We start from the raw sequence: 72089 nt of genomic DNA on the forward strand, positions 1-72089 counted from the left end.
AAGTTTTTCTCTGATCCACAAGAGAAGTAGCAAGATTTCTAATAGAATTTTAATTGTATTGGTATGGGCCAATAAATCTCTGAAATTTCAAAATCAAATCTCACATTTCACTTGTTAAGAAGCAGCTTTAAAAAAATGCAACCTCATTTTCCAACTAATCACTGCAACAGTCCTTTGAAATGATAGACCTGGAAATATTTTCGTAAAAAAAGAGAATTTCTTGCACTCATTGCTGGTGTCGAACTAGAAAGCTTCACAAGTCTTATAGCCTAGACAGATGGCGTTAATCGGAATTACCGGCGTAGTTAATTCTGATAAAAATTGTTGTGTGACAGACGGTTGTTACGCGGATTAGAGAACAGCTGATTTGCTTATTGGACAGTTTTGTCAGTAAACGATGAATCGCAGGCAACAAATACGGTTATTAGCAAGGATGATAAATTTCACTTCCCAAGTGACGTCAGCTCATCTGTCAAATTCACTCTGAGCCGAATAACGGTCTGCTACGTGGTACACCTCTAAAAATCTTTTAACCAAGTGTTATTAGATGCCCTGATACTAAGAAATAATTATTTATTTAAAAAAAATAAACAATTAATGTAATTCGAATGTGTTAGTGCAAACTATGTAGCATCATAACCAGTCTTTCTTTTTCTCTATAAAAGTTTCATTATTTTTAATTCATAATAGATATTAACTGTCATTTGTCAATGTTGCCATCGAATGTCCCTAATCCACTATGATAATTAAGTCTAGTTGTTAGTCCTCATTAGTTGCACTTAACTCCTGAGATAATTTCGATAATTAAGTCGATAATCCTGATTAACGCCACCGCCTTTCTAGGCTATTATGTGAGTTCTTCTCCACCGATTTGCGGCAAGTTAACAATAGTAACTGAGGATATTACACCATAAATGGTATCAAAAACCTATGTTACGATATTTTACAATCGGCGCATTAAGCTAGCCGTGCTCAAAACTGCCGATGTCCAATCGGAATCCGAAGGAATTCCTGCGTCGTTTCCTAACATTGAATTAAACATAGATTCACCGTAATACATCAGAGCCTAAGACTATCATTTCGTGGTGATTAGCGGCTTTGATTACTTTGAAAAAGACAAATGATTGGGCGCGCGCTCAATGCCGATTTGAAGCTAAAGTGCCTGCATTTGGCGAGAAAAAAATTCTCATCCACCAAGAAAGCGCAACGGGTCACAAATCCGCAGTTGCAATGCGAAATATATATGAATTGCTCTAATATTCAGAATATTCTCCAAATTTAGCTTTCTGGGATTAGTTCCTGTTTTTCAATATAAAGAAATGACTCGCTGGTAAGAGATTCGTGTTACGAATGCAGAGGTCATCGGTTAAAAAAAAGGGTATTTTAAAGAACTCGAGAGGTCACATTTTTTGGGGAGCATCAGAGAATTGGAGAAACGTTGGGTGAAGTGTATCCAGCTGAAATGAGAATACTTTGAAAATTAAAACTCTTTTTTTTTGTTAAATGGAATCTTTCTTATTTTCATTTTAAGAGATTTATGGGTCCACAATTGTACGTCTTCCGATTTTTTCGGCGTAATTGCATTGTTAAGGCGCTGCAACGCATTGAGTAATTCAATCCAGGGCACTTGAAATATTTAAAAGAACGGTCGCCATAGTTAAAAGAGTTCTACACCTCGAGGTTGTATCCTTGTGTAAGTTACACAAGAGGCTCGAGCTGGGCTGGCGTAACGCAAAATTACAATTTGGTGAATTGTAATTGTGTGAATTGTAATTTTTTCTTAGTTATCAAACGGCTCAAAAATCATTTAGGGAACCGTGAAAGTTCCTCGAAAAGTGAATGTCTGAAGATGTTTCTCTGGACGGTAATTTGGGTTTTGAAGCAAAGACCGTTTACAGAAAAGGAGCTGCAGTTCGTAGCTCGTTACCTCTCTTCCTTTCTTGTAGAATAGCCTTGAATGTTTAAGATATAATCTGTGCAATTTCTCGAAAGCAGAAGACTTGTATAAATTTTCTTAAGAAGTGGCCTAACAACGTCAAAATAATACCTAACGACAAAATTATATTCAAAACATTGGAACAGGCTATGGAAGTAGTAGGCCTAAGAGAAATATTTTAAATATTTAAATTTAAAAGTGGTGGCAATAGACCAACAACAACGTTTTTGCATTAACAAAAGGAACTATGATGCCCGGGCGACATGATTTTGGAGCTAGAAGCAAACGAAGATGATGCTGCAAATGGAAGCGCTTTTCGTTATTTCATTTTATGCGGACATCTGGATGGAAAGATGAAAGAAAGCCAAAAAGAAAAAGAAAACGTATCAGCTGGTCTACCAATACCACCTTTAATGAATTCATCTTGGTTGACACTGAATGGAAAGGAAAAAATAATACCATAATGAGAGCTTCAACAATGAAGAATAATTCTACTGAGGAACAGTTCAAGTTTTCGACCAAGAGACATAGTTGAATTGGGAAGTTTGCACACTTCGAAAATAATACAATACAGTAGCTGAATGTGATTTTGAGGATTCCGTCTTCTCATCTGGACATGAATTGAAGGTTCTATAGCCAGAGGGTGGATTTGAGGCTTATTTTCGTCAGAATCATCTATAAAGTGGAAAACTTATCTCCCTTGTAAAATTATATGCTTTTTGAAGTTCACTTGGTTTTATGGTGTTTCGATACATTTACTTCCATTTATGCCGTGCCATGCGGCAAGCAATAGTAGATACTCTTTGCTTTAAGCTAGTGCGCTTGGTTGTTTAAATTCTTATCAGCATAACACCAACTTATGACTTCCAACTAACTAACAAGCAACAGGCAACGTACAACCCATGCTGCCTGCTTCACCTTTGCTATGGTTTTAACCCTCATAAAAATCGAATTCATCCTTAGGTCGGTACCAATCCTCTGTCGCATGTTCGTAAATTGCCTGTCGTACCATTTGCTCCGCCACATCTATTGGATGTTGCGTTTGAGGCTCCTCTAATGCCTCCACTGACTCATCTGCATTTGTAATATCATCATCATAATCCGTGTATTCAGCTACCGTCTCAAACTCATCCATACGTTCGGATCGAGGGCTCCGCGATGTGGCGCGAAACTCCATTGGTATACCATAGCACTTGCAAATGCAACACGATGGGAAACGAAACCAATCAGAGAAAATGCCACGACATTCGTTGTGTGGATCGTAGGCAAGTAACCGATGTAGACGATATTGCTGCTCGCAACGGCAACCTTCACGACAGTACATCTGGCGATGTTCGTGTGTGCATTTCTCCCAATGGACATACTGTTCGAAGGGATAGAGATTGAGCAGGGCGAGCACTTCTCCCCGAGTATTGTTTGCCCAAAATGGAGCCACGACCTCCTCCTTGACGGGACAGGCATTGCTGAAAAGAGCGATGTATAGAGAGACAGAAAAGGAAGATGGAAACAAAGTTCAATAGTATAAGTTTATAAATAATTAAATTGTAATCACAAATAGTGTTTTCCGATTTAATCTTCACTTACATGCCTCGCATATTGGCACTGGGTTTCACCTCCTGCTTTAGTGCGTCTTGATACAGCTGGCCGTCGCGTAGCACCGGTTTTGTGGACGCAGCAGCTGCAGCACTAATGGGTGTTGTCTGGGGTGACTGTTGTGACGCCGATTGTGGATGCTGGATTTTTTCATTGGCCAGCAGTTCAACATGTGCTGCGCTCGCCTCCGCGCCAGTTGTTGCTGTACTTGGTGAGCTCGTAGCCTTAGCAGCCGAAGATAACTCGGCTTGTGTTGATGTGAGTTTCGTGGCGACTGTTGTTGGTATCGTTTGCTCGATTGCCGTCGTTGGCGGCAAATCGGCTTTATTTTCACCGAAACGATGTTCATTTTTGTTTGTGACATACTGTTGGTGTTGGTGCTGTGTGTTGGCTTGGGTAGCTGCTGCTAAAGCTGCAGCCACAGTCGCTGCTGTTGGAGGAGTAGCGTCCGTGTCAAAGTTAGTTTTGCCGCTGCCTGATAGCGTCGTCCCATTATCAGCGTCCGTTGTGATGTCTACGTCACTATTTGTGGCTGCTTTTAATGGCTGTGCTGTTGCACCGGTGTTCGCGGGTGCAAACGCTGTGTCACTTTGAGTACGTTCACTTTCATTGGCTGGTTTTGATTTTAGTGTTGAACTTTCTTTTGCACCACCCGCAACAGCAGCTGATTGTTGCTTCACTTGTTGCAGTTTGAGTTTTTGTAACTGCTGCAGGCCTGGTCGTTGACTTTCCCCTTGATATGCAGGTTTTTGTTGTAGAGGTGTGGGTGCCACAGGCGCTGGTGGATCAGGTGCCGGTCTCACCTTGGTTAAGGACGTGGTAACCACTTTCAGCGTTGTCGAGATAGTTGCAGACTCAGAGCTATTTTTTTGTTCAGTCAATGGTTTCTGCAGTTGTCCGAGTTGTGGTGATTCGATTATTTGTATATTGTCACCCATGTGTAGCGGTGCCTCCGGTGAGGTTGGTGTCTCATAGACACTATTCGAGGCAAGATTGCCGTCGTCTTCGGGTATTTCGTGTATGGTTTCTTCGTGTAACACTATTTTGCTAGTCTGTTCATTGTTTTCCGCTAACAATTTCGGTTCCTCGGTAGTCGTTGTCGTGGTTGTGCGACGTCGCAATGAAGAGTGTGTGGGCCTATTACGATTGACGTAGACATTAACGCGTCGTCTATGACCACCACCACTATTTGCGCTTACATTTGTTCTTCGCCTTAGTGTACCGCTTGTAATTGTTACCGGTCGTTCTTCTTCTATTTTTGCTTCCACCTTCTCACTAGCCATATTCGTATGTTCTTCTCTTGTTGTATCCGGTACAGTTGTTGCTGTCGAAACCGGCCGAAAATGCGGCTCCATAAGAACATCATTATTTTTGATACCTCCATATTCCTCGCGCTGTGCATGCATATATTTGGCCGCACGCGATCTATGCGGCTCCTTCGAGTAACGTTCAGCAGCAATTTCAACATCGTCGACATCGATCTCGTTGTTGAGTATTTCATCGCGCAGCACTGAAATATGTCGTACGTCTCCATACATTCGTTTCATGAGGCCATGATTTTCGTGTACGAAACGTCGTACTGCATGCCAGGGATATGCCGAGCCGGGTAGGTGGCAGTAGGCTTGGCGTGCTAGGTCGCAGGGTATGGCGGCGAGCATTTGTGCTCGTCCACGACGCGAGAGTTTGGATGCCTGTGTGCTGCATGAGTTTGCGGAATCGAAACCAAAAGCGTCAATTGGCTGGTTGATGGCGGCGATGAAGAGCAAAAGAAAGATGAAATTTATCTGAAAATGAATTAGAGAAAGTTTTGTCATAAATATTGATGCAAGTGGAGCAAATTACGTAATTCATAGCCAAAGTTGCCATTCGCGATCTTAATTAAATGTAAATAAGTTATGGGCATCAATATGATGGGGGTGTGAGTATTAAGCTAGGAAACGCCACTCTATTGTAGCACAATATTATAACGCACATCACAAATTGGAGAGAGATAATTTACAGTTGTATGCCGCCCCCAAACGGCAGATTTCTTTTTATATAAGACTTGTTGAGTCCAAAAAATCACTCATGTCTGGGACGGGCGTTATTAGAAAATAATTGTTTCCTATCGTTTTTCCAAATCTATCGATTCCGAAGAAATCTTATAAAGTCAGGTGGGGCAGTGAAGATATCACTTCATATTGCTTTTCACATCTGTACTGTTCAGATTTGTTATTCAAAGTCTTATAAGTCAAATCTATCAATTCTCTCTTTCTCTCGTTTAAATTGAATTCTCTGCTATATTCATTGAAAAAAGTGTAGAAAGTGCATCTCTATACCCTAATATTGCTCTGCCGACTGGGCCATATCCGATCTTGTTCACCTCTTGTTCCGGTCTTAAAACGATTAGAACCCTGCCTCTTTAATTTTCGCTGGTTGTATCATCCTTCAATTCTTTTTGAACCCGATCACAGTATGGGTTGTAGGCACCACGTTAAATCTACTGACTTCCCCAGCAATGATAAGATGAACCAAAAAAACGAACCAAAAGAGAGCGAAAGTAAGAATGTGATAGATGAAGAGTTTCAACGTCAATCTCTTCTTTCTTGGACGCTAAAAGTTAATGATTCAAGTTAATATTAAATTCTTATACAAAAGACACGTCGAGGATACAATAAGCTTGCCTTGCAACTGTCATAAGAGGGCGAAATGAGCAGGTGAAATGGTTGAAGTGCCAGTCTGGCAGTCCTCAAGTAGCACTGAAGCGCTGTTTTGATACCATTATGAGACCTCTAACAGGTAGATATCTACAGCCAGCCAGAGCTGTTGATATAATGGAGAAGATTGATGGGATTTAGGTTGGCGTACTGCCCCAGGCTGTCGAAGAAAGAAGCACTCAGTGACCTTAATCGTCTAGCTGCCAAACCCGGACATTTACAGAGAACTCAACAGTCTCCTTCTCAACAGTCTCATTCCACAGCTTCTGCAATGTGGGTTAAATGGTAACCCTAGCTTTGCCGCATTTGTGCCGATCGTCCAGTGACGGGTAAACACATCTACGAGTTTGGAAATTGAATAGCGAGGAGTCCAAAGGACTTTCTGAGTCCATCGTATATATTTCGGCGCATAGTCCATTATAATTTCAATAAGATTAATTTCACCTCCATACTTAATAAATTTCCAAACATTTTAACAGAAAAACTATGTACATGCGAAAGGATATTGCAAATAGTTTTCCACCTTTGTATTTTTAGAAGTTTAAAGTGTGAAAAGCTCCGACTTTTCGTAGTCATCTATCGATCTTATAACCATAAATAGGTTACCGCAAATTAAACTGAAAGTAAACGCGCCACCACCAATGGCATATAAACTATCCTCTGTAGGTATGTTTACGTGCATGTACTGACGTTGTACCGCATGCGCATGGAAAACGAAATGAATAAATACGAAAGCAAAAGGAAAAAAGAATGCTCAATGAAAAGAGAAATGCGTCAATCAATCAAGCAAACAACAATAAACAACAGACAATATCAACCGATCAACCGTTTCCAACCCATTCCAATCATCTTACCGTCAGCGTACCCGTCGTCTGCATCAGCACCGTTGCATTGGGCTGCTGAGTGAGTCGCACGACTGGGTGGGCAGACATTAGCCGGCATCATCAGACAGGTATACGCCGTACTGTACATTCGCCGGTAACAGGTTGGTTTCACTTGTGGTTAAATGGAATGAGAAAAAACTAAAACAAAAAAAGAGAATCTTGAGAAAACGGTGTCTGCCATTATATCAACATACATATACATGCATACAGCTATTGCTATTATTTTTTCTATCTATTGTCTTTGTCTGTGGCCATAGCATTTTTTGCCTTTTAAGTGCAGCGTTACTTTGGCGGTGAGACGATGGTGAATGTTGTAGTTGTAGCATGTGTCGTAACTGCGGAACTTGTGGTTTGAGAAATTACGTCAAGGGTGGTAATGAAGGGAAAGGCATCGGAATTGGGTATTAACCAAATGAATAAGATCCGCGACTAGTAATTCGAGGAAGTCCGCAGGTGTATCTCGAAATAGTGTGCTGCATTCAATATCCAAGCCACTGAACTTGATAAGACCACGTGAACTATCTATTTGCAGAGTAGCTCGAAGTAGGCACACCACAGTACTCGCTGAGTTTCGTCTATCAGACATAACAGACTTCTGTGTATGTGCCAACGACAACCTTCTTCGGAGATGGAGACGTAATTCAAAAATGCCTAAAAGAGCAATATGGAAATTCTCGATGAAATTGATAACTTACATAACTCTCTTTTTGGTTTTAAACAGACGACTTCGAACAACTCACTTATTAGAGTTATCGGGTAGGTTATGGCGGTAGTTGGCCTGTACGACCAACTCACTTAGACCGTACAGGTCCGTTGTGATACCACTGTGCTACAAGGAACTTCATTTACTTTTCTTCACGGAACCATTTTGTGGTTCTTATGAAACGCAGGATTGGTTCCATCTCCACGCCAGACAGTTCCGTAAGAGAATTGAAAAATCATTTACTTAGGAAACCTGCTCTTTTTTTAGCTAAGGTTGAACAAGTGCAAAGGAAGTGCTCAACTGCTTCTTCTTCTTCCTCATCTCTACGAATTTTACAACATTCATGTGAGAAAGCTTCTTGTCTCAAGGAATGCATGTCAAATAGGCAATGACTGGCTATACAAGCCACGACCTTCGAGATATCCTCTCTTGAGAACCTGAGCAGTTCCTTTGATTTTTTCTTGTTTATTTGCGGCCATAGTAGCCTAGCTGTTACTCATGTGTCTTCTTCTCTCCATGGCTTATTGGCCTCTTGGATAATGCTATTCTTAATTATTAATTTGCTCGTGGCCATAGGTAACCCAATGGTTAGGTTAGGTTGGTATGGTTGCTCAGGGAATGGGCACACTTGGACGAAGAAAGATTCGTCCTTTGTGATACCATTATGAAAGGGTGAGGCGAGAGAGAAAGACCGATGGGATGCAGGGAGAGGGCGGGGAGAGGTGGTGCTGGGATGGTTAGGAGCGTGCGGATTACTAACGATGACTATGTTTGCGTCGACCGCTTCGTGCTGCTGATGAAATTCATCAGATTTTTAATGTCAGCGCCAGCTATATCATCAGGCGTGGCAAAGAAGTAGGAGCCAAGAAGCCTAGATCTTAGCCCCGCCAGAGCAGGGCAGCTAAGGAGAAGGGGCTGAGATGATTCCACCTCATCCTCCATACATCCAGCGCAAAAAGGACTCGAGGTGATTCCAAGTCTCACGGCATGCATGCAACCCAATGGTACTTATATCACTGAACATTTGAAGAGTAGTAACTTTCCTGGCTAGCTCATCGGCTTTACAATTTCCTTAATGGTTATCAGGGTAAAGAGGCAACGATGCAGCAGGCGAGTTTGCCAGAAATGACACTTCCGCACCACATTCGCCGACATGGAAGAACATATTACGGATGCGGTTCGCCCTGTGCAAGCTCATCAACTGTTCTCAGAGTTGTCGGCTCAAGATGGACATCCCTTGGTACTTGTAATGGAGATCGTAGTTGTTGAAAAAAATATGAGAATCATCTCAAACTAGTTGAGCTTTGAAAAACAAAGAGGAGAGTGTGACAGTGTGTTTTAAGTAGCGATTAAGTTGAAAAAGTTATCACAATGAATCGGCAACGGTCTAAGTGAATTTATTTAGGACCGATTGCCGCTTTTTCTAATTAAAAAGTGTACGATCGAAATTCGCGTTGGGCTGGGAGAAACAAAAACTAATTTTAAATTTAAGAAATCCCACAAATTGGTACAGCTATTTTGAAGAATGGACCATTTATAACCGCCCGGATGACTTGCAGCAAAGCCAGTGAAGCCATAAAACTCTTACGAATTTTTTATTAGCGTTTTAAATCGTAGAAAGTATAATAAAATTGTTACGAGTTTTTTTAACATATGAAGGATCCAACCTAAAATGGAAAATATGGGAATCGATTTTAATTTTAATTTCCACACAAATTAAAAAAAAGTAGCACTATCAATTTCGGCTTTACTTTTCCTTTCATGTCGCTACACTTCACACTTACTATTACCACCGCATAGTTTTCAACCATGTTTGGGGTCACTACGAGTATGGCGCCGTATGCTTTTCTGCCGTTGCCCTCTAACTGCAGTGAAAGCTTTGCAAAGCGCAAGTTGACTAAGTGACTGATTGACTGTCTCGCTAGTTTGCGGACTTATGTTTCACCCCCAACAACACGAAATGAAAGTGTTTCTTTACCTGTAGGAAAAAAATGCGTGCTATGAACTTTGGTGCCGTGCTAGTAAATGATAAAATATTCCCGGTTTCATGGTTTTCCTTTTCTTAGAAGCAAATTGGCGAATTTTACATAACGGTGCGCTATGTACAGGGTGAACCTATTCAAAACACCATAACTTTCTTGTGTGAAATTAGTTCTTATTGGTTTCAAAGACAAAATTGTTCAAAAATGATTACTATTTTAACATATATTCACTTTAGCTCGATATGACCACCTTTTGCCTTGTCTATAGCCTTTAAACGGTCAAAAAATGAGTTGCATGCTGGACGAATGTGATCTTGAGGTACTTTGGTCCACTCTCGTATAATCGCTTTTTTAAGCGCATATTTTTTTGTCCTCACCTTGCTCTCCAAAATGGACCAGATGGAATAGTCCATCGGATTTGCGTCTGGCGAATTCGAAAGCCATTGTATGGACGAAATGAAGTGTGCAACATGATTTTTTAACCATTCTTGGTTCACAAGAGCTTTATGAGTCGGTGCCGAGTCCTGTTGGAACGTCCATGGTCTACGACCGAAATGTTTGCGTGTCCACGGCTCTAAAGCAGCTTCTAAAACCTTTTCCTGATAATAAGTCGCATTCACTTTGACACCAGGCTCGATAAAATCGATTGGAGAGCGTCCATCAGCAGTCACTGCGGCCCAAACCATTACTTGCGATGGGAAATTGCTTCGAGTGGCCATACGTAGGCTCAAATTCTAGTATGAACGTTCGGTCAAGTAAACACGATCGTTTTGAGTGTTTATGAACTGCTCAATTGGGAAATTTTTTTCATCAGAAAACACAATGTTGGGAAATTCGCCACGTTCGTGCAAGTGCAACAACTCCTTTGCTCTTTCGCACCGAACTTTTTTTTGCTGAGGTGAAAGATCGAGTGCTTTTTGGAACTTGTAATCCTTGACCTTGAGCTCATTTTTCAATATGCGTCGAATGCTGTCTTGCGATATTTTGAGTTCTTTGCCCATTTTTTTCCACTTCGACGTGGATTTCGTTCAAGTCGAGCCTTCACTTTCCGAACCATTTCTGGCGTTGTGCGGTTTCTTTTGGTCCACCTCCATAGCGTTTTGCAATGTTACCAGTATCATTGTAACGTTTTATAATGCGATACACAAACATTTTATTCACTTTGAGGTGATTGAGCTCACAAACAATGTCTGGTTGTGATTTTCCAGCCAAATATAACGCAATCACACTATTACTTACGGCCGCCGTAGCCGAATGGGTTTGTGCGTGAGTACCACACCGTGAGTACCGTGAGAGAACGTAGGTTCGAGCCTCGGTGAAACACCAAAATTAAGAAAAACATTTTTCTAATAGCGGTCGCCCCTCGGCAGGCAATGGCAAACCGCCAAGTGTATTTCTGCCATGAAAAAGCTCCTCATAAAAAATATCTGCCGTTCGGAGTCGGCTTGAAACTGTAGGTCCCTCCATTTGTGGAACAACATCAACACGCACATCACAAATAGGAGGAGGAGCTCGGCCAAACACCCAAAACGAGTGTACGCGCCAATTATACACACATACATACATACATACTATTACGTTTGAATTCCATCACAGAAAAAAAAATCTACAAAACTGAGACGCAGATGCTTTTGATGCCTTATGCACAATGTATTGAACTGTCATTAGAACAATTTTGACGTTGATGTCATGAGCTGTTTTACAGATACAAGCATTGTGAAGTTGGTAACACTTTATATCGTTCACCCTGTAGTTTCAATTATTATGAAAATAGTCTCAAAATTCCGCGAATCACATAAGGAACATTTACAACGTTTCCGACTGAAAAACGCTGTTTGAATATTGTAACAGATTATGAACCATGTTTCGAAGCGTTCAGTAAATTTTATATCAGATTCTATCTGTTATAATACTACCCTAGAGTACTATGCCTTGAATATGTAATGTAATGTTCATATGTCCATTCTTTGCATACATAAAATTATTCAAATTCCAGGCGAGATGACGGAACATATCGGATAACGACGCATTGATTCATAATGGAAAGGCAATACGCTTTATAAAAAGTCAACGAATCAGGTGGCTTGGGCACATGTACAGAGTATAGAATATATGTCTACGGAACATAAACAACCAATTGGACGGAGAGTTCGTGGGAGACCAAATAAACGCTGAATTGATGACGCCAAAGCCGACATACGGAAAATGGGGATACAAAACTAGAAAAACGTAATAGAGGATGGATCGGAGTGGAGAATCGTAGTTGTGGAAGCACAACTTCTTGTACAAACAAGACTGTAGAGCTAATGATGATGATGTACATATATCCGTATTATTGGAGGCAAGAGCAACACCAGGGTATGAAAAGTCAAGCTTAATATATTTGGCGCTTACACCCTTTGTATAGTGGATCTCCTCTTCTTATTTGTGTTGTTCGACTTGGTGTTTTTTTCACAAATGGAGAGATCTACAGTTTTAAGTCGACTCTGAACAGCAAATGGTTTTTTATGAGGAGATTTTTCATGGCAGACACACTCGGACGTTTGCAATTGCCTGCTGTTAGAAAAAAACTTTTTCTATCATTTGACCCGATATTCGAATCTTTGTAGTTCCCAAGATTAATTTGCATGCTAATAAAATATTAAAAGCATACATTTCACTTATTTTTCAGATAATAAGTTCTTTCTCCTTAACCAGAAATATCTGCCATCGGCACAAATTTTTCTTGCAGGGTTACTTTTTTATTGTTGCGTTTGTGCATTTATACCTGCCTATCTACCTTCTATTAAAAAAAACTGAACTTTATTTTTTAAACTGAACTTTTTTAACTGAACCTTTTTAAATTTGGTAAGTTCTTAGCCGAAATGCACCAAACGTTGTAACACGGATAAGGGAATAATATTAATAAACTTAGTGAAGATGAGAGGCTAAGTCGCCCACGGAATGCATTATCCCCAGAAAATGTTGAAAAAGAGTAATACAATTTGTAATAATAAAAATATATGATAAATACTGATTTCACTTTGTCTAGATCTAATTTTGTAAACAGTATAAATTTAGTGGCTAATATTTAAGTTGCCGAATTTGGATGGCTTTTCTTTATATTTTTCTCTACTCTCTAAGGTAATTAGAACTGCAGATTATGAAAATAAAATCAAATAAGATAAATAAAAGTAATTAACCAATTCATAACAGCAAATGACCTGACATCATGGCAATTGTAAATTACGATGCAAATACAGTGAAACTACAATATAACGAAACTTGATAAAACGAAAAGCTCAATATAAATTTTCTTTCGCTAAGTCTACTGAAAAAACCTCTTTGTTACGAGGAAATTTGAGACGTAGAAATTTTGAGCATGAAAACCTTCGGAATATATTGATGGTTAAAGTCCCCTTAGCAAAAGCCTCTACATAGCCCTGCCGACGTGGTTACCGAGGAAATCATTCAAAAAGTCCACGACATGATTCTCGCTGATCGACGAATGAAAGTGCGCGAAATAACAGAAGCCATAGGTGTGTCGACCTGAAAGTCAATTAATATTTTACGTGATAAGTTGGCGATGAAAAAATTTTCGTGCCGCGATTGCTCATGGTGGATAATAAGCGGATGCGACTGTTTATCTTCGAAACAGTGCTTGGGGCAATTTAAACGAGATCTGAAGGAACTTTTGCATTGAGCTGTCACCGTCGATGAAACCTGGATTCATCATTACACACCAGAAACTAAGCAACTATCAAACCAATGGATTTTCTCTGTGAATCTGCTCCAAAGAAGGCGAAGACAGTCCCATCGGCCGGAAAGGTCATAGCGACGATTTTTTGAGATGCGAACGGCGTCCTTCCTTTTTAGAAAAATGAAGAACGATTACTAGACAATACGACAATACTACTACTACAGTGAGACAAGGCCGAATTTGGCGAAAAAGAAGGTGCTGTTTCACCACGATAACGCCCCAGCACATTCATCCAGAGTTATCGCCATCAAACTGCATGAATTGCGTTATGAATTGCTGCCGCACCCCCCGTATTCACCCGATCTAGCTCCTTTCGACTTTTTCTTGTTCCTTAACATAAAGAAATGGCTGATCGCAGAGACAGAGGCGTATTTTGGAGAGTTCGACGAATCCTATTTTTTGGAGGGGTTAAAAAATGGCCGGAGCAGTGTATCTTTCTAAAAGGGGAGGATGTTAAAAAAAATGTTTGAAAAAATGATGTCTTCATTTCTAACACGGATACTTATTAAACTCTATACAATTCGCCGTATTCGCTTGATTTGGCACCTTAGGTTTATTATTATTTATTCTTAATCGAAGTAATTCAAGGCACTGAGACTATACTGTGACTACTTTAAAAAACTTCCTAATGGAAGGGGACTTAGATATATAATTTGTTAACTTAGAAAAGCGTGAAAAATTGGGTATGTAAGCAGAATGCAAAGTTATAGTTTATTTTACAAAAATATTTATCGCCAAATATCCAGTGGCTTATACACCGGTTGTTTCTATCGGTGAAAAGTTTGGTTTTTTTGGAATAGAGTGTGTATGCGTATTATTGCACAATCATGCTCATATAAGTAATGCCTGCATTCCATCGACAATCAAACCTAAAGCAACGGAATAATGAGTTACATTAGCAAACAGCTAATAAAAAAGTCATCAAATATGAAGAAAATTTAAGGTGGAAAAGCAAAAGTCCTCAGCTAATAATTAAAAACTACACCAAATATTAATTTTCATTGGCAATAATAACAATAATAATAAAAATAATGGTATACGAATAGCGTCACCAATACGTATCTACCAGCGACTGCGGCTATGCGGGTTTCCAGTCGCGGTTGATGGAAACCGGTTGAAGAGCTAACAATTGTTGTTGTGACTTTTTGTTCAATGTATTTATTATTTCATAATATATAGCTTTTTTAAGATATATAATTTATTTTACTGCTGTACCTTTTTGTCGCTATGTCAACGCCAAAAGTCAAAGCAAGTAACGCTTAATATTCGGCATAAATTTCAAGCACAAGTCGCCAGCCAGTTCCAATATGTTGTTGTGACTAGTGTTATTAGCGGCTAAATTTTATTATGCTGACTTTTTAATATCTTACATATGTATGTGTGCACCTGCATGCTAGCTTGACTGTTTGATTGTCAATTTTTCATGCTAATCCATAAACAAATACTTAGGCATATTTCAACAATCAATAAAAGCGTTGCAATTTCATGTTGTATATTGACATATATGGCACGTAAACTGTTGTGATATGTTGAAATTAAATGGCAATGGTCAAATAGAAAGTGCGATAAGTGCTGGTGTTATTGAATTTTGAGGTACAGAGGGAATGTGAAAAAGGAAATGAAGAATCGATGTTAAGAAAGTGTAGCAAATTTCGGAGGGTCACTTATAGTTAGTTCTACGAAATCGGTAATTGATTGGAATAGATTATCGATTCCAGCAATCTGAAGTTCTAATTATAAGGAAGGAGGTAGAAAATTCGCGCACATTCAATTTTACACTTCATAGGAATTGGAGTTTTATAGAACATTTGAAAGGGATAAAAAGAGCAGAGCTTCATAGAAGTGGCTCAGATATAAATCGGATATACAGTCAGCGTCAAAAAACAGTGTACACCATATTACGATAAGTTTTGACTATTTATTTATTTATTTTGTAATTCAAATTTTTTTTTATAAAAATATAATTCATACAACAACAAGAACCAAGTAAAGCAAAGTTTCGAACTTTGAATAAAATTTGTAAAAATTCAGTAAATTTCCATTAAGATTTCAGACTTTTTAGTCAGAATTTTTAGAAAAATTCCAGGAATGAAGTTTTATAGATCATTGAATTTTTATATAATAAAGTGTAAGTTTCAAGTAAATCAAAAATTACACTAAGTTTTGAGAATTTTTGTCCGAGGCGGTCTTGTGCATTTTCTCCATTTAACGCCTACTCCACTTTTTTATGTATGGAAGACAACACCCACCAGTCAGCAGAAAATTGTCAAAAATCAACGCAATTGTTGAACCACTTGGAACTTCCAATTTATTATATTATGTAAATGATCGATAAACTGCATACCCTAAACTTTTCTAAACAGTCTGAGTGAAGGGTTTGAAATTTTGATGAAAATTTGCTGAATATTTTTAAATTTTATATAAAGTTCAATATTTCGTTTTATATGATTTTTTTTGTAGTATGAACTCTATTTTTATAAAAAATAATTGAAACAAAATAAATAAATAAATAGTCAAAATGTATCACTTTATTTTTGCGCTGACGTCAAATCTTTTATTTTATATTTGTTGTAACACAACAAAGTTAGTCTTATTTGTATGCCTGGACATTGCGGTATTACAGGGAACGAGTTAGCTGATAAATTGGCAAATGAAGGCTCTGCAAGTATACCACTAGGCCCTGAACGTTTTCGAGATGTCAATTCCGCATCGATTCAACTATGGATTGACGACTTCATGAGGTCTACCCATAGAGGTCGTTGGTTTGGGTTGAACTCGTGCAGAGTAGCCAAGGGCTTTGTGAAAGAACCAAATTTATAATTTATCCGTCTTACCACTCACTTTTTTACTTTCCTACCTCTATTCTTTCTACTGAAATCTATCCGGGTGTAGTACAACCCCCACAAATCTAATCTAATCTAATCTTATCTAGGGGTAATTTTGTATTGAGGACAAGGATTTGGAAGAACCGAACAGGCGGAAGAAGGCGCTTTGGATTAGAGCATGATGACGATTAAAACGGTGGCTAATTACAATTGCGTTAACTGCTTCAAGCTGCTGATGAAATTCACCAGGTGTGTGATATTTAAACCTGCTATATCCGCAGGTATAGTAAAAAAGTGAGAGTGGAGATGTTGCTCGGTAAGAGCAGGATAACTGCGAAAAGGGTTCCAAGTCTCGCCGCATGGATACCTAACGAACAAAGCTTGGTAAAGCTAATCACTAAATCTCAGAGCTGCGGTTTTGTTAGCCTTAGAAGTTCACTCGATATACCCGTGATCGGAAGAATCTCGCTGCTTTGCACATTGCGCACTAATCCAGCGCTCGCTAAGTTGACGCGTGGCCCATCTTTCCACGAGCAGACCATAGGTTCTCCAGGAAACGCCAATCCTCTCATATCGCGGCGAACTATTGCAAGGGTCTGGCACTGTGACCACGAACCCAAATGAGCCTAATATCGAAATATTCGTATGCAGTTGAGAGAGCGATCAGGCATTCTCCGGCTAATTTCGAACGCGCCAACTCCAGGACCCTAAAGGCCGTTTGGCTATCGGAGTAAAGTAATACTGCGACTTAAGATACTTAGTTATAACTTAACATCTTGAACTGATAATAGTAATTGCGTGACTCATTATTAGCACAAGTAACACCATCTTTGGTTCATTAACAGTTCATTAACTCCTGGAACAAACCACAACATTATGACAACGGAAATTGGAAGTTTTCTCTATTTGAAGAACCGAACTTTAATTAAACTCCCCTTAAAAAAGAAAGGGGTGATTCAGACGTGGTTCACCTATTATAACTCAAAAAATTAAAAACAAGAAATGCCTTATTTTTGCGTAAGATTTTTGCCCAAATGGTTTAAAATTGTTATATGGTCGATCTTTAGCTTCTGGGAGATGCTACGGAATAATTTCTACGTTACGCGCAGAAAAGAGTTTATCTCAGAACAAACACGGCCGCCGTAGCCGTGACTACTATTCCTAAGGGCGTACGTTCGAATCTCCGTGCATGAAACACCAAAATGAAAAAAAAGAAAAAGTTTTTCCTAACAGCGATTACCCCTCGGCTGGCAATAACTAACCTCCGACTGTATTTCTGTCATGTAAAAAGCTTCTCATAAAAAATATCTGCTGTTCGGGGTCGGCTTAAAGCTGTAGGTCCCTCCCTCCAACACCAAGACGCACGCCATATATAGCAGCAGGAGTTCGACCAAACACCAAATATGATGTAAGCGCCAATTATTTATTTTTATTTATTTTATAATTTCGGGATTTCAGGGACTAAAAAAAACCCTGAGATCCCGGGATTGGCATCCCTTGTATATATGCAGATTCAAAAAAAAAACTGCAGTTATTAAGTCAACAGGCAACAAAATGTGACTGTTGACTGACAAATACCACCGCTGCATTCTGTGTTGATGCATGCGAACATGTCTGCTGACATACATATGTACAAATATATGTATGTATGTATTTATATCTCACCAAACATTAAGCCAAAAACCGCATAGAATTGTCATTTGTCAAGTGAATTGCGGTTATATTCGCTAACTTTCTTTGTGTTGTAGTTGTGCGGCAGTTTGCTGCTAAAGGCGGAATAATATTTAGCTGCAACCATAGATTACCATGCAATCAATCAAGCTTGAAATCAGTTACATCGATGCACGTTTATCATCTAGTATTCACTTAATCAATCAATACATCAACTTTGTAAAAAAGCAAAAGAGCTCTGAGCAGGTGAAGACAAAACTTTCTAATTCGCAAGTTCACGAGAAGAGACCATCAAAAAAGTCTAGTCGATTAATCGATGAGCCTAGTTGCTTGTGAGAGGTATTTTTATATACACAAGTAGGGAATAAAGTCCATTTTGGAACACAATTCAAACGCTCACCAAACACACCTTGACACAAAACAAATAGTATTTTTTTTTTTTGGTTTTTGAAAATTTACATGATTTTAAATTCCTATTATGTATCAAGAAAAATAAAAAAATTACAAGTAAATTATGATTCAAATATTAATTTTACTCATCTCTCAACAAACTTCTTTCGCTTGCATAATAAACTTCCGCCTTGCCTTCCCTCCTATTGTTGTGGCTTTAGAAATATTTATATGTTTGCCAGCTCATATAGGGACAAACGTTTAGCAACAAACATAAATCAAAAAGCGTTTAGTTTAAAACGAATAAACACCAAACTAAGTCATAAAGCATAAGTCAGCAGATGACTAAACGAACAAATATGCACTCCTCATTTCCATATAATAAAATAGTAATCAACATAAGTCAAGAGGAAAAACAAATAGCGATTAGCATAATTACGACAGTATTAAAAAACGAGCCCAAACATACACACGTGAATAAAAAAATGGCTTAAAGCGGAACAACAAACATTACCTAACACTTTTACTAGCATTTTGATGAAGAGGCAATTATGAGAGTAGTCGTACGTTTGACTTTTTTAGTGCAAGAAGAAGGCATGGAATGCGATCATCTGTAAAAAATACCGCTTCACTTTTTACAAATTAATCATAAAATCAGCGCCTATGAAAATTTTACGAGGTTTACCGGTTAACAAAGCGATGAAAGTATTTTTTTAAAAGTTTTTGGGTACATTTGCTGGGTACGAGTTAAAACCTGCTGGCGCGTTGGTAAACTGCTCAAATACTATAAATGTACCTACGAATATAAACACAAATACGAAAACGCATCAGAATGTCATTATACAAGGTGAGGTCCAAAATAAACAAAACTGGCGCCGTCTTTTTAGTTAGTTAGTGTGTTGGAAGTTACATCCTTAGCTGAGAAAATTTTGTTTAAAATCGGTAAAACGTTTACCGAAACATTTGAATTGATGAAAAAAGTTTATGGCGATGAGTGTCTATCTCGTTCGTTCGTGAGTAGTTCACACGTTTCAGAGAAGGTTGTGAGGATATAAATGACAATGAACGACCCGTATGTTCATTGTCATTTATGTCCAAAACCAGTAATCACCGAAAAGTCCATCGAAATTGTTCGTAAATTTATCAAAAATGCACCGAAATCATCTTTGAAATTCATTTAATCATAGAAAGTCGCATACGACTCCAAAACATCGATTTATCGCATTTTAACTTATCTTTTGGGCTTACGAAAGGTCTGTGCACGTTTCGTTTCGCACAAGTTAACTGAGGACCAAAAATTGCTCAGAATTTAACATTCGAAAGACCTCATTAAAGAGGCGAGAAAAGACGAGCACTTCCACATGAACTTGAAACTAAGCGTCAAAGTGCCGAATCGAAAGCCCCACAAGAGACACCACCCAAAAAATCGCGTTTGGAGAAGTCGATGCTCATTTGTTTTTACGAAGAGAATTGTGCACAAGAAGTTCGTGCCACAAGTCATTTAGTATCGACGTGTCACAGGTTCTTTCTAGAATGGAAAAAATCAAGTATCGTGCAGTGATTGAACTTGTATTTTTGGAAGGTAAACCAAAGAAAATTTATGAACGAAAGCTGAAAGTGTATAAGGAGTTTTCGCCATCACTTAGTGCAGTAAAAAGATGGGTTGCAGAATTTAAACGAGATCGTACAAGGCTTGAAAGCGATCCATGTCAAAGAGTTCAAAACAGCAACAACACCAGAAATTGTAGAAAAAGTATAGGAAATCGTATTGAAAAATTGTCGCGAGACTGTAAGAGATTTAGTAGAAGACTTAAGCATCTCGTTGGGCAGTGTAAACAATATTTTTACTGAAGTATTGGGTGTAAGAAAGCTGTGTGCACAATGAGTGCTGCATTTGGTAACAATGCAGCAAAAGTGCATTCGTATGCGACCTTCTCAGCAACGTTTAGAGCGTTTTTGCAAGGATAAAGTGGATTTTGTGCATCGATTCATCGCTATAGATGAAACTTGGGTCTATCACCATGATCCTACATCCAAACAAGAGGCTAAGGAGTGGTGGAAACCTCGTTCTTCGATTCCGAAGCGAGTTCGTGCCCAGAAATCCGCCCAGAAGCTATTAGCATCAGTTCGTTTTGCATGCGAAAGGAATTTTGTTTGTGGATTACTTGAAAACTGGTAAAAACAATAAATTCTGAATATTATTGTAATCTTTTAGACCAGCTGAAGGGCAATGCACCGTGTCACAAGAGCATTTTGATAATGGCTAAAATCCATGAAGTAAAGTTCGAATTGTGGGAGCATCCATCTTATTCACCGTATTTGGCCACTAGCGACTTCCAACTGTTTCCCGACCTCAAAAAATGCATGCGTGGAAGGTGTTTTTCATCAAGTTATGCGGTCATAAGTGTATTTTGTAAATTGGAATTTTGCTGGAACAAGTGCATTGATGTTCAGGGAGACTATACTGAAAAAAAAGTGCATTTCAAATCATAAAATCGTGTTTTTCTTATTGAACTGAAAACTTATTGAAAAACCTAGTATATAATACATGCATGTTTGTTGCAAAAAATGTCTCACTGTGTAAGAAACACAAAACCTTAGCACAAAACCACTGCTGAATTTTTTTCCTTGCTTGATTTTGCATTAGTCTGAGTCTTAACGAGCCGTGGTACTTAACACTATTGTAAAATAGTTATAAAAGTGTAGTAAAATGGTAGTAGAAAAATATTATAGTTTGTGGCTGGTAGTTATCTGCTATTTAGCGAATACTTACAATAATTTTCAAACCGAAAATATTAAAATACGTAAAAAAGAAACAAAATGTGGCTATAAAGAAGTGAGTTTTAAAAAAAAAGAAACATAAGGTGACACAAAATTAATCACCCAATTGGCGCAGGGTGGCGCAAAATTAATCACCATATCGGAAAATTTATAATTTTAGCAAATGGCGTCGTACGCCAATCATATTTGATACTTTTCAATTAGACAATTACAATATACAAACAGGCAAGCAATGGAGCGAGTAAAGTCAAGGTCAAATATTTTTTTCTTCATTTTATTAAAAAAAATATTCAAAAACAAATTTGCATGCTTAATTTTGCGCCTCCTTGTAGATGCTATATATTCGAAACTGTTCTACGGTATTTGTAGGCTGTTGATTTCTTTCATTGAAAATTTGGAAATAATGATTATTTTCGGTCCCTGCAAATTATAGAAAAAAATACTCTGACTGAATTTCTGTCATGAAAAAGCTTCTCATCAAACCATCTGCCATTATTAGGATTTGATAAAAGAGGAATATAAACGGCCGCTAGAACATTTATCACTGCTTTTAAGTATTGCCAGAAGCTTCTACTTCTCAAATTCCACCAATGCGCTGACAAATAGAGATATCAAGTTCTCCAAAACTATACCATCCTCCTTTCAGAACACCCCGCCTAGGGTATATTATCAATTTGCCTACCTGCACTCATTATTTCTGTGGCTCTATATCCCCCCATCAACCACTTAGCAAGCAATCAGCTTTCTTGCAGAGTATGAATTTGAACAGATTTTTATGTGCATTTGCGTGCCATAAATATTCCTGTTAATTAAAAATAACTCTTGATTATTTATCACAACTTTCCTTTCTTCTCGGAAAAAAATATTGCCTTTTTCAATTTTCATTTGAGTTTTATTTCTTTTCGCTTATCCATTGATGCATATCACTTAACTATTATAAATCAAACTTTTTACTTTTTCCAATTGCTCTGCATACATACCTATCTACATCTATTACACACACTAATTGTATGTATGTGTATATGTAATTTACTCAGGCACACACCATGCCTTTAATTATAAGTTACTGATTTCTTGTGATTATAGCTTTTCTTTCATATTTCAGCGAGAAAGCGAAAGTATGAAAAAGTAGTTAGGGTTTATGGTTTAATGTTTCCATTCTCGCTTTTCACTTTTATAAGGAAATCCAATTCGATTGAATGATTTGGTTTGCACATTCCATTTTAATCAAATATGGATACTAGGGTGAATCACTTCGCAGACAAAAATAAAATTGGTACTCTTTTTCCATCGGAATTATATGATTTAATTTATTTCAAGACTTGCGCTAAAATATTTCAGAAAAATATTAAAAATTTACGCGAGCTGAACCGATTTGAAAGTAAGTGAACAAATTTAGTTTTGTATGAATGTAGTTAGTCTTTACGAATGCTTTTTTCCAAAAAATTGCCTCAAATGATAGAGAATTAAAGCATACAAAGTTTACATTTTTGTCCCTTTTTTGAAGAAAAGTTGAAGGAAAACTTGAATAATTCAATTGATCCAGGCTTCTAATGTGTCACTAGAAACATATTTTCTCATTGATTTAATTTTTTTGGAAAATTAAAGTCCTTAATTTTTTGTCCCAAATCTCACCACACCTTCGTTTCGTTGAGAAAAATTTTTAATATTTTTATGTAGACCCTTCGAGCTTAAATTTGCCTTCATCTGAGGTGATTTTGTGAACAAATTATTTTTAAAAATTAATTTTATTTATATTTTACTGATTTTTTAAAGCATTTTCAAAATGATTCAGCTCAAGTAAATCTTAGTATTTTTCAAAAATATTTTGGCAAAAGTCTTAAAATAACCATCTTATATAACCGCAACCATTTCGACGAGACACTTATTAGGGTGTCATATCATATTGACTAAAAAGTTCCAAGAATACAATCAGAAAATTCAAAATACAAGTTTATTCCCAAAAGTGACATTACCGTCTGCAAAGTACTCCTCATCAACTGCAGCGTACTTATGTCAGCGTTTAATCCAGTTCTTGAAACATTTTTCTAACTCTATTTTCGGTATAGCCATAAGAGCTGTCTTGGATTTTTCCATTACTTCTTTTCGGTTTTCAAAACGCATTGCCCGTAGTGGTTTTTTGATTCTACTACAAAGGAAGTCATATCAGGTGAATTCGATGGCCGTTAGGGGGGCACCCGTTTCGTTCTTGGCCAAACATTTACGGATAACGATGACACTGTACGACTGTGCGTTATTATGTTGCAAAATGCATGAGTTCTTTTCCAAATAATAGTCCCTAATAACTGTTGGGTTTTCTGGGAAAATTTTTTGGTATTCAATACCGTTGCGCTTTCTCCCTTGACCGAAGACGACGTGGTTTTTTGGTCTTGATTTACTCGGAGCTCTCCACTCACTCGCCTGATGTCTGGCTGGTCATACTCAGAAACCCACGTCTCATCTCTAGTAAAGATGAGTTTGATGAATCTTGGGCCGGAATCAGCCATGCAAATCATGTCTTTGGAGATATCAATGCGATCCTTTCCATCAGTTTTCAATGTCCACGGCCTGCCACTACGTTCGCTATCCGCGATGGACTCACGATCTCTTCTGAAGCGTTCATACCACTCGTAAATGGTTGTTCTATTTAGAGTATCATTACCAAAATATTTCTAAGGCTTTTACACCATTGAATCCATTTTTAGCACAAAATTTCACAACGAGTTGCAAATTCAAATCCATTTTTAGAACTGTAAAAATTCGAGAACACGCGCAGAGGTAGATTTACGCAAGACCGCGTAACTTTTACAAATGTCAAGCAATGGCGATACCATTTTGATAGGAATGTTAATCGCAGATGTGGCAACCTCTTCTTCTTCTTTCATAGCCTTACAACGCGGGGTGCATCAAAGCTTCCTTCAAAATGCTCCTCCAAAGCGGTCTATCTTGAGATGTTGCTTCGTAGTTACGTATTCCCAGCTTCTTAAGATCGTGTTCCACGGCGTCTATCCAACGGTTTCTCAGTCTGCCTTTAGCCTTCACGCCCATTAGCTTTCCTGTCAAGGCTTTCTTCACGGTACAGTCAAAAGGCATACGGATCACATGACCTAGCCATCTTATGCGCTGCGCTTTAACAAAACGCACAGCTGTCTCGTTCTAAGTTAGATCGTTCAGTTCAGAGTTCAATCGGATTCTATAGGCACCATCATCCATTCTTATTGGGCCAAAGATCTTTTTTAAAAGTTTTCTTTCCATGCGAGCAATCATCAACCTTAAGAGGATATTAGGATTGGTCGAATAAGAGTCGTGTACATAGTGAACTTTGTAGCTTTAGACAAAAGTCGGGACTTGAACAAGTTAAGGTGGGCGTAATACGCTTTGTTGGCGGCGTTGATTCGATCCCTGACGGTGGAAGTTGAATCACCGCTACATGCGAACATAACTCCTAGGTACTTAAAACGCTGCACTGCTTCAAAAGTATAGGCTCCCACATGGAAATTTGGCATCTGTGCAGGCCGCCTCGATTTCAACAGATATTTGGTTTTGCCCTCGTTTACAAAAAGGCCAATATCGTTCGCAATTCTGTTGATTTTTAGGAAAACTTCTTTTAAGTCATTCCTATTTCTTGAGAAAATAGCGATGTCTTCTGCATAAGCACATATTTGGGTTGTTTTAGTTATCAAGGTACCACCTTTGTTGACTTCCCTTACGACAAAGTGCCGCATCAAATTGAATATGACTGTTTCTATAGGGAACGACTGTGAGCTTCCCTTGAATGATCACTTTTGCTTGTGCATTTGTGAGCGTTGCGCTAACGAGCCTTATTAGTTTGGCAGGTATTCCAAGAATAAGCAATATGTGCTGGATCCTATCTCTTTAACACAGTCGAGGGCTTGTTTGAAATCAATGAACAGGCAGTGAACATCTAGCCCGTATTCATAGTGTTTTTCAAACATTTGGCTAAGAACGAAACATTGGTTGATTGTAGACTTGCCTCTACGAAATCCGCATTGGTAGTCCACCATTTTTCCAGGTTGCAACATAGTGCGTACATTCCATGAACCGAATTTTACATCGTTGACCTTTAAACGTTGCGTGGGTCGTCTATAGATGGGGTTGTACTTTATCCGAGGCTTTCGTGAAGGTGTCATGGCTTATTGTTTTTTACGTGAAATGGGGGTGTCAGCCCTAAGTCCTCGTGCCTTTCAGCACGTTTGCGGCAGGAATTTTTACCTGCGCAGGGCGACAGCATTTGCTCACCGCCAAGGTGTTAGGATTATCCCGTGGGCATGTGGCAACCTAACAGAAACAAATAAACAGAACTCAACAAGACATAACTCAAATCAGTTGCCTTAGATCATCAAATGGGGTTTTTCCGGGAACGTATTGATCGATGTGGTATAATAAAAAAGTAAGGAATTGAATATATTTTTCAAATTGAAAGCGAATGTCAAAATACAAAAGGTAAGAAAAGGTCAGTTAATATTATAAATAAAAAATATTATTGATAAAGCAAATCCGTAAAAAACACAAACATTTTTGGAAAAGTTCTTTGAATGTTGAACGAGTTTCTGCTTCGAAATTTAACGAATAGCACTGCACAATCACTGCTTTCTTCGGATATGACTCCGACTGACTTTTTTCATTTCCTAAACTAAAATTACTCGAGCCGCATCGAGGTATGCGTTTTGAGCCTATAGAAGACAGATTGCACATAATTTTTAATAAAGTTGTAAAGGAATTAAATTTGCTTTTATTGAAGCTCATTAAATCAAAATTTTATTGCCACACAAAAAAAAAATAAAAAATAAGGGAAGTCTAAGTGCGGATGAAATCAACCTTTTTATGTATATCTAGTGCTTATTTTAACCTCAAAAAATTCGTATTATTACTTTGTTAAAAGTGGCAGGGGTGGCACCCGAAGCTTTCATGTTTCCTTAACGTTGCGAGAATAGCGGCCGAAATCGGTTTCCAGATTACCTACTCTACTGACACTTATCGCTAAATGCGGCAGTAGAGGTAGCGATAATGTAGGGAAGTAAGGGTACTCCATATACATACATGGAATTCATTATAAAAAATTAATTGTCAGCTTGGAAGATAAATCCAGGCACTGCCAAAAGGTTAGTTAAAGGTTTCACTTCTTTTTTTCCCTTTGCCCTTTCACAAATTGGCCCGTTATTTCTATGCTCTCATATTTTTTGTTGAATCTGTTTGTAGTATTTTCCCAAGTGTTTGTATGCGCATGTGGATCAGCAATTGCTTTCCAATTCATTTGTTCATCTAATTTTATTCTATTTACCATCATTACAATCATCACCACCACCACCATTGCAATTGACGATCTATCGAATTGATGTTGCTAAATGAATTATTTATCTGCGAATAAGGAGGCCCGATGTGTAATGGAGTAGAAACCAAAGCAAAAAAGTAATAACCACATACATGTATATAAGTATGTGTGTGCAGCTGTCAACTTGCTGTTACACTTAACCAAATTTAGCAATTCAAGCAACGAGCAGCTGGTGAAATTTTATCTGTGTTTCAGTCGAAATGGGAGCTAAGAGCAAAAACTTGCAGTTGTTGTTTGTGTGGGAAAAGAAAGAAGAAAGGTTATTATTAGAAATGTTCGGAGAATTTTATTGAACTTTTTAAAATCGTTGATCTACAAAACGTTAATGACCATTTTGGCTAAGTAAGCCTCTGCAGTAAATGTGTGCATGTATGTATGAATGCATGTAAGTGGTAGTTAAGTGGCATCTACTCTGTACTTAAGTGAAATCAATTGCAACATACAATACATAAGTAGCGGTAGACTTAGTAATTAGCGGTAGCTTAACCAGAGCTGAACTGGTAAGTTGAAAGTGTACGGAAAAGTTTAAATATATAATATTTTCGAGATTGCTTCTAAGTAATTACATATGTAAGAGGAAAGACTTAAGACGCGAACCTGTAAATTTAATATCATATTAGATAGTAAGACAGCTGTTTTTTTTTCGGTTAGTAGTTATATTGCCATTCATTTTCGACCGTTACGTGTAAAAGAGTTACTTTTATTAAGAAAAAAGGAATTATTAAGATACGCATTTAGTAACCTAATCAAAGGGAAAGGTTAATTATTAGGTGAAAAAAGCAAGCATTTTTTTGGCACTACAGATTAGTATTATTACATTATCAGTTTATTCAGGTAATTTTCATATAATAACGCAACATTTGAGCAAAATTTTCCTAAATTTTTATTGCAAAATATTCAAAATTAAGTGAGTGAGAATAAATGTGTGGAGTCGAAAATAAGATGTTTTGTGGTGTACATCACCAATCTCACAAGAATAATCTGAGGTGAAAAAATAATAAAAATACATTTTTTAGGAGAGATATTTCTCGAGGTATCCCTGAGTGGGTTTCTTTTCGCATTTTTAACTTTTTGGTAACATTCGGGTGTCAAAAAAATCGTTTTTTTTACAAAAAAATTGAGCTATTTTGTTATTCTAAGCTCATTAACTGATAAAAAAAGGAGAAATAACCCAGGGATATTTGGTAAATTATGTGAAAAAGTACTGAATGCAACTTCAAAACGATGGATCTCGTAGATTTTGAATAACTTGCATACATCGATTTCTAAAATATTTGCAGAACATATTGCAGAAGAACACTTTAAATTTGAGCAGGAATAGAGTTCCTTACGTGAATTTTGCTCTAATTGATTGATCCAGTAGATTTTGAGTTACCTACTTCTGCGTGTCTCAAAAACTACACGTGTCTCAAAAATTACAAGTTTCAGAAAAAGTTTTAAAGTAGAGCAGGAATAGAAACGCGGAATGGAGCAACGCCCACTCAAATATTCATAACTTCTTAAATTTGTCTCCATTTTTGGATTACAACTTTTATAGAATACTCTCAAGATGCTACGCATTCAATGCAAATAACAAGTTTAAATACCTTATCGCCCTTTTAAATTACCAATAATCCTCCGACGATATTAAAGTTTAGGTGAAAAGTGTCAGCTTATACTCTTCCCAAGCTCAGACAAATCCCAATATGAATTCCTTAAAATTAATGTAATAACATTATTTTATATTCATTTCAGCTAATCAAAAATCATAGTGCATTTAGTACTTTGTGTTCCATACTAACGATGTTTATACAGTAAAGGGTGGACTGTGAGCCGCTTCACCAGTGGCTGAAAAATCCAAAAGCTCTCTGCCTGTGCTCTTAACTCTAAACCAACAAAATGAATTAGCTTCTGAAAAAAGACCTTCTCAAATCTTATAATAGAAAAATTTATTTTACACCACACTCTCTAACACACACCTTAGTTAGATCAGTTTGCAAGCGTTTGCAGTAATTGGTCGCACTCCGTACACTGAGCAACGCTAGTAGTTTCATTTTAAAGCCTCAAGCTTATCTCATACGCTAAGTGACTTTTATGTTGACATGATTTTTGGATACCTTTTTAAGCTAATGAAGCTCAAAAGGGTTTGAGAAATATCCAAAATAGATTTTGGTATACTTTTTATTCACTTAGCATAACCAAAATTTAGGCAAAAAGTGGTTGATTTCGCAAACACGGCTTCACTGCCACCAAAACTATGCAAATCGAATCTTAAAAAAAATAAATAAAAATAAAAATGTAGCACAAAAAAAAAATAAAAATTAGCAGCTGACTCAGTTGACGACATTTAATTTCACTACCAGACCAATTTTATATTGCATAAAAAAAAGAAAGAAAAAAAAACGAGTTAATAAACTAAGCTAAGTCCCTTGTGGTGATTTTCGTAAATACAAATTTACTTTTTTTGTGCTCAGCATTTATATATGTATATATAACTAAAAAATATAATATTAATTAAAAAAAAAATAGTAAAATAAAGAATGGTACGCAGCGAAAATATATGACAAACTCAAATCGCTGGCCATTCAAGCAGCCAAAGCGCACCAAATATTGTAGGTATGGTGATTTATTCTTTGCATTGCTCAACAAACAGCTATCCATTTATGGATCATTTGTGTATGTATAAACGTATGTACGCGTACGTGCCTATATGCGCCCGCATATACATCACACAACTGACGCTCTTTTGCTCACTGCTATGCCCTGCGCCTCTCACCGCTATCATATCAACGCATTCAATTCCGTTGTTGGCTTTTGTAGCTTTGTTGTTTTTGTTGTTTTTTATGTGCGTAAACACTTCACTTTGGTGCTCACATTCGCATTGCTAAAGAAAGTGAAATTTTTTTGTATAAACAAAAAAACAAAAACAAATACTATTCATGCATTCACATACACATACGTACATTGAGTATATGCACGATAAAAGGAGCGTAAGTGAAAAAGATAAGTAAATAAATAAAAAAGAGAAAAAAAATTGGAAAGGGAAAAGCAAAAATATGAATAAAAACTGAAATGAAAATGATTGCGTAGTCATGCGGCGCAAATATGCTAAGCTTATGCGGTTGGTGTTGTTGGCTTTGTTTTTTGTTGTTTGCATTTGGTTCTTATTTGTATGCACGTGATTAATTGTGTAGCTAAGCCATTGTGTGGAAAGTATTTACTTTAGTAAAAGTATTTTTGTTGGGAGATGTGAAACAGAAATTCCAATTACAAACTGCATACTTACATACATACACACATATGTAATTAATCTGACTAAACTCTACTGAGTGAGTGTTGGAAAAGAGTTCTCTCAAGAGGTGAGTATGCCAAGGTGATTATAGCGAAAATACACAATTGAAACTCGTATCATTCATAAAAGGTGGAACGGCACTTTTAACTGACCTTAGGAATTATTCATGGCGAATTTTATCTAAATAATTGGTTGACTAGTTATTTTATTTAAAGATTATATAAAACTTATTCAGAGCTCAATCAGAGAAGCTTCGAGGCATCAAATGGTTTTGAACTAAATTGATTTTTTAATAGCGTAAGCCAAGATCTTTACGTAAAATGCGCCACAATGTGGAATAAGAAATTTCAACTTAAAATGAACGACCTAAATTTGTTATAAATGAATGAAAATAAATCAATAAACAAATATTTAAAATAAGATAATAAAAATAATAAACACGCACAAACAGCCTGATGGGACGGTTATACGATCGAAAGCTAGTTGAAAGTTAAAGTAAGAATTTTGGTAGTCATTTTTATTAATTTCCAAAACAAAATCAAAATGAGCTGTAGGATAAATGAGACATGTGAATAGGAACATAAAATATGAGGATTAATAGTAGAAATGGATGCCGGATTATAAAATATTTAAGAGTACATTACAGAACGATTGTAAATATGTATTTTTTTTTTAACTATTTTAAAACCATATTAAATTCGTCTTACAGAGGAACAACTTCTTACAAGACTCAATGCCCAATTTTGTCGCATTGCCTCGCAGTTGCTCGTGAATGCTTGGAGGACTTGAGACCCCTTGTTTTTGAAATAATTTCTCTCAAACTGGGCTGATTTCGCCAATGCTGTCGAAATTTCACAAGCTCGTACATAGCATTTCATTTGAAAGTGCATTACCGTTTTACTGTTTACCGTTTACTGAATGTATTGTAATTTTTTATACCAATTTTATATCCACTTTTTCTGCTAAAAATTTAGCCATTAGAACATTACATTAGAACGAAAAGACAACAATTAAGGAAAGCTAAATTCGGTCCGAACCTAACTTCGTTGCACCCATTTCCGATTGCGCCCATTTCCTTGAAATATATTAATTCTGGTTCAAGTTATCAAGTGCAAGGACTGATTTACAGACGGACGTACTTCTACAAGGTTCTAATCTCCAAGCATGAAATATTAAATGATAGAAAAAGTTAAATAAAGCTAATAGCAGTCGCCTCTTGGCAGGCAATGACAAACCATCTGCCGTTCGGAGTCGGCTTAAGAGTGCAGGTCTCTCCATTTGTGGAACAATATCAAGACGCGCGTCACAAATAGGAGAAGGAGGAGGAGGAGCTCGGTCAAACATCCAATAAAAAATGTGTGCCCCATACATTTCTAACTCGATTTTATGTTTGTGCACAAGTGTGTAAGTATGAAAAATATATAACATAAACCCTCCGAACTATACTTCCAGTATTTTTTCCACGCTATGAAAATAAATCGTCAATGTTAGGTCTCTTTATTGGCCGCTAGAGTTGTTGATCGCAGTATGCGAAGTGATCGACTCTTAATTGTGTACTTTTTATAGGAGAAGTATTGAGCCCATTTTGTGCACCTTTGAGTACTTCCCTCTTTAAGTGTATATATAGGGTTGTTCAATAGGTGCGCTTCAACTTTTTTCTGATAGGGAGGGCGAACGACGCAATATTTTTTATTTTTCGCTTGTCATTTGTAAACTTCATTAGTATACATTTCATCATGGAACGCTACACACTTGAGCAACGATTGCAAATCGTGCAAACTTTTTATGAAAATAATCGTTCTGTTGCTGCTACTTTAAGAGCATTACGGCCATTTTACGGTCCATTTAACAAGCCGTCCCGTTTTGGGGTTATGTGAAGTCATTGGTCTACAGTAACAAGCCGGCGACGATTTGTGAGCTCAGAGCCAATATTGAACGCGAAATTGCTGGAATTTCGGCCGATTTATGCAAAAGAGTGGTCAACGATTGGACTTCGTAAAACGTGCACGCGGTGGTCATGCAAAAGAAATCGAATTTCATACTTAAATGTATATGTTCAAACTCGATAATAAAAAAAAATTAGTTAAAAAAGTCAAACCGTTTGTGTTTTATTCAAAAAAGTTCAAAAGTTGAAGCGCTCTTACTGAAAACCTCTATATGTCTCTAGGGTGCGTTTTCACTTTCCGCTACAAGTTACAAGTTTTACATTAAATTATTTAAATTATGTACTCATTACTAGGACTCTTAATGAAATTAAAGAATCTTTAGTATTCTCGATCTTGAGTGTGCTCTTTACAGATCTCTATTTTTATCTAAGCTGGAATCAAATTACTTTTAAGTGTGATCTTTAAGTCATTTTCAACTTCTAAGTGATAAGGTTTGGTAACCATAGACTTTAGACAATAAATGTAATGAAAAGGAAAAAATTAAAATGCATTCAAATTCTGCTCATCTCTTCTCAATTGTTGAAATGTACACAATATTTTGTGTATTAAGTCAACGTGGGCTAGTCCAAAAATATCTTCATAGTATTATAAAAAAAATTTATTTAAAAATGAATTTATTTAAAAATTAATTTTTATTATAATAATAATGAATAAAATGAATGAGTTTTTTGATGGTGAACTTATTTTTAAAATAGAGTTTCATCGCTTCTCACTTTGGTGTTTGTAAATACGAGCAATAGATTCATAGTAAATTTAGTAAGATTAGTAGAAAAAAAAGAAATTTTAATAATAATACAGAACAATATTAAATCCAATTATTATTGCTTTCAATAATGCCATTACTCTTTCATTTTAACACAATGAAGATTTCTCCCTTCAGCTCATTGCTAGTTATTAACCAACAAAAGACTTAAGCTACGAACTCGCTTTCAAACTTGTGTCCATTTAACTTCTACTTCTACATATACACAAAAGTACGATAAACGCAGCGTGGGAACTTTGGTCAATGTGGGAAATTTGCAAAATACTTTTTTTTTACTTACAATTAACGTCTTCGATATTTTAAAACGTTTATCCATATTTATATATTCCATTGTGTTTCGTATTGTTGTTGTCGCACCCGAAGCTTCTGCTGGAGTTTAATTGTAATTTTTTAATTTGAATCACTTTATTTGTTTCTGTATAATTTTTCTATAATAATTTCATTACAAAAGCTGCACTTTGACGTGACTTTTCGTTGCTTTTCTTTAGCAATATATTTAAAGTACGAAGTCATTCAACTCGAAAAGCATCTATAAGTTTAATAAACTTAAAATATTGTACAGTTAAATGTATAAATTATATATGTATCATATGCTAGTGATGGTGTTGCGAGTGTTGGAAGCACTTTTATAAACAATTATTTTCGATATCTATTTAAGTCCTGTGAATCAGAATTTGTTGGTGTATTATCATTTGCAGGTTTAGTTAAAATTTTAAAAGAGCTTTGAATTTATTAATGTTATTGTTTTGATATTTTTTCCAGCTAAAATAAGTTCTCGTACTTTTCTAAGTTATACTTCAGTACCAGTTGTAGATAAATTAGCACACTTTTTCCCTCTACGATTTTTGGTACTTAAACAAGAGCAACGCTTCTTATTTCTCTCATCGGAGCATATGGCTTCTGATGCAACTGATACAGTTTACAAATGACTCAAAAACAGTTTCTGTTCCACTCTTCTAACAGTACCGCATAATCAAAAACATTCAAGCTGAAGTAATTAGACCTCGAGGTAAAGAAAAAGTCAAAGTGAAAGATGAAGTGTCAGTATTAGGCAAGCTGTTCAACATCAGATAGGTTATATATATAATTGACGCGTACACCCTTTTTGTGGTGGTTAAGTGATATTAAACTACAGAGGGTAACTGGTCTAAGTGAGTAAAGTATATATAGGCACGTACACCCTTTTTGGGTGTTTGGCAGAGAAAATTCTCCTATTTGTGGCGAGCGTCTTGATGTTTTTCTACAAGTGGAGGGACGTACAGTTTCAAGCCGTTTCAAGCCGTCTTCGAACGGCAGATATATTTTATTTAGATTTTAGAATGCATAGAAGCACTCAATAAATTGAAGTTAATCTTGATCCCATTGGAGGCATTAAAAGATATTTCCTTTGACTGAGTTCCTTGCCAATGAAATAGTAGCAGGAATAGCAGCATGGATGACCAAAATTAAAACCAAAACCAAAATTCATGAATTGCAGAAAAAATACTGTCTTCGGCTCCAAAGGTTGGTAGTTTTAGTGATATACCTTTACGATTAGCTTTAATTGTGATCGTTTTTTTTTTTGCTTAATGGAAACTTGCTGGAACTTTTGCTTTACCAATATTAAATTCAACTTTGGTATTAAATGGAATATACTATCCTATAGAACAAAACGGTTAGCTTTCTGTGACCATGAAGGTTTGTGACTTCACTTGTTAGCTGTGATCTTGGCTGAAGAAGTGATGTCGGTGTGCCATTAATCGCACGAAAAATATTGTTTTTAGTGTTGAGATGGTCGCTGGGTTTATTTCATAGACTTCATTTTTGTGGTACTCCACAGAAAAAAGTTCATAGGGATAAAATCGGGCATCCTGTCACTGAAATGGTTTATATGAGAATATGGAAGGCTGACCTATAGTGAAACAATTTCAAAACGGGAGGGGAAATAAAAGGTAGGAATACCTGGATTTGTTTTATTTTTGGTGAATCTGCACTTCAAATATTTATATGATCTTCCAGATACTTGAAATTTGCTGTAGAAGTTCAGCTAGTATTTATACTTATAAGTAGAGCAACCTATAACATGCTTTTAAGCGCTTAATTTAGGTACTTAAATTGTGCTATTTGTATTAGGGGAGCTCCAGCAACATTCGGCTCCCTAGTTCGAAGCTGAAAAGAATCACACATTTCGTAACGCATAAAGCTGAAGATCTGTAATTCTAATCTCAAACCATCTTAAGCCTAAGCCTGTGAAACGTGGAATGTTTTCACTAATCGATGCCTTCGCGAAATCCTGAAAATCTTTTGGCCAAACACAACCTCTAATGCTGATCTGTGAAGAACAACTCAGCAAGCCACAATAGTCTTTGAGATTTGCAGAAGAAAATGGGGTTAGATTGACCACGTCCTGCGTGGGCAATGTGATGACCTAACAAGAGCTGCAATTGAGTGGAACCCCCAAGGCATCCATAGATAAGAAAGGCCATGAGTTTAACTTGAAATGAAGCTAAGAGGCTGGCATAGAACAGATCAGAAAGGAAGGAATTTGATGTAGCCCTTGGTTGCTCCCAGAAACCATAGGAAATAATAAATACTGAAAATGGTATGTTACTACAATATATTCTGAATATATACTCCAAAAATGTTTTCAAAATCCTTATAAGTCTGAAGATATGCTTTTAAATCTTATATACAGTTCCAGTTAGTAGTTCAGAAATGTCGCAGGAGTGCCCGAAAGTTTCTTTTTCTAAGAGCTGCAACATTGAATATATTGAAATAGTAAATTATTTGATTGGACAGTTCTAGAAAAGAAAGAGGATTGGGTAGGTTGGTACCCTTATACAACTGAGAATCAGTCCATCTATTCAGAATTATTGACGATGAAACTGTAGAGGTAACAAAAGCTTTATTGTTTAAGCGAGGTATTTCAGTTTTCATGTTAGTTCCTCTGTGACTGTCGGGTCTATATTCCAATGACACTGAGTAAATTATGGCCAAGAACTGCCACTTCGGCTACTGCGACTTCAACAACTGCCACGACAGCCAATGGCACACCTTAGAGTGCATTCTGTCATTAAAATACTTCTCCTAAATACTTATCTGCCACTCGAAGGTGGAATAAAACTGCAGATTTCTCTATTCGTTGGAAAACATCAAGACGCACATCACAAATTGGAGGAAGCACGGCACCTAAGCAACTTTAAAGGAATGGTGCCACGACAGTTTGTTTCAAGTTACCGCAACATTACCGGGTTTAAATTAGTCCAAGGAATATTACTTCAGGAGCATTCGCCAAAAATTTATTGAGCACGTTTTATGTTAATACAAAAATCAGAAATCTTTCTAGGATGTGCCAGTGCACTATTATTATATTTTTATATTTTTTTTATGTTTATGCTTATCCGCCTGATAATTTAGAGCTATGCAATTGAGGCTAGTTTTTAATTTATGTGACTGAAATTGTGACACATTTTTTTATACTCGCTTTTGGGACGATTTTTTTGGTGGGTAATTTTAAACTGAATATCCAATAGATACATTTCACAGAATACCAACATAAATATACATCACTTTTGATTTTTTTTTCCAAATAATTTCATTAATATTTCTTATTTATTAGTAAATCCATAGTATACGGCATTTTTAGTTGACATTTAAAGTTGAGGCTCCTGTTAAAGCTGAATTGAAAATTTTTTTCGCCGAACACTTTGGCTTCAGATAACAAAATATACATCAAAATATTATGATTTTATTATTACATACTATTGAAATCAGTTTCACTGTTGATTTACCGTTTAATTTATTTTCTTGCTCTTCGTTCATCACAAAGTTACCTTAACAACAACACGAATTTCTCCACTACAAATTTTGCCACTTTTCTAACTACGCGCATTGCATTTCATTTCATTTCATTTCACTTCACTTTACTTCGTTTCAAATACACATATGTCCACTACATACATACATACGTACATATATTCCACCTTAATTCCCTTTTATGAGTATTTAATTTATGTAACGTATTTTTTTTTCTGCCCGATTTTTATTTCATGAACACTTCCTGCTAGCAATTCACAGAATAACTAAATGGCAAATGTAGTACGACGCGGTTGGGAAAAAAGAGAAGAAAATCACGTTCACACGCTTGGCACTCACGTTTACAACTGTGCGCCGTACCAGCGGCGAAAACATCATCAACACCAAATGGCAGACAGCAGACGGCACACAGTAGACAGCAGTGAACGGCGAACGACGAACGACGAACGGCGTACGGCAAACACCAAACGCCACCAAAGCAACAGAGACCATAAGGCATAAAGCAAGTGGCTGCAATGGCAGTAGCTAAAGCCAAAGCCAAAGTCAAAGCAGAAGCCGCAGCGATAGCAGAAGCAGAAGCCGCAGCAGCAGTCGGGGAATAGTAATGGCAATGGTGGCCAATAAGCCAATATGAAAGACTCAAAGACTGTCTCAGTTAGGCAATAAGAGTTAGCAAGTAGCGATGAGTGGGAAAGTAGATGGCGGGCATGCAGGCAGACATTTTCAGCTGTTAGCATTGGTAGCGCCACTGTACGCTGGCTGTGAAGCAGGCGGCAGTCGTAAAAAGCGCGGTTCCTAATGCTTGAGAGACTGTTTGTTTGTACATACAGATGTGTGCCGGTGAATGTGTGTGGCTGCATTAATGGCTTCACATAGAAGCCAATAAGTGTGTGTGTGTGGGCCTGCATTAGGCGCTGGTGTTCTACAGAGTCATTTTTGACGCCGCCACCGCAAACAGCAGCACTGCTGCTGGGTCTGCTGCCTCGCCTGTAGCCGCCCTCTATTGCTCTTCAGGCGCTCATCAAACAAATGCTTTTCTGCAATTTACGCGTTGAAGAAAAACTTTTTCTTATTTATTATTCGCAGCGGGCAGCAATGACAGAAATTTACAAAAATAAAAAGCAAAAAAAAACATCAAAGTTTGTACAAAAACCAAAAAAACTATCCAAGAGCACGTCAAAGAAAGCAAAAAAAGATAAAGAGAAAAGACAGAAAAATCTGTCTTGTTGTTAGCGCCGCTGTAGCTTACCAGCGATGAGTGATGTGCGGCGGCTTGTGTATATATGTATGTATGTATAAATGAATGAATGTATGCACATATTTAAGTGTTTATTATCTGCAGTTCGTGTTGTTGTTGCTGCTTTAATGCGTCTTTCAGGCTTAACACCAATACTGCTACCACTACTACTACTATTTTTCCTACTATACTGCCACTACCACCACTACTACTAACACTACTTCTATTACTATCTACTACTCTTTCTTCCTTTTCCTTTAGAAGTGTGTGTAACGAGCAAAAGTAAGCATAATTTCGTAAGCAAGCCGAAGAAGTGAAGATGTACTCGCCCACAGTTAGACAGCCAGATGATCATATGGCCAGTTGACCAGATGTTCAAACCAACAGACCGCCAACAGACCGTCTAGTTAGTTGGCCGGTTAGTCAGCTATGCACATGGTATACATTTTATATAGATCCACAGCCATCTACGAGTTGTAGCCATATTATGATATTTTGTTGCTTAGTAAGCCTCCACAGTGGCGCGCTCAGCTGATTAGTCGCTGCGTTCGCCTACATCTTGTTACTTCAATCAAACTCCGCCTGCTATACTCCTCCTTGCTCCTATCCACTCCACGTACGTCATCCTCAGCTTATTATCTCGGTAAATGCCCTAACCGTCGCCTTCCTGCTGCCTTTCCATTGCCTGCCCCTCAATTTACGCTCTTCGCTTTTTACGTGCCGTACGTTTGCTTCACTCAATGGGCTCTTCTGTTGTTTTTTCTTAATTTTCTTCGCATTTGCGCGCACACTTGCTGCTGCGTTGTTGTGGTTTTCGCCGCATTAACGCGCTCCAACGCGCCTGCACGCCTTAGTAGGTCAGTAGTGGTAGTTGGCGCGTCGTCATTTGCTGCGTCTTCGTTGCTCGTTCTTCGTAGTTCGTCTTCGCCTACCCATTCGTCTTCAATTTTGACTCAGTTTGCTTAAGAATCACTTCATTTTTGTTTTAATTTGTAATTTACTTTTATTTTATTTATTTTTAGCAGTTTTGTACTTTTTCTGCATTTCACTATCATCGTGATTTTATTTCTATTTCACAGTCGTAGTCACCTTGTTTGTATATTTTTATTGTTATCTCCACTAATCATAGCAGTCTGGTGTGACACAGGGTGTTTGGAAGATGAAGGAAAACTATGTAATTCTAGACTAAACTTCTCTCCAATTCTCTTTTGGGGTCTGTTTTGAAATTTCATTGTTTTGCGGAAAATGTAGACGAAAGTGTATAGGTTCGAGACTCTGGGCACGAAACACCAATTGATAGAAAAAATTTCTCACAAAAACAAAAAAAAAACATATGCCGTTCAGGTTGGCTTAAAACTGTCCCTGCACTTCTGGAAAACAGCAACACTCACACAACAAATACGAAGAGGAGCTCGGCCAAATACCCAAAAAGGTTGTAAGCGCTAAATATATACCTATAAAGGGTAATAAATTTAGAAGTATCGGATTTTAAATCGAAATAAAACAACGAAAGTTCAAATTAAACCATTCATGACATTTATTTTTCAAAAATATTCTCTTTCAATTATTGTCCGCAACTGCGTCATAATTCGGCCATCCGTAAACACCAAGTTTGAATGGCTCGCTGGAAGGCTTTCATCGGTATCTTGTGAATAACTTTAGTAATGTTGACTTCCAATGCCTCAATCGAAGTTGATTTGTCCATCAAGCATTTAGACTTTTTTCTTCTTCTTAATTGGCGCGGTAGCCGCTTACGCGATTTTGGCCGAGTTTAACAAAGCGCGCCACACGTTTCTTTCTCGTGCTAACCGGCGCCAATTGGATACACCAAGTGAAACCAAGTCCTTCTCCACCTGATCTTTCCAACGCAGAGGAGGCCTTCCTCTTCCTCTACTACCACCAGCTGGTACCTACCGCATCGAATAATTTCAGAGCCGGAGCGAATACTTACATACCCCAAAAAATTACTCATCGAAAAGACGACGCAATAAATCTACTGTTTCACGGGCTGTAAGGCAAGTGGCGCCGTCTGTCGTCTTGTTGGAACCAACTGTTGTGGAGATCACGGGTTTCAATTTCCGGCATCAAAAAGTTGTTTATGGCGCGGTTTCAACAAAAATAGGCGTCATCGCTGAACAAATAATTCGAGTTTCAAAATGTGAATCTTCGGCAAGTTTTTCAAGAGCCTTACGGCTGGAATAACGATGATTTGGAAGATTGGCCGGCTTGAAATATTGGACTAGCTCTATTTTTTATGCTTTCAAACCAAATTTTGCCGATGGTTTGCCGTATAGCGCGTTGTGTAGGACGGTTATATACACCATAAATGAGTCTGAGCACGCGATGAACCTTTTTCACAGAGCGTCGATTTGTAAACGTTGTTGAGGCATGAATCTTTCCATGATGAAATGTCAATAGATACTGAAAAAATTATGATATGTCAAAAAAAAACCCTACATGTCAGACTATCAACCCATCTCGTGTTGGCTTAAGTGGCCGTACTACTTGTACCACACAGTTTGTAGGTAGAGAGGGGCTTACCTACAATCTCTATACAAAGAAGGAAGTGAGTGGTATTGCCGTCTATCGCTAATTTGTCTGCCTTGCAATTCTCTTGCATGCCACTATGCCCTGACACCCATATCACCGGTAAATCTAATTCCATTATACATTTTCAGTGAATTCGTTTAGAATGCAAAAAGGGAATCAGCCGCGAAGCTTGAAATAAAGTCGATTATAAGGCTATGTGAACACATAGCTATGTTGGTCGTACTAAGCTTTAGGGTAAGCTTAGCAGCAGTACATTTTAAATATATATTTTAAATATACTCGTATATTATGTCTATAGGTTGAATGCTAAAAAGCGCTCCGCCACAATTTAGTTTTTAGTCTCCTTTCTATACAATGTCTTTCATTAATTCAAGCAGGACTTATTTATGCTTTTGCTATTGGGTAAAGTAAAACTGGAAAACTGGGCCTCTATGACGGTTAAAGCCTCAGCCTGAAACCGCTCTATTGATTCATTGAAAAATATCGAAAATTTAGTGAGTAGTTTGTGAATTTCTGGTGGTGCCTCGAGTAGAAGGTGTGTTTGAAAATCAAAATGTATTTGTTAAAAGGGATGGATCTAAGGTCTAGAGGCTATAGCGGACAAGTAGTTCGAAAATTACAAGTTAAAAAAAATGTTTTAACGTTGAGTGGGTATAGAAATTCGGGCTGGATCAAGGGGCGGTCAAATACACATAACTTCATAAATTTTTCACTGATCAACTTGAAAGTTTGACACAAAATTCTTGAGCTGTTGCGCATTAAAAAAAGAAAGAAAATAGTTGAAATACTTTACCCCTTCCTTTAACTAAATTTAAAAGTATGATTTGTGAAGTTTTAAATAATAGTATCAAATTGGCTCTCTCATATATCCTTGAAAGTTATTTAACTAAGCTTAGCCTTTGTGGTGCGCGGCTTATTGTTGCCTTGCAAATCAAAATCCCAAGTATTTTCTGCTACTTACGAAAGTAAAATTAATTATTTTCTTATGAAATATTTATATGGCAGCTGCCGTAGCCGAATGTATTTGTGTGTGACTATTACTTGGCAGTGCACGGGTTCGAAACCCGCTGTGGGCACCAAACATCAAAATTTAAAAAATGTGTTTTTTTTTAATAGCGGCCATACTTCGACAGGTTATGGCAAACCTCCGAGTGTATTTCTCCCATGAAAAAGCTCTACTAAAAAACCATTTGCCATTCGGATGTAGCACAAAACTATAGGTTCCTCTATATATGGAACAACAACAAGACGCACATCAGAAATCAGAGGAGAAGTTCGGCCGAAGACCAAGCAGTGCGTGCCAATTATATACAGTGAAATTTCACTTGGCGAACACTAACTGTCAGTCAGCTTTTGTTTGTCCAAGAGAGGTGCCCACTCAAAAGAGAGTAACTTCTTCCGATACTTAAGATTTGGTATAGGAAAAAATGTCCGCTCAAAGGAAGTGTCCGGCTAATAGAGGTTTTCGTTAGGAAAGGTTCCACTATATGTATATATATAGGTTTATATATTTATACCAAAAAAAAAATGAACGAAGGGTTATCGCATAGAACCTTTTTGAGAATTATTTTTCGTAGTGGGCATAGAGTTCAGGCTCTACTCTCAATATTTCAAGCACCAACATACTGGGTTATAGGTCTGCTATAAAGTATAATGGCATATACATTTTTGCGGTATTACTAAAAAGGGTTTCACGTAAAGTGTTTTCCATGTTTTTTTTATTTGCACATTTTTTATATAACTTCATTAAAACAATTGAAATTCGTACCTTACTTATACAGTGTTTTTTTTAGCTATAATTTTGTGAATACTTGCATCAGCTTTGAGCCGCCCTCAGTGTATTGTAGGCAACATAGCGCACTAGTAGTCTTCAGTTTTTGTCTGCTACAAACTGCTGCATTATGCAAAATATACCAACAATTGCGACAAGCGTGATGCTGAGCTCAAGTTGACTTTTTCCATGCCCTCACACAAATGATAAATGTGCGACTAAACCGCACAAGCAGTCAAATATTCCAACAAAAAAAAAAAACATTGCCTAGTTTATTAGGTGTACGTCAGAGGCGGAAAGGGGTATGCGGTCGTAACACAGAATTTATACACAAGGTGCAGCCCGCATGCGATTGTGTATTTTCCCAATGTGGAGGCGTTTGTTGCGAAAATTGGAAAATTCAATTTATTTTCCGGTACATAGCAATTTTAAGGCGAGCCCGAATGCAAACGAAAGACTTAAGCAACAAACTTGCTGTGTTGGTGCAGAGTGCAACGCAGCTTCTGCTGAACATTACTTTGCACATTCGTTCGGTGAGCTTTTGTAATTTGTAATAATATAAGTATGTGCGTCTGTTAAAAATGAAAGTGAATTTCTAGCGGTAATGCTTGTCGGGCGTCTCCAATCTACAGCTTCTTGAAATTGGTTGATTGTTTATCTGGCAGGCTGACTAAGGCGATTCACTGATGTACGTATGAATTTTCGAGATAAACTATGTAATAATGTAAGCATTGTTGGTTTTTGACGATATCGCAGCCATCGAATATTTTTAATGCTATCGATATTATTCGAAAGTTTTTTTAATTTTTTATTAGGTTCTGCTAACGCATATGGAAGGCCATTCTTTTTTCGAATTGTAGCTTAAACCTACTAATTGACAGCACTTCTATTCTATTAAGATACTTTGGAGGGTTGCTTCCTTGTAAATTTACTATTTCGATATTTTAGTCGATATTCTTGCCGATTGGAATTCAAGTGTGCTCCGCCCAATCCCCAGGAAAAGTGATACAGCAATCTGTGCCAATTACCGCGGAATTATATATACAAGTATATATATAATTGGCGCGTACACTCTTTGTGGATATTTGGCCGAGCTCCTCCTCCTATTTGTGATGTGCGTCTTGATGTTGTTCAACAAATGAAGGGACCTACAGTTTCAATCCGACTCCGAACGGCAGATATTTTTTATGAGGAGCTTTTTCATGGTAGAACTGCACTCGGAGGTTTGCCATTGACTGTCGAAGGGCGACAGCTATTAGAAAAAACTTTTTTTCTTCATTTTGGTGATTCACCGAGGTACGTTCTCTTCAAATTCCGAATGGTAGTCACACACCAATCCATTTGGCTACGGCGGCCGCGGAATTAGTCTTCTAAATATCGCGCATAAGTCCTAACGAGCGCATTGTGTGAAAGGTTGGAACCCATCATCGACCAACGAAATGAACCTTATCAGTGTCCACCATCGACCAGATATTCACAATACGCTAAGTCTTGGAAAAGACCCATGAAAGGAGAATCGACACACATCATATTTTCGTTGACTTCAAAGCTGCATTCGACATGTCGGAATTTGGCATCCCTGCAAAATTAATCTGATTATGCAAGATGACGTTGCTCAATACGAGCAGCGCCATTAGAATTGGGAAGCACCTCTCCAAGCCGTTTGATACCAAACGGGGCTTCAGACCAGATGATTTCTTTAACCTGGTACTGGAAAAGATCATGCGAGCCACAGAACTTAATAACCGCTGTGTTAGTTGCACCTTTTTTAAACTGTATATGGAAGCAAAATGAGTGGGTCTGGCGGTGAACGAGGACGAAACGAAGTACTTCTGTCATCAAACACACAGTAGCGCACTTGCTTATCGGCTCCCATGTCACTGTTGACAATTATGATTTCGAGATTGTAAGAGACTTCGTTCATTTGGAACGAGCATTAACATCGATAACAATGTCCGCCTTGAAATCCAACTGAGATTCTCTCTTGCCAACGAGTGCTACTTCGGACTACCTAAAGTCCTTTCTCGACGGAAAAAACACTCTGTAAGGCTCTCATCATGTCTGTCCTATCATAAGCTGCGGAAGATTTTTGAACCTTTGCACTTTGGCGACGGCAAATATCGCAGGCGATGGAACAATGAGTTTAGAGCTTTACGAGGACGTGGACATAGTGCAGCGAAGAAAAATATAGTGGCCGAATGAATACAAACGCTCCTGCTCTGAAAGTATTCGATTTGGTATCAGCTGATGATGGCAGAGGAAGAATAAGGCCTCATCTGCGTTGGAAAGATCAGGTGGAGAAGGACTTAGCTTCACTTAGTGTGTCCAATTGGCGCCGGTTAGCACGAGAAATAAACAACTGGAGCGTTTTGTTAAACTCCGCCAAAATCGCGTAAGTGGTTATCGTGCCAACCAAGAAGAAGAGGAAGTATTACATTCCGGTATTGTTGTAGCTTAAGTCTAAAAAATCCATATGAATAATGTTTTGATAGTCACCTGATTACACGAAAAGATGACAACAAATTCACTTTTCAAACCTTTAGGCAGATTCTATCGCAATGGAGAGTTTGGTGTTAGGCTTATGTGCACGTGCGTTTATTCCTTTTATTGGTTAATGGTTTGTATGTACCCATGACCCTCCTGTTTTTATAATTTCGCAATTTGCTTTTAATTTGCTTAGCTTATCCTGCACCCAGTATACTGTTTGTTGTTTCTATAGAGTGAGTTCTTTCTATAAAAGGCTCAACATTTAAATATACGAGCAAATGTGTAATAGCAGGAACTTTGTGGTGAAAATATTTGAAAGGGAATGACAGCTCTTATGTCACAGCGATTTAAAAATTCATTATCGCCTGTTATTAATAATTTCATATGAGCGGCACGAAATAATAAAACTCAAAAAACGTAATGAAATAGAAAATTAATTTTTTTTAAATATACTCATCTTCTTCTTCTTCTATACATATACTCACTAACACGAATATAACAATAATGCAACAATAGTATGAGATGGTAAGCACACTTTTTCATGGGAAATGGAAAATATAGTTGAGGAACAACAATTATAAGTACAGTGGTGCTGCATAGGCAGTAAATAGGAAGTAAATTTTTTTTAAGGAAGAAATGTTTATGCTATAGACTTAAGTAATACGTTGATTTTAGCGAGAAATATTTCATGTATTCTTCTTGTCACTAAATTTAAATATCTGCTTTCTGGAAGACGCTGTACACGGCAATTCGTAAGTTGGGGGCACTTGATCTCTTTTCGGCCTTATAACCGCTGTGAAAATCCATTAGCAGATTTTGATACGTAAGTGATGCCTGTGCTCTAGATTTAAAGAAAAATATCGATTTTTAACATTCGAGTATTAAGTCTTTCGCATGTTTTCTATTTTTTTCGCATGATTTTGAATTATTAAAATGGCTAGTTTTCTTTTTCCAGTGATAGTTATAGTGTGAATTAAGGGTGATGCAATATGTCTGAGACGATTCCTTATCTGAAAGGCGAAATCATACGCGTTGTAAATGAATATAGACTGAATCGAATCTCGGTGAAACACCAATGAACCCTCGGCAGGCAATGACAAACCTCTGAGTGCATTTCTGCCATGAAAAAGCTCCTCATAAAAAATATCTGCCATTCGGCGATGGCTTAAAACTGTAGGCCCCTCCATTTGAGGGTGAACGCGCCAATTATATATATATACGAGGTGTGTTCAAAAAGTATCGTGAATTTTGAATTTGCGCAGATTACGTTTATTTGAATTTCGATTTTTTTGTGGCGATATGTTGGTACTCATGTTTCTCACTCATGTCGACGAGTTCGGACATTTCCAATGTTCAGTTAATTAATAACAGTTGCTTTGCTTGCACGTGTTTCGGCTTGTCTTCGATTTTTACCTATTCAAAGAGATGGATCATAGAACCTGTATCAAATTTTGTGTGAAAAACGAAATTAAGTGCGCGGATGCATTCCGAATGTTGACTGGGTCATTTGGAGAAGCTACTTTGGACCAAAGCAACGTTCTCAGAAGGCCGAGAAGATGTGAACAACGAAAAGCGTGCCGGACGCCCGAGCACTTCAACAACAGACGAAACAATTGATGAAGTGAAGAAAATGGTATTGGCCAATCGACGAATCACCGTTAGAGAAGTTGCTGAGGACCTAGGAATATTGATTGGCTCGTGCCATTCGATTCGATTTTTTGCAATGATTTGGACATGAGACGGGTCGCCGCAAAATTCGTACCAAAACTGCTCAATTTCGACCTAAAGCAGCATCGCATGAACATTGCCAATGAGATGTTGGACTTTATCCGCGACGACCCAAATTTGCTCCAGAGGGTCACAACTTGTAACGAATCGTGGATTTATGGTTATAACGTGGAAACCAAAGCTCAATCACCTCAATGGAAGCTACCGCACGAACCAAGACCGAAAAAAGCGCGCCAAGTTCGGTCGAATGTAAAAGTTTTGCGTTGTGCGTCATGAGTTCTTAAAACGGTTAATAAAGAATATTACCTGCAAGTTATGCGCAATTTGCGAGAAGCAATCAGCCAGAAACGCCCGTGTATGTGGAAGAACAAAAATTGGCTCTTGCATCACGATAACGTGATATTTTTTATTTCAATTTAAAATTCGATACCTGTAAATTGATCACCATTTATTACTGCTACAGAGACCAGGACAAAATAACTAGGAATACAAAAATTTCAAATTCACGCATGTGGAATTCAATAACAAAGATTTACTCCCCGAAAGTGTCTGATTTTCTATCAATGGTGCGAAAATTATTAGGAATTACTTTTTTTCATTATTTCATTTTTTTATATCCAAATTGAGAAACACAAACACCTATAAATTTATTAGCTTACTAGCCCACATAAGCAATGCGCATGTATCAGTGACTATAACTGTTTCTATGGCATTGCTTGAAACTCTTTGATAATAAAATTGAAACGAATCTTCACTGACTCTCAAGCCACTGTGCGTCTTCATTTACAATTACAGCAAAACAAATACTAAACTGAGGGAAGATTAACAACCATAACAATGATGAAAAGCCAAAACACACGTTTCCCTGCTTCCCAAGCGACGGGCGCAAATGAAGCAAATGAAAGCAGCACAAAATCGTGTTGACTTCCACGTCAACTTCATTGATCTTTCGTAACATCATGTGGCTTGCAGACAAAGCAAAACAACAAAAAAAAAGACAAAAAAAAAAAAAATTTAACTCAAACAAGTACATTGCAAAAACGCAACAACAAAAGCATAAACAGTCACAAATAAAAAAACTTAAACTGGGAGGTGGGTACAGCAAGTCTTTGTCGTAAAAAGAAATGAAAACAAAACCAGTATGAACGAAACCAAAAACAACTCATCGCATACGTTTTATATTTAAAATGACAACGAACACAAAGAGTCATGACTTTTCGCCTCGGTTTGAAGTTGAGGTGCTGATGGCGCCCCTACATATAAATAAGCAGGGCGATCAAAAAATCCAAAAAAAATTATGGGCCATAATGATATTGAATAATATCTTCATTGGCAGTGAGGCAGGCCACACGTTAATAAGCGCTGAGATGGCCCATTCGTTTTGTGTTAAAGCAAATAAGCTGTAGTATTCCCAATTTTTGATTTTTTGGTCGCAAGAAATTGGATGTTCTTTTCCAAATTGCCAAAGTGGAAGGTTCAAGAAATATTTGAATGAAAAGCTTCAATCAACTAAGGCACTGAGACATGACTGCCTACAATTGTTCTTACTTCAAGCCGACTGTTTTTGGTTAGCACTGCAAGACTGTGGAATTTGCTTCCTGAATCTGCAAAAACTGGACTGAATAATAGCAGCTTCAAAATGAACATACTTCAATCCTTCATTAGCATTGATGTGTCGTCTGACCTCTGACTTAAAATTTTTGAAGTTGAAATTTGAAAAAGGCGAGTCAAGAAGCACCGAGGGAATGGTAACTCCTAAAATACTCAGGCTAAAAAGTCCATTGTATTCAAAGCTCGGGAAAGTTAAAGGGTAGATAGTCAAGTAGGAAAAGAGAGAAGTTACAGAGAGAAAGAGAAAGGATAGAGACAGAGACAGAGATAGCCAGTCCTCTGAGAATTTTTCAGATTCTTTGGAAAATCTGAAAATATCCTCCAGTTTTAGACACTCCAGGGCACTCTAGGACACTCACAGAAGTTTTGACTACTTTCTACTTTCACTTAGCCAAACTATATAGGTATGCCTTCTAGATTTTCATCAGATACGAATGTGGTTATATGTATATTGTATGCATATGTAGAAAATCCCTGATTTCCACAGTACTGAGATCTTCTACAAAAGCACATTGGTCTAGCTTGCACTGAAAGCAATAATAATTTCCCTCTATATGTCCTTCTGAATCACTGCTCAGCGTTTTGCATATCACAACTAAGCTGCTTTAGTTTGTTAGGGGACCTTGATAGCAAAGCTTAAAAGACGACCTGGTCCGGGTTTTGTAAATATCCACTGTAACTTCAATAACAGCATTAGTTAATTTTCAAGATTCCTACCAAAAATGCAGTCACTTTACAAAGCAAATGTAGTTGATACTACAAAGTTCGAATCTTTTCTGACCTTAGCTTTTCACGTAAACATCTCTTAGTCGGCCATGCGGTCTTTCATCAAACATTAAAGTCGCATTCGACTAAAAATCTAGTTCTTAAAATTTGTAAATCCTTTTCGTGGAGGAGTATTCTGCTAGGAGCTCCCCATCAAGCACAAATTTAGGTTTCCAAACCACTGCCAAACCATTCCAAGCGCAGGTTAGTCGCCGAATGCTTGATTTCTCTCTCCACTGCTATCAGAATGCTAGGATGATGAGCTGGTTAGACAAGGGATCTTTGAGACGGTTTCACTTCGAAATGGGTGGGTTGGGGTTCTCTTGTGAACCTGTCGTATATTCCTGGAAGGATAGGCCCCGCGTGACCTCAGTGAGACCTGGTTTCGTGCGCAAATATGCCAAGTTGCGAGATTCTTCTGGCCATGGGTAGATCGGGGACGCTCAAGGGAACTTCTAAGGCAAACAAAGGCGCAGCTCTCGTATGTTATGGGTATTCTTACCGGGCATTGCCTGTTCGGTATCCATGCTGTGAGACTTGGAATTGCTTCAAGTCCGTTTTTCAGAAACGTCTGGAGGTTGAGGTGGTATCACCTTAGCATCTTCTTCTCTGCTGCCCTGCTCTGCTGGGACTAAGATTCATCTGAGCTCTAACTTTTTTTGTCACACGTGCGAATATAGTAGGTTTAAATAAACTCAGAATTCAGTCTTTGTCCAAATGGGCCGCTCGCGTGGAAGTCGTTTATTCTAACCTAACCTACTTTATCAAAAAGTAAGAGTCTGCTCACTGGTGCGTATATATTTTGTATAGAAATGTGTCAAGACGCCATACCAAATGTTTGACTTTGCGCCTAACTATCCTTATTAATGAGTGCACTTTCATTGAAACCACTTTTGCATAATATTTTAGTATCTAAAAACAATATTTAAAAATAAAAAATGTATGAAGAATTTATATAAAAAGTAATAAATGCATTGCCAATATCACTTCCATTCTTTTGACCTCCCCTCACCAAACACAAATTGACATATGCACATAGATCCATCTGAGCACAGCTGATTTCCAGCAGAAATATACATATTTACACATTACACACACACATAATTTATATATCTACAGGCATCAGTCAGCCGACTTGGGCTTGCGAGAGATTAGTCGACTTGCCCCTTAGCCAGTTACTTCAACTGTCACCGAGTCGTTTGGCGCAAAATTTATTGTACTGCATGCATGACAGGCTGACTGGTTGACTGTTTGAATGACTCCGGGCTTTAGGACGAATGTTGCATGTTGCGTCCTCTTACCTACATATCCCACCATTCTTAACTCCTTCTTGGACGACTTGGCTAGCTGGCTGTTGCTGTTGCATGATTAAGTAGCAAAAGTGCAATGTGGTTGAAAATTCGACTCAACTCGTCTCGATGCCATGAGATGCAATGTTGGGAACTTTGTGTTGCATGAACGATGCTCTTTGTTGTTGTTGTTGTTGCTGTAGATGTTGTTATTTTAGTGCTTTCTTCGGCGTTAAGGCGAAAAAGTGGGTGGTCGTAAGGTAAAAGCAAAAACTATCAACATGCATCCATCCTTACAGAAATACATAAATGCACATACACACACATACCCTGTAAGAATGAGGAATCGTTATTAGTTCAGTTTCATTCTCTGCTTCTTATAAGCAACGATAACCTAGGAAGTTTCAATCATCAGGCGGCTGCTATACGACTTCTCCATTCGTTCGGAACTGGTGGCTAATTCTTCAGCTGATATACATATATAAATACGATCTGCATCACTTTCACGATAGTTTCGAACCAGTCTTAAGCTTGAAAAATTGCATATATGAGAATCAAAACTGCTACCTATCTTGAACAGATGCTACTGCCCAAATATCTTATAAGATTGTACATCGAATTTATTTTTATTCAGACGCTCCGGATTATTAGGACAGGCAATATATATACATTTTTTTATATAAAGGGGTTCCCAATAAAAGGGTATAACACCCTCTTTGATATTCAAAGAAAAATGTTATTTTTTAATATAAATCATCGGATGTTTATTTAATTATTAAGAGGAAGATATGCCGTTAATAGTGGAGAATAACATCAGGCAAATGACTACCACGACCACGCTTACAGGACAATATCCTTTTCATGAAATTTTCCATAACCGAATTGCAAAGTGGCTGCCCTATGCCCTCGATAGCCTCACGAATTCCATCTTTGAGGTCTTGAATCGACCCTGGGCTGCTGGCGTAGACCTTCTCTTTCACGTGGCCCCAAAGAAAAAAGTCACAAGGTGTTAAATCACAAGATCTTCGTGGCTAATTGTGGTCACCTCTTCTAGAGATAACACGGTCCGGAAACTTTTCCCGTAAAAGAGCAATGGTTTCGTTGCTTGTGCGGCACGTAGCACCGTCTTGCTAAATATAAACGTTGTCCAGATCAATACCATCCAATTCCGGCCAAAAAAAAATCGTTTATCATGTCTCCTGTTTAACACCTAACACCTGTTATTGTAAAACCCTCTATTTATTAACTTTCTTGCTTTCTGATTTGATTATACTCCAATTTCTTCCAAGCGTGTTTTGCCGCTAGCAGTTGATTGCTAACTGTAGTAATGCATAAGTAGTAACCTTGAAGGAGATAAACATTTTCCAGAACACTTTGGTAATAGGCTTATGTGAACTGATGAACTGGCTAGATGAGACATCCTTCAGTTGGTTTCTCTGTGTAATAAAAAGTGCGCACTCTTAGTTACGTGGATGATTACCAGGTTTAGTCATCCTTTAGCAAAATTGTGAGAGTAACTTCAACTGCAACATCACCGCGGATTCAGCAGCAGCATTCTGTCCGCTCATTTGAGGTATTCGTCTAATAAGTCGTTGTTCAGACAGTAATGAAGTAAAGTGAACGAAGGCTGTTTTGATTTTTTTCTTGTATTACCAAAACAATCTCAGTTTTTTCATAAAAAAAAAACGCTGTCATGACTCCGGTTACGTCAGCAAATCAGTTGATTTCCTCAAAATCGCTGAGAGCCGGTTAACGATCTGCTGTTGGCCACACATCTACATTCTGTACATTGAGATATACAACGTTGGAAGACACTTCAATAATTTCTGATTTAAATTATGTTGAAAATTATCGTATACATTTTTTAGAAGTGAACCGAAGAATGTTTTTTTTAACATTTTCATAACTTTTTATATAAATTTGTTATTTAATATACTTTATAAAAATATTTGAGAAAAAAATTATATTTTTCAAATTAATATACAATTTTTTTCTTCAACATTTTTTGGGGGAACATTTTTTTTATTTTCGAAAACCCCCCTCAAATTTTTTTTTTTTTAATAATAGTTTAGACTATGCTCAGTATTTTTTTAAAGTTTCGTAATGTGCATGAATATGTTTTTTCTTGTCGATGGACATGATTTGGCAGGGCCCAACATTTTCGACGGTTAGGGTTATCATAATAGCTCCATTCATAGATCGCCAGTGACGATGCGATGCAGAAAACCTTTTCTCTTCTGGAGGAGGGGCGAGGGGCGCGATTGTTTGCGCTTACTCTTTGGCTTTGCTCCCGTCTCTAACTTCTAATACAGATTTCGCGCTATAATTAGCGAGTTAGTTGGAAGTGAACGAAGTGCTACTAGTTCTAAACGTGCGCTTTGCTTCACTAGTTGGTATTTTCCTGCAGGGTATACACAAAAACGGATTACATATATTATTATTGAGTAAAAGCCACCAATTTTGAATGCAAAGAAAGACAGTCTTCAGTTTGTGGACATGTTTTTTTACGTTTTGAAGTTGTTTTGTTTGTTTTTCTCTTTGAGAGCGCAAAGTGTAAGTGGAAATTACAAAACATCTTATTTCTCATACATTTTTTCCCATTCCTTATCTTCCATGCTTTTCACCTATTTTGTTGCGAAATTTCATGCAAAATTGTTGCCGCAATCACACACATACAAGCACACTAGCAAAGGGAGCTAAATGCTTGTATAAATGACCAAACAAAGGTAATCACATGCATACATACTTATTTATGTACTTTAGGGTGGGTCAATTTATTTATTTTATTTTATTTAAGTCAAACATACAACAATATTTTATTTTTACAATGATTGATCTTGAGAATAGTTTATATAATTAAGTTATAGATAAAAAAAATTAACAATGAAATTAAAATTAAAATTTTATTTATTAGTAAAAAAGTTGAGGTTGTGAAGGTAGAGAATAAAAGATAAAAAAAATCTTATGGATTTTTGTTTTTGCATCGATTCTAGCAGATTTAAATTTTATATCGATGTGTAAGAAAAAAGTCCCTTAGAGCATAGCTCTGAAATCAATTTCAAGTACCCTAAATTTGAAAATTTGTGCTGACATAATTAAGTTACTTAATTTTTGTTTAGTTTGGGGAAAAAGAAATTCATAATTTTTGCGTACAATTTTTTGCCCAATTGGTTTACGACTATTTTATGGGCGATCTTTAGCTCCTGGGTGATGCTGCTACTACTGACCTGCCGGTAAACTTCGATTATTTCTGTGATTTTATTGGCATTATCGACATTGTCTTTAATATCAAAAATGCCTGAACGGAATTGACGAAGCCAAAATTGCACGTAATTGGCTGTTACAGTACGGCACCATTCACAATTTCAAAAATTTAATTTTTTATTACAGAAAAAAAGTAAAATGTACCGAATTTTCTCTTTGTTGGCTTGCAAAACTGAATGGAAGAAACAAAAAACAGGAAAAGAATTTTTTTAGTGTGAAATGTCACCTTGACAACGAGCGAAAATTTTAACTGGTTTGATCGATACTTTACGAGATATCGATCACTACAGCCATCGAGCGAGAAAATAATGAATTACTTTCTCTTCAAACTAATATTTTTCATGCAAAACTTTTTTCGTTAATTCTTGATTAATATGCAGTTCGTTGTCTAAAAAAACGCCATTAATAAAAGTTTCTAGTGTGTTGCAAAATTTACAAAAATAAAATAAAAATTCAAAAAATTCTCAAAAATGTTCAATTGTTTAATACGATGTGGCAAATTTTTTTCCATATAAAGCGCGAGTTCGGAAGAAGTTTTTTATATGGAAGGAAAAGCTCAACATGCAACGTATGCAAAAAAAGTTAATTTTTGTTTTCTATTTTTTATTTAAAGAATGCCATGTGGCACTACAAAGAAAATTCTTATAATTCTATATAACTTTTTTAATATTGTAACTGACAGTTTCTTATATGTAAATTAAACTAAAACAAAAGAAAAAGTAAAAAATAAAAATAAAAAAATATATTGTTAACTTTTAGCACCATCTTGTGGCTCTTAAAATAAAAAATAGATATACAAACTATAAACTCCGTGCACCAAGAAATCATTCATAGTACAGCATGGCGCAAAATTAATCCCCTCATCGGAAGATTTGTAATTTTTGCAAATGGTGTCTCCTCAAAGTATCCACAATAATTGAAGAAATGAGATAAAGTGCCACGGCACACAAGACACGACTCCAATCGCTCTCAAGCCCTCTTATCACAGAAATAATTGCAAATCCCATAACCTTCATCAGATTTAATAGAAAGTCTACAACAGAACTCATATCATAATAGGTTAGGCTAGGTATATCTGGCTGATCTGAATAGACCTCACCTAGACCACAAGGGTTCGTAGTATTACCAGTGTTGTTGAGATCGTGTATCGTACCATAATAAGTTAGTCTATAGTATATTATTTATCATAAAATTAGTAAATGGTTGCACCACTGGGTGCATTCCATAAATGTCTCTTAAATGAATTAAATAGCTTTAAGTAAAAATATTGCTTAATGTTTAAAAAAACAGATCATCACAGTTTGCTGAATTGGAAGATATCTCAGTAGTAAATTGGAAATGCCTCCTTAAATTTGTAATAGAAACAGGCACCAAGCGGGTGGACTATTTCAAACGCGAACCATATAACTATTGAACTCCAGCAGGTATCGCTATGGATCGAACCGGTCTATGCGTGACTGCAAGTCAACTACTTCAACCTAACCTAATCTATGCTGTAGTTAACTTTTTTCTTTAATCTTATGTAGCATATAGATCTGCTAGAAACAATGTCGAAAAAAAAGTTGACCCCCCTAATGCACTCTCACCCAATGTGAATACGTGTGTATAAATTTACGTGCGGTAAATACGACAAAGTGGTAAGAGTAAAAGTCACAATTTAAAAATTGGGCGAAAAAGCGATGGGAATGTTTTAGTTGTTGGGTTTGCCAACACATAAGTGAAAGTGCAAATTCGACGAAGTCAAGCCAGAAGTGAAAAATAAAAGAATTAAAAGTAAATAACAAGAAATTTTCTGTTTAAAACCTCTTGGGAGCGCAAGTTTATAGCTTTAAGATAATCCGGACCATTATTTACTTACTATAATACAACATTTTGTTGTTGTACATTGCCATGCACGTTTGTATTATGAGATGCTTCGCTTTATCTTGCCATTCAATAAGTTTTTTATTTAGTTGATCAGTTTTATTTTCGAATTCAGTGTGAATTACATAATTTGTTTGGTTGGCTTTAGCGAAGAGATATTATATGGCACCCACTTGCTCATGCACATAGTGGCGTGTTTATAAATTGAATAATTTTGTTGTAATAAAAAAATATTACAACTTTTCGAAGAAGAAATATTTTGGTAAGATATTTGTTAGAACTTTTAACGTGATTTATTCTAAATATCTTCAACCATCACTTTTGGCAATATGAAGCATCAAAATTACTCAAGAAACTATGTAATAAGTTAAGGTTGCGCTTTTGCTTTAGAAATACTTGTCATACTCGTAGTAACAATTTGCTGTTAGGAGGCATATAAAGCAACAACAAGATATAATAATTTCTATTGCTTAAAAGTTACACCCAAGGTAGAAAATTTTATATTAACTATAACGACGCATGTTCATACATTGAACCTATGAACGCAGGAATTCCCCAAGGCAGTGTATTAGGACCTACTCCGTATATTATCTACACCGCAGATTTACCGAAACCGTACTCAGGAAATAGCATGATTGCGACGTTTGCAGATGATACTGTACTAATGGCATTTCATAGAGACCCGAAAATAGCACAAAAAAATTTACAAAACGACCTCAACAAAACACTGGACTGGTTCAAAAAATGGAATATGGAAATTAATGGCGACAAAACAATTCAAGTCAGTTACACGAACAGAAAGGTAACCTTAGACTCATTAAAGAATGGAAACTCTGACACGAAAACTGATACGAAAGCTAAATACTTAGGCATTACAATTGACTCAAAATTAAACTGGAAGAACCATATAATAAAAAAAAGAAATGAAATTAAAAATCGTTTTCGACAACTGTACTGGCTCCTAGGACCTCAGTCAAAGCTCTCGCTGCAAAAAAAAACTTTAATTTACAAAACGACAATTGCATCAATTTAGAAGTATGGTATAGAAGTCTGGGGCACAGCTTCTAAATCCAATTCGATAATACTGCAACGTGCCCAGTCGACGATACTTAGGAGCATAACAAATGCACCATAGTATATACCAAATGATGACATTCACCGCGTCTTAAACATCGACACAGTTGACGAAGCCATACAAACTGCGAGCAGAAGGCACATAAGGAGACTTCTGACGCACACAAATCCGACGATGAGGAAGCTTCCTGCTGAAGAAAAATTCAAAAAGAAGAGACTTAAATGAAAAACACCAACTGATCTTTTGTAATATAATAATAAGAATTACACAGGCCTGCACAATCTCGCTTTTTTACAGCTTTTAAAACGGCTATGGGTGTTTCTTGAAGGTTTTTTTATGCTGACAACGAATATGACCTTGAAAATGCTCCAGCACGTCAGGATTTCTTTCAATTTGAGGTTAAATAGTCAAAAAATGCAGATTTTGGCCATTTTTTTAATTTTTTTTTTGAGCACGGTAAATTTTTTTTTTAATTTTCCACAACGGCATCGCAAAGTACTAGTCTTCAGCTTTAAAATCCATTTTTAAAAATATTTTTGCGACTTCGCTCAAAAACACATGCAGTGGGAAACTGAGTGGGACAATATTGTGTTCTTCGGTGGAAAAAATATAACCTAGATAGCCCTGTACAGTAACAACGATGATTTGCGTAATAACGATGTACGTAAAACAGGAACTTTGGTGTGGGCGGAATTTTCATCAAGAAGGAAGGCAAATAATTATTTGTTTTGAGTCGAGTCGAACAAAATGAATTCTAAAATGTACACAAAATTATTGGACGATACTCTCATCTCATTTTTGATTGATAAAATGGATGAAGACAGCATTTTCCAACAAAATAACACAACCATTCACGTTTTAAAAGCATCGTTGAAATGGCTTGAAGAGCACAGCATACCGCTTATGAAGGGGCCTACATGCAATCCCGATTTAAACCTGGTGGAGCAATGCATTGAGAAAAGAGAGAAGGTAGTAAAACAAAAATTAAGAGTGCATTTATACGAATATGTGGTACTGTTGTATTTTGGGGCTCTTGTTTTTTATTTTATTCAATAATGATATCTGTTCCGACTTCCAAACGTCTGAATTTCTTCTTTATTGCAAATGGACTCAGTAAATACTTCGCAATTAAAAATCCGAATGGATCCATTGCTCTTCAATCGGCCCTTGAAGAGCTAGTTTCTTGGTGCAAGCGGAATCATCTATTCATTTCGCATATCGCCAAAAGCTTAAGCACTTTCCATCTGTAGGTCCCCTTTAATTCGATTTTTGAACGGATCCATAAGCAATGTTGAAGGCCCCTGCCAGCTCTTAGTTTGCGGTTGTTGATCAACTTTTCTTTCAGTTTATTGATATTTTCATCAGTTTTCGATGTCACTGGCCTGCCACTACGTTCGTCACTACGGAAGCGATTATGCAACTCGTAAACGGCTGTTTTCTTTAGAGTACCATTACCGAAACATTTCTAGGGCTTTTACACCATTGAATCCGTTTTTAACGGAAAATTTAATACAACCTCGTTGTTGCAAATTCCAATCCATTTTAAAATAGTAAAAAATTAAAAAAACAATACACAGACATACTTACACAAGACGGTGTAATTTTTACAATTGACAATCAATGGTGATACCATTTTGATAGGACTGTTAATTACAATGATGTGGCAGCTTAACAAAAAAAAAAAAAAAAAAACATAACTCAAATCAGTTGCAACGGTAGCAGTATTAAAAAAATTTTGTATTAAATAATCTTTTACTTCTTTCTATTCGATTTTCTTTTTTTCTTTTTCAGGACCCCCGATTCAAAAAAGCCATTCTCGGGATTTCCAGGATCGGAAAAATACCGGGATCTCAGAATCCTGGGATTTGATTCCCTAGTACGGAAGGTAGATTTGATTCAGCTGGCCTGTCGCTCGTGTGATTTAAAAATAAAGCAGCCGTTGATCGCCATTTTTAAGAAGGCCGGCAATCAGTAAAAAAAGTTGTTTGGTCGGTTGCGTAGTTTTCGTTTGGCGTTCGTGGAAAATGGAAAATCAAAAGGAACATTCTCGTCATATTTTGCTTTTTTATTTCCGCAAGCTCATAAAGAGTTAGGTGCTGTTTGTGGTGACGAAGCCTTAAAAGAACGCCAGTGTCAAAATTGGTTTGCCAAATTTCGTTCTGGTGACTTTTCACTCAAAGATGAAAAACGTTCTGGCCGTCCAGTTGAAGTTGATGACTCCCTAATTAAAGCAATGATCGATACGGATAATCACAGGACAACACGTGAGATTGCAGAGAAGCTTCATGTATCACATACATGCATTGAAAATCACTTAAAACCACTTGGCTATGTTCAAAAATTCGATCATTGGCTCGTTTTGCTAAAGCAGCGTAATGAAAATGACCCATTTTTAAAACGACTCATAACTGGCGATGAAAAACGGGTTGTTTACAACAATATCATCAGCAGGCCAGGTGAACCAACTCAAACAACATCAAAAGCTGATATTCATCAAAAGAAGGTTTTGTTATCAGTTTGGTGGGATTACAAAGGAATTGTCTACTTTGAACTCTTACCACCCAACCGAACGATCAACTCTGATGTCTACATTGAACAACTAATGAAATTAAACAATGCAGTTAAAGAAAGGCGGCCCGAATTGAGAAATCGAAAAAGTATTGTATCGTATTCCATCATGTCAATGCAAGGCCACACACATCTTTGGCCACTCGGCAAAAATTATTGGAGCTTGATTGTAGTCCTGACCTTGCACCATCTGATTACTTTTTGTTTTGATCTTTACAAAACTCCTTGAATGGTAAAAATTGCAGTAATGCTGATGATGTCAAATCGTACCTGATTCAGTTTTTTGCTAATAAAAACCAGAAGTTTTATGAACGTGGGATATGATGCTACCTGAAAGATGGCAAAAGTTCATTGATCAAAATGGGCAATACATTCCAGAATAAAGTTATTTAGTTCCACAAAAAAAACAGCAATTACTTAGTTGTCAACCCAATATAATCCTTCATAATACACCTAAAATAATAAAATTGCCTCCAACTCAAGAAAATTCAAACAATCCAATACAATTCCAAATGTTTACATCTTCGAAGACGCTAGAAAATGTCTGAAAATCTACATATGTACATGCATTGAAAATCACTTAAAACTTTTAATTGAAAAAGTAGTGATGTAACTACTTTCTTTCATTATTTTCATCGATAAGTTCTAATTTTTCAACGTCTACCAAAGCTTATTGCAATATTTCTGCGCATGCCCCATAAAAGTAGTGAAATTTCCCACAATCTAAAATGATTGCGAATCGCCGCGATGTTTAGAAAGTAAGTAAGATAATCGAATATATAAAACATGCATAAATACGAGCAAGAACAACAAACAAACAAGACTAACAAAAAAGAGAAAATTAATAAATAAGCGGCTAGTTGCAACACCATTTAGCCTGCGGCGACAGTGCGCCAATAGCCAGTCCGATGGCTAGAACGGCTGGCTCGTTGCAACACAGCAGAAAGTTATTCACAGAGAGACGCCAGTTTGTCTAGTTGCACAGACGATAAGGAGGACTGTAGTAACAAAAAGTAAAGTAAAACGAAATAGTAATAAAAATGAAAACAAATAGCAAAACACAAAACGCAAATATGCCTGTGAAATACGGGCCGCAGACGCTGTGTGGCAAGAAACGTAGACTTGATTGTACATTTTACAACTTGAAAATGAAAAAAAAGACTGCTTTTAATAAAAAAACAGAAACGGGCTAGAAGAGGAGCAGAACCAGTATGTAATATAACAGCAAGAGCGCATACAGTAAACAATATCAGCGGTGGTAATAACAAAAAATTGTAGTGATCTCTTCCACAGTAGTACACTTGTACAGGTAATTGTAATGGCCAGTCTACAAAAGACTTAAGACAGAAACGCATAAAGATAAGCAGCGGCTTCCCATGCAAACAGATGGCTCTTCGAATAGTGCGCCACATGCGCGTTTTATTGTTATTCTTGTTGTTGTTGTGCGCTTTGATTCTACTTTTACACCGTTCTGATTAACGCTAACAGCCAATAGCCAAGAGCTAACAGCATAACAACAAACAGCCAGCCATATAGCAACAATCAAAAGCCATAAAACAATAAACCATAAAACATCTAAATATGAGGCGATCTCAGCTAAACAAGCGGCTAAGTAAGTAGCCAAAGTGTGTAAGAAGCTTGTAGAAAAGACGAGGTGTATGTAGTACGCGTAGTGGAGGATTTTAAGCGGCAACATTTAGCAAACAAATGTTCTACTTTCACCAGTCGCAGAAGAGCAGTCGAGCAAGTAGTCAAACGGGCGCATTTCATTCAGCCCACCGGTAAGCTACAGCGTGTCGTCCACAAATCGGCGGCAATCAGTTAGCAAGTTTGAATGTGGCGACAAGTGCACAACGGCAACAGCAAACGCACACGCAAAGTAGTTGCTCGAAAGCGCACAAAAAACAGTACAGTTGCTATCCATTGAATTATGACCGATGCGAAAAACTAAAAATAGAAAAACTAAAATAAAATTCAAGCTATTTGGGCGAAAATTCAATTTGAATTTCAAATATTCTTTCACGTCAAAATAACTTTACGTGATTTAATATATCTACAGGGTTAGTACGGTATTTGAGAACAACTTGAGAGTAAAACCAATTAGCTTTTATTTTAAACAAAATTTAATGAAACCTCACGAATTTCTTACACAACATTAACTTATTACATATCTAAAAAATCATTCAATAAAATTTCCATTAGCTGCAACAACCTCTTCAATCCGGGTCTGAAAACGATTGCGTGCCCGAATCAAATCCGCCTTATTCATACGTACCATAACGGTATTAATTGCAGCCTTCAGAGAAGAAATGGTTTATGAGGATGCTGATTGGTTTAACGCTCAGCTAAGCCCCATGCGTAGTAATTCAAAGGATTAAGGTCTGGGGAAATAGACGGCCATAAGTTCGTTGTTATGTGGTCGTGGAAATTCTCAGCCATGCGCTCTTGTGTCGCTTTGTATGAAGGAACAGAAAGATATATGGGAGGGTTTCACTACTGTCTCTAGAACCTCGATATATGCAGCAGAATCTACTCGAAATCATTGAGTAAAGAAGTGTTGACCTTTGCTGCTCACAACATCTAAAACCAGAACTCTTGGTCTTGGTAAACATTTTATACGTCAGAAAAAAACCATAACATCTCAGGCGCCTCAAGGTTGTTTAATTTTGTTGAGAAGGCGTTTTGATCGGATAAATCGCAGCTCTCGAGTTTGCTCCGACATAAACTGTCTTTTGCGCATAACGTACGATTTATACCGGAGATCTTCATGGACAACTCTACGGATAATACCTTTAGAAACATTAAGCTCCCTCACAAGGGCGCTCATTGGTTATGAAGGGACCTCGTCTATGATCGCGTCCACTTGTTGAACAAATTGTGCAGATCGGACATTGGCTGGTGATTCCAATTCACGGCGAACTTTATGAACGAATGAACGGACACACTCAGGAAATTAAGTTTCAAGTTTCGAGAACTTGCAATCAAGCAAATAGCTGATTAAAAATAGTGGCAATGTAAACAATCTAACAAACGACAAATAACAAGAAATTCTACAAAGAGTGCGACCAATAGGGTTCTCTCATAATATGTAGTGGTCCATCGTATAAATCTAGAAGTAAATTGTTTTGCGCACAAGCTCTAATGGATACATCATTTCTACCTGCTTTCAGACTGTCTCCTGATCGAAAAGCTCGAAACCACATCGATTATGCTGATAGATGGAAAGCACATTTTTAGTGTTTAGAATATACGTACGATCAGGCGGTCGCACACCTGATTTCAGTGAGTACGGCTCATTAAAGCGACCCGCGGGTACACAAGTCTCGAATACTGCTTTCCCACGTCGTAGTCGAAATTGAATTTCAGCGAACCCATGAAACCAACCGCAGTGAAGAGAAATGTCATTTTGCCGCAGAATGAAAAGATGCCGCTTACAGGGACATGTAGCGATCAGATGCAATGTAAGGCGTGAGGCAACGCTACCGGGAGTTGAGATAGAAAATCAGAAAATACGGAAGGGAGAGATCGAAAAATGTGAGCGCGAAGAGTTTTAGATACTATGTGCCGAAAAGTGAAAACGGTGCCGAAAAGTGTACGAAAACATGCGACAGACGGCTTAGAAAATATTTTAAAACCAAGGTGATTTCTAGAGACAACATAATATGATTGGGGAATTTATGCGCGGCGCATAGAATTTAAGCATAAATAAATTAAATAAATAAATAATTGGCGCATAAACTTCTGTTAGATGTTTGGCCGACGTCCTCCTCTTATTTGTGGTTGATGTTGTTCCACTGAAAGGAGGGATCCACAGTTTTAAGCCGACTCCGAACGGCAAATGGTTTCGTGTGAGGCAGAAATACACTCGGAGGTTTGCCATTGCCTGCCGAGGGTCGACCGTTATTATTTGGAAAAAAAGTTTTCTTCATTTTGGTGTTTCATGCACGCATATTTAAACCTACGTACCCCGAATGATAGTCATGCACCAACCCATTCTGTTACGGAATTTAAACATCCTCTGCCCAATTCACAAGAAGGGTTATGCTGTATTCCACACCAGTTATGGTATGATCAGTTTTTTTATTATTGCATTTAAGGTTTTGTGAGGGAGACTACGTTCTTCATCGGTGAACTAATTGGACATTATCGGTGTATCTTTAGATCTGTCAAATTTAACATCGATCGGATTTACAAAATACCATAGATCAAGTCTAGAAAAGTAACTGTAGCTCTTTTTGAGTATCGACGATATTAACATCATTGACCTCAACAACCGCGCAGTTACTTCTGTCGAATTGGATAAAAAAGTCAAGAGAATGGGTATACATCACCTCTATACCCATTCATTTACATGGCGCTCACACAAGTTTGATCGTGTCAGCTGACACACAACGTACGTTTACATCGGTGAGTGTGGGAGAGACGGAGGCCTCTCTCTTATAGGCCTCTTCATTTTCGCCAAGACTTAGCAAGTAGCGAATAGATGAATCAAATGAACAAATGTCGGCAACGCGGGAAGAGAGCTGCCTTAAATTATATGTGCTGGCAAGCCAGTGCGGCCTAATGAGCTATAGCCTCGATAACTTTGTTGTTGCTTTCGCATGCAAATTTTTCGTCAAGTTAATCGAGCATAGAGATAGCGAGCGGGGAAATGGCGAATGGAAGAGGCCTATCATTAAACAAACAATTAGGGAAAAGTGTAAAAGCAGTGACTGGGCCTAATTCAATGAACAGGAACTGTACAAGAAGACAAGATCAAAACAGTTATCTATCTACATACATACAGGCGGTGAACAAAAGTACAACAAACAAAATGCAAAAAATTTCAAGCCGGCAAATGTAGTTCGATTAAAAGATTTGCGATGCTCTCACGCTTTCTCTCTTTGCGCGTAAATCTCTCTGTTGTTGTATTGATCATAACAAACTATTCGCGCATACTTATGTACATAAAAATGTGCTAACATATTGCATGAATATTAATCGATGCGAGTAAAAATTTACTGAAATACAGTCACCTAACAGTGAAAAGTATTGGAACTTCGAGAGGTCATAATGAATATGGCGTTTCATGGGTGGCTGCACTCGCTAGCCTTCAAAATCAATCAAAATCAACATCGAAGGTTTACAAGAGAATTGATGGTGACTCCACAGCAGCATCTGTAGGTGGGTAAAATTCTTGCTCCTGATATAGATAGTTTCAACGATGGCAGCGGAGAGACTCACATACTAAAGAACAGAGAAAGGATACCTACAGGAGGGATTCCTATCAACCCTTCTGTGCAGCTTAGTTATACACGAATTACTAGAAATGGTAATTGGTTAAAGGAATCTGCAATCACGGATATGCGGTAGATGTGGTGATTAAGGCAAGTGGGAAATTCGAGTACAATGCTTTTGAAATAATGCGAAGGGTCTTAAACCTGATAAATAAATGGGGTGATGGGAATGGTTTTATTTGCAGTATTTATGGGTATTTATTGTGAAATTAAATTGAGAAGTTCAAGGATGTTGATTTAGCCGAGACTCACTTGGCATCAGCAGCTAACTGAGGGCTGAAATACCATTTGCCTCTCTCGAAAATTTCTAAAGCATCGCCAGAGAACGTTTATTAATAATTATTCTTCCTCCTTTCCAATGTTTTCCTTCCACAATTCCTTGCGCGGCGATATAATTTGTCTGCTATATTGCCGCAATAAAATTGTTAGTAAAGACATGAACCAACGCATGGCCTTTTACATGACTCGGAGCGCACCGTTGTGTTCAACTTCTCATTTTGTTCCCACTTTGGCTCAACAGAGAACGTTGATTTACGTTCTTAGGGCTAAATCAGCTGTGACGCCAACTCAGCTGCTTGCGTCAAAATAAACTATTTCTGCTTGTGTTTTGTCAATGCATTTAATAAACAAAACGTAGCTTATCCCTTTGAAATTTTCAGTATTAAAAAGTTAAAACATGGATTTAGAAAACGAACGTGTGCTAAAGCTGATATTTCCGGATGGTCTACCAGGTTTGTAAACGTTTGAAACTCATATGAAATTGCTAATATAAGCGCCGCTATTTCAAGAGAACCTTCGCGATAATCCCGAGCTCTATAGTTATTTAGCCAATTTGGGCACCTACAAAGTTGAGCAGCTGAAGAAGGAACAAACGCGTTTAGCGGACGAAACTAAACGCCTTGTAGAGCAAACACAAGAATTGGCTATTTCGAATTACAAAACATTCATATGCACAGCTGAAAATTCACGTTCAATTTTCACTGAATTCCAAAACACCGAAGAGCAAGTCGGGACTTTGCTTAGCAAATTGCCAGTGTTCACGGCTGAGTGTGAAAGTTTTCTAGACAAAGCAGAGGATATAAATGAAGATAGACGTATTAATTCCATTACTTTGAAAAAGAATGCACAGCTGCTGGAGATACTCGAATTGCCACAGTTGATGGAGCGTTGCATACGCGAGGGGCGCTATGAGGAAGCACTCGAACTGGCGAGCTATGTGCAAAAGTTGGGACACAACCAAAGTGATATACCTATCATAAGGGTGCGAAACGATTATGAAGAAGCAACTGCTTAAAATTGTATTGAATTTATTAATTATAAACTTTCAGACTATCGTGCACGCAGTGGAGGCACTTTGGCACACAATGTTGGTGCAGCTGGTGGCGCAATTACGCACCGACCTACAACTACCCAAGTGCTTGCAAATTGTTGGCTATTTACGCCGTATGCAGGCATTCGGCAACAATGAATTGAAGTTGAAGTTTTTGCAAGCGCGTGATGCTTGGCTTACGGGCACGCTGAAAGCGATTTCAAAGGAGGATGGTGGGCGTGTGTGACATTGTTGTATTGTTGTAGCTTTAACTCATTTGTGCATTTCAGCTCAGCATCATTTGACCAAAACCATCGAGGTAACGCGCATCCATTTGTTCAATATTATAACGCAATACCGGGCGATTTTTCCTGACGAAGAGTCAACTGCAGTTACGGTTGTCAAACCTTTGCAGGGAGTCAGCTGTGATGGTGAACGACTATTTCAGGCATGGCTGCATAGGAAGGTAATTAATAATAGCGTTTCGAATATTGGTTGTGAAAGAAGGCAAACATAGGAATCTTTATGGTGGGTGGAATGGTTTCAATAGCGCGCAATCAGCTGGTCGTGAAAAAGTCCTTATTTGTATTGCTTGAGATAAAAAAACTCTTCAGAAATATTTGAAAGTTTTGTCATTAAGACTGACTCCGAAGTCTAGTTCTAAAGCCACAATGATCGTCTAATGTTCCTTCAGAAGACTCGATGTTTTAACTACCGGATCCCTTATTTCTGTCTCTCAATTTCTTTATTTTATTTAAGTTAAGTTAATAAAAGTTCTCTATAGTATTTCGAGTGTTTTCTGTCATGAAAAATCTTCTCATAAAATCCATTTGCTGTTGGGAGTCGGCTAAAACTGTAGGCCCATCCCTTTGTAGAACAATATCAAGATGCACTCCAGAAATAGGAGGAGGAGCTCGGCCTTGAGGCAAAGATACGCGGGTCTCTCGAGGCAGCTGAACATGGAAGACTCTCTTATTTGTATTGCTTGTGGCGACTTTTCAAAAATTGTTTAAGATTTAATGATAAAAATTGACTCGGAAGAGTCAAAGCCAACGAATATGTTAGACGATGTTCACTCAGAAGATTTGATGTTTTAACACGTTCCCTGTCCGCTGAGCCACTTATGGTTCAGCAAACGTGCGCCTGATAAGCACTGATACGTTCCTGAGCCATATGTGCGTCAGGGGGTATATGAACCACATGTGTTTCATGAACGTGCAGAAGTAAAAATGTCCCTCTACGCTCATGTACCATATGTGTTTCAGGTAGAAATACCCTACATCCGTTTTTTTTTTAATTATTATTATTACTAAAGCTATCCTATGACTACAAAAAAATAAATTATTCAAAAAACCCTGTTGGACATGTCGGTCAATTTTGCATTTTTGTATTGGGACAGGGAACGTGTTAACTACCGGACCCATTGTATCTGTCTCTCAAATTTTTATGTTATTTATATGTCTTCATTTCAGATTGATGACTTTCTGCAAACTTTGGAATACGATTTAGAACGCGGCGTTAGTTCATTCGACACCGTACTCGGACAATGCATGTACTTTGGTCTCTCATTCAGTCGCGTTGGCGCCGATTTTCGTGCACTTATGGTGCCCATCTTCCTGCGGGTGATAAGAAAAAATTTCGAAAATGCCATTTTCACAGTCAATAAAAGTTTCGCGCAAGAGCTGGAACGCTATACGCTGATTAATAAGGTAACATTGCATACACGCGGTCACAAAGTGGACACAACCACTGCAGCCGGCAGCACAACAAAACAGGAACAGGAGTCCTTTTCACCGCCGGAAACGCTGCTCGATTTTCATCCGCTAGCCTCACTCTGTAATGGCTACTTGAATGCACTGAATGAGCTACGTCTTTGTGCGCCCATCGCTTTGGCTAATAACGTGACGCGTGCGCTGCAATCGTCGCTGGAGTTCGTGGCCACTAAGGTGCTGGGCTTTTATAGGCAAGAGCAACAGGCATTCACCGGTGCTGAGCGTGAAACTTTTGTAAAATTATGCACATGTTTGGCCTACGATTTAATACCCTATATGCAGCGTTGCATACACGCCATCTTCCCACAACAGACACTCACCAATCACTTGGGTATAAATCTGTTAACATTGGAGCAACAGCAGATCACTTACCTGCAACAGCAAAAAATATTGGAGCCTCTGAAGCATCTGCTGCCAAGCAAAATGCCCGAGATGTTGCTGAAGCAAGAAGAGGCGAAAGCGTTGGTGGCCTCGGAGGTGGAGCAAAATGCCGCGGCGGTTATCACTGCGGAGGGTTAATCGCTTGGAAGTGAAATATAATGAAACGATATATACTAATCCTTAATATATGTAAAAAAAATACTTCAAAAAACTTGAAGCCACAAAATTAATAAAGAACACATATATGATATGAGTCACTAATACATATGCATGTTGAAGAACTAGATAAAAACTCATTTAGCAGCTACAACTGACCACAAATATCAAATTCATATGCCCCACAACCAACAGCAAACCACCCTCATACTTCATTGCTTGCACGGGCTCACATCTGCATGTGTGTGTGTATGTGTGTGCACACCACTACAGTACAAAAGTAAATACTACATAATGTAATTTATGAATTACAATTAAAAAGGAAAAATTAGCCACATGACCTGAAGCGCAAATAAGTTGAGCATCAGCAGCTGCAACAGCAGCAGTCTCGTCCAGCCACCCACACATTTATCCATCTATTCATCCATTCAACCTCGCCCTCACCCTCACACTCGCATTTCGTTGTTGGTTTCGTCTCTCGCCGGCTTGGTCGAAGTTTTATTTCACTACTTTGGCATTTGTGCTTTGGTCATCATTTTTGTGCAGCTGGTGTAGTGAAACTCCCCATTTGGTCATTTGGCAATTATCCCGATAAATTAGCAGAAATAGTAGCGACGCCAGCAATCCACAATGTCCAAGCTAGCTAACTGTCAGGACAATAGCTGAAAATCAAATAAATGAACAAAATGTTAGTGCGGCAAAGGCGGCAGCAGCAGAAAGCAACACTTTTCAAATGTGTTTGTTGGAATAGCTGTTGTTGGTTTGTGTGTTGCTATATAAGCTGACAAAATCGACAAATGAATGGACGAGTAGATAATTTTCGCATTTATAAAATCGGCAATGCGCTTAAGTAGCGCAGAAATAATGGAGAGATGGGGTGGGGGTTGAGAGAGGACAGCAGGGGGTGGGTGTGAATGAGCAAGTGTTATGGATATTTTTCCGAATATCTGCTCATATGCCAACATAGATATGTATCTACATATTAGGCAATTATACAGTTATGTGGATGTACATATATAAATATTAGTAGTTATGTATGAAGTGTATACCGTTATATTATATATACACATTTAATTGCCTGTGTGAACTGATACTTAGTTGACTAAAAACAATAGTAAACACCCATATGAATATTTCTTGTAGATTTTTTTTTTTTTAAATGGAAATACTTTATTTGCAATCTATCTTAGAATACAGATATTCAGCAAAAGAGATCTTATTACCTAATGACAGCATAGTATTTACACTGGTGCAAAACTACATAGAAAACTATAGAATTTTTTCTTTTTACAATTCTTATGCATATTTTATGTTATTAGATTTAATTTTTACTCGAAAATTGTATAACTTACTTCATGTATAACTTATATTAGAATTTTAAAATTTATTGGAGCATTTTAACCATTTCATATTTAGCTCTTGTTTTTTTTTGTGTTTTTTTTGTTTTTGCTTTTTTTTTTAGTGTTTTTATTATTATTAAATTGACAAATTTAAAGGAATGCCAAGTCTAAGACATGATTGCGCTTTAATCGTCTAATTTAATTGGTTGTGTCCAACAAGCAAATAGCATTTGTGTTTACATGATTTGACAATCGTTCAATGTATCTGTTAGAATATACTGAGATTTCTCTCTTCTTCTTCTTAATTGGCGCTATAACCGCTTACGCGATTTTGGCCGAGTTTAACAAAGCGCGCCAGTCGTTTCTTTCTCGTGCTAACCGGCGCCAGTTGGACACACCAAGTGAAGCCAAGTCCTTCTCCACCTGATCTTTCCAACGCAGAGGAGGCCGCCCTCTTCCTCTGCTACCACCAGCTGGTACCGCATCGAATACTTTCAAAGCCGGAGCGTTTGTATCCATTCGGACGACATGACCCAGCCAACCCAGATTTCTCTCTTAACAAATGGAATACCTAGATTCATGTGTATGGCTTCGTTTGTGATAAACCAAGGTGCATTAACAAGAGTTCGTAAGGTCTTTGACTGGTAGCGTTGCAAAATCTCCACATTGGACTTACGAGCAGTTCCCCAAAGCTGTATACCGTAGGTCCATATAGGCTTCAATATAGCTTTATACAATCTAACCTTGTTTTCTAGACTAAGTTGAGATTTGCCACCAAGTAGCCAGTACATTCTTTTGGTTTTATTTTTAAGCTGTTTTTATTTTAGCTTTAATATGATTTTTCCATGTGAGGCGTCGATCAAGATGCATTCCCAAGTACTTGACTGTGTCGATAGTAGGAATTTGATGACCATTTAGATACACTGTTCTCTTCTTAGTGTAAATGTAACATGAAAAGACTTTTCATGATTCGTATTAATTTTCCATTTATTGAGCCAAGTTTCCAAAGTGTGTAAGTGATTTTGTAGCAGGGAGGAAGCCTCTGCAGGGGACTTACTAGATGCGATGAAGGCCGTATCATCAGCAAAAGTCGCCACTTCTACCTTTTCTGTTGTCGGCATGTCGTAAGTAAATATCGTATAGAAGATATTTATAAAAGTGAACGAGAGGCGAACACTTCAACTTTAAGGTCTACAGCTTCATTGCAATACTTCAGCAATATCTCATCTATAATTATTTTTTTTAATAAATCGGCGATGATACTGGTATAAGCTGAGCGTTTGTGCCTCTCTTCCGGCTGTACCAGACCGCAATACTTACTTGTTCTCCATAAGGCATCGCCGTCGAGAAGCAAGTGCAATGATGGGGAGCGTTTGAGGAACGGTACACCAGACAGTGCTAGTTTATTGGGGCGGCAGCCCTTGGTCGGGAAAAACCCGAGTCATTCCGGTAACGTAGAACCGGCTGCCATGGAAATGTAGAGACCAAATCTCTAAACAAAGGAAGATTAAGCAAGGATTTCTGCAGAGCGGTGTCCTTTCACCCTTGCTTTTTAACTTCTATATCTCGAAGCTCCCCCAGCCACCAAAGGGGTTCTCTCTGGTCTCCTACGCCGACGACTGCACGATAATGGCGGCGGACAATGACTTGTGAGATCATGGGAAAAGTGGTTAAATGTAAATTGGGATTTAAAAAATGAAATAGTATGACAATTTGGACGTAGGGTAGGACAGATTTTAAAAGCAGAATAGAATCGACTCAATCAATAATAGTATTTTCTACTATCAATTGGCATTCGCAAGATTGGTCTCCGCGCACAGACTAATCGTATACTTGTTTGTTTAACAGTAATAGAAGCCCCGTCAGTGTAGGGCATATCACCGGTCGTCTTCGTCTAGCCCATCCAAAGGTAGAGCCAGGAAACATGCTGTTTCGACGGGTTGGGTGCAGAGGGAGAGGGGTGTTAGATGAGTCGGTTTTAGAGGGCATGTGAAAAGGTGGTTAGTGTCGTGCGGGGTGCCTTCACATGCCGGATATATGTTTGGTATGTCAGCGTCGATTCTGGATAAGTAGGAGTTTAACCAGCTACAGTATCCAGAACGTAATTGTGCCAGTGTTACACGTGTCTCACGGGGAAGCTGGAGCTTTTCATCTGCTATAGGTGGTGATTGGATTCCGATTACGGCATTCACAGGACGGGAGCTTAAGAAGGTGGTGACGGTCTTCCGGTGAATGTCGTTTATTGACTGTCTAAACACTGACTGGTCCAGTAAATTTCTGTCAGATTTGTCCTGGACTTCGTCGGCGTAGTTTAAGAGGTGTCTCCTGACGTGCCTGGGAAGCGGCTCAGGCTCAAGCAGGTGTCTGCAGGGGTGAACCTGCGGTACCTGAGCAGTTTGTTAAGCTGCATTACAGGGAGCATTTGTGCCTTGTTGTGAAGGTGTTGAACAGGGGACATCAGGAGGCAACCGGTCGCTGTCCGATTGGCAGTATTTTGGCATGTATGTAGCTTTATCCACTGCGTGCCACTTGTTCCAGGCGACCAGGCAGGCGCAGCATAGTAAATTCCTATGGCAGCCGGTTATACGTTACCGGAATGACTCGGGTTTTTCCCGACCAAGGGCTGCCGCCCCAGTAAACTAGCCCAGTCTAGTGAACATCATAACACCCCAATCGTGTACTCTTCTGCTTCGCTTGGAAACTGCCCATCACCACTGACTGCCTTGGTTTGGAAGAAAAATCTATTTCCTGTGTCACTGCTACAAATTCTAGACTAAATTTGAAAAACAGAATATCTGTAATATTGAGATATTACAACTCACGAACGTCGAGCTCCTCCTGTTTTACAATTACGCTTTATACCATCACCGTACGGCAGATGGGTTTTTAAGAAGAAATTTTAAATCACAAAAATACACCGGGAGGCTTAACATTGCTGGCGAGGAGGGACCGAAGCTGTGAATCCTGATAATACAGAACTTCGGCTTGGTATGAAAAAGAATAAGGCTCCAAATACGCAACTCCGGAGCTCCAGTGCTACCCTCTGCAAGCAAAAAACACCTACATATATGTAAGTATATCAGGTATATCAAAAATTTTCAGCCGCTTTAAATTTATTTGTACACAGGAACATATAAAAACATGCTTTTGACTGGGAGTAGATGAGTGAGTAAAGTTTACTATTGCTTATTGAGATTATTCATGGAATCGAGGTACATGTGAACAATGTGAAACTCAAACATGGCTGAGAACAGCTGAGAGAGAACAGTTTTTTACGACTCATTTAAGTTCATTCGTTGAATACTGGTAAATGTAAAAA

General features: G+C 37.7%; 2 protein-coding genes across 2 annotated transcripts; one reads left to right on the forward strand and one right to left on the reverse strand.

Moving 5' to 3' along the window:
• Positions 1-2198: 2198 nt before the first annotated feature.
• Positions 2199-33035, reverse strand: LOC128863602 (protein spaetzle 4). Its single transcript, XM_054102836.1, has 3 exons — positions 32814-33035; positions 3521-5313; positions 2199-3399 (listed from the first exon to the last, which is right to left on the reverse strand). The coding sequence occupies exons 1-3, from the start codon at positions 32862-32864 to the stop codon at positions 2868-2870; spliced, it is 2376 nt and encodes a 791-aa protein (XP_053958811.1). The 5' UTR covers positions 32865-33035; the 3' UTR covers positions 2199-2867.
• A 31327-nt stretch (positions 33036-64362) lies between these two features.
• LOC128864052 (conserved oligomeric Golgi complex subunit 8) lies at positions 64363-67537 on the forward strand. Its single transcript, XM_054103531.1, has 5 exons — positions 64363-64543; positions 64601-65073; positions 65141-65354; positions 65412-65587; positions 66594-67537. The coding sequence occupies exons 1-5, from the start codon at positions 64489-64491 to the stop codon at positions 67410-67412; spliced, it is 1737 nt and encodes a 578-aa protein (XP_053959506.1). The 5' UTR covers positions 64363-64488; the 3' UTR covers positions 67413-67537.
• Positions 67538-72089: the final 4552 nt, after the last annotated feature.

The sequence above is a fragment of the Anastrepha ludens genome, chromosome 5 (genome assembly GCF_028408465.1).
Source record: "Anastrepha ludens isolate Willacy chromosome 5, idAnaLude1.1, whole genome shotgun sequence".
Lineage (NCBI taxonomy): Eukaryota > Metazoa > Arthropoda > Insecta > Diptera > Tephritidae > Anastrepha > Anastrepha ludens.

Bases quoted from the DNA above. Each gene is read 5' to 3' on its own strand.
- LOC128863602 (XM_054102836.1), bottom strand. From the start codon at position 32,864: ATGGAATATATAAATATGGATAAACGTTTTAAAATATCGAAGACGTTA. The intron at 5,314-32,813 runs GTAAGTAAAAAA...ATTCATTTTCAG, and splicing joins AAATATCGAAGACGTTAATT to ATAAATTTCATCTTTCTTTT. The intron at 3,400-3,520 runs GTAAGTGAAGAT...CGCTCTTTTCAG, and splicing joins AGTGCCAATATGCGAGGCAT to CAATGCCTGTCCCGTCAAGG.
- LOC128864052 (XM_054103531.1), top strand. From the start codon at position 64,489: ATGGATTTAGAAAACGAACGTGTGCTAAAGCTGATATTTCCGGATGGT. The intron at 64,544-64,600 runs GTTTGTAAACGT...CGCTATTTCAAG, and splicing joins ATTTCCGGATGGTCTACCAG to AGAACCTTCGCGATAATCCC. The intron at 65,355-65,411 runs GTGGGCGTGTGT...TGTGCATTTCAG, and splicing joins AGCGATTTCAAAGGAGGATG to CTCAGCATCATTTGACCAAA.